Below are 72,089 nucleotides of genomic sequence, written 5' to 3'. Positions count from 1 at the left end.
TAGGTTATCTCAGGATCAAATATGACACCAAAGTTCCGAAAAGACGGAATTAATCTCAGGTCAAAAGCAATGTGATAGGCCCCACGAGCTATGTTCCTTAGATATTGTGTAGGGTGCAAAATTAAGATTAGAGCTAAACCCTACAGTGGTAATGTTGGAAACCACTTCTTCAAACAAGGCGCAGTGTAATTCGGGAACTCTCTCACACGAAAAGGTGTGAATTCAAAACTGAAAGCTGAGATTGACAGATTTTTGCTTAACAATGGCATCGACGGTTACGGAACCAAGATGGGCAAATGGCAGGATACCGTCCAGCCATGATCTAAATGAATATTTATGAGAAAAGAGACTTGTCGAAACTCCTCGTCTTGCACTTATCAGGATACTTCACAAGATATGTGGATCCAATATGTGGTTGCTACGTCTGATGAGGAGAAATTTCTTCACCCAGAGAGTGGTGAGCCTGTGGAATTCGTTACCACAGAAAGTAGTTGAGACCAAAACATTGTATGCTTTCAAGAAGGAGTTAGATATCGCTTTTGGGGCGAAAGGGATCAAAGGGTATGGGGAGAAAGCGGGAGCAGGCTATTGAGTTGGATGATCAGCCATGATCACAATGAATGGCGGAGCAGGATCGAAGGGCCGAATAACCTACTCCTGCTCCTATTTTCTATGTTTCTATGTTTGTTATATTTAAACTCACAGCTGCATGTAATAATTTACTTTCATGTCTTAAAGGGCTCCTTCCTGCACTCAAATTCACCTTTGAATTGTAGCATTCAAACGAACTCGACTTTCTTAATGCACTCGTTGAGAAATCTGTGTGAGGATTCTCTACTACGGTTTACCATAAGCCGACATTCACTGGTCAATATAGGCTTGGGGATTGTTAAAGTTCCACATGCTATAAGGTTGGTCTTATCGGGAACCTTTTTAATAGGGCCAGAGCCACTTGCTCACTACGCAAACTTGGTGTTGAAACAGGACGCATCAAAGACATCCTGCAGGACAATGGTTACGCTAATCAGATCATTTCGCGCTGTATATCGGGCAAACACATGAACGGGACTATGGCCGTCACTTACGGCCCTGAAGAGTGCCCAATCTACCTCAGATTACCCTGGAACGGCAAGGTATCACAAAAATATGAGCAACAAGTGAAGCTAGCTGTTTCATGCTATTACAATGCGGTTGCAACAGAAGTGTATTCGCCACTAACAGGATGCTGCTGTCAAACCCAAAACACATTCTACCTATCACACAAATGAATAATGTAGGATATGAGTTTCGGTGCCAGTGTGATGCCAGGTATTTAGGCTGGACATCCCAAACTGGCGGATCGTATCAAACATTATGTCCGAGCCACTGTTCGCAACGGGCAGTGTACAGACTGTACCCAACCAGCTCGTGCTTGCAAAACTCAAAGCACAGTGTACATCATTTAGATGTGATTTTGCAATTGAACAATATTTGCGAAATATTCCTCATTGTGCTCAGAATTACGCTGGCAAACAAATTAAGATTGTCATCGGCTCACAGTGTGGTGTATTTGCATGTACTGGAAGCTACATGTATTGATACACAGACCCCTATTCTTTGCAACCAGAAAGATCATTTCCACACAATGCGCCTGTTTCAATTAAGCAAGCGCTGAACTAATCATATGGACTCGACATGATAACCCAGTTCCTCTCTCCACAGATGCTGCCAGACCTCCTGAATTTTTCCAGCAGTTTCTTCATTTATTAAATGAAGCTGTCAGGTGCAAAAATCATTAACGTGGCATTGTACCTTGATAATAACTTTGAAAGAGCATGTGGCTTAACTGAGTCTAAAATAGAGGCCTAGAAAATAACAGCCACAGACACAACAACAAGTTATATCTTTATTGCGCCTTTAATGTGATAACCGCCCCAATAGGCTTCAGAGGAGCATAAGAAAATAAATTATGACACTGAGCCACATTGACGACATTTGGTCAAATGATTTTAAGGAGTGCCTTAAAGGAGGAACGTAAGATGGGAAGGCAGGGATAAATAAATAAAAGCAATACACGGCAGATGTTAGAAATCTGAAATAAAAAACTGAAAATGCTGGAAGCCCTCAGCAGTTCTGGCAGCATTTGTGAAGGGAGAGACCGAGTTAACGTTTCGAGTCCAACATTACTCTCCATCTGATGAAGGGTGATATTGGAGTCAAAGCGTTCAATCTTATTCTCTCTCAGTGGATGCTGCCAGACGTGCTGAGTTTCCCCCCCAGAACTTTCCCTTTCTATTAGAGAGATACAGAGGTGTAGGGAGGGAATTCCAAAGCTTAGGGCCGAGGTAACTTAAGGTATGCCAAGCAATGATGGAGCGATAAATTCTGGGATGCTGAAGAATCCAAAATTGGAGCGGTGCAGATACTGCAGACATTTGGGGGTTAGGGGATGTGACAGGACAAAGGAGAGGGGGAGGATATGTTGCGAATTAAAAAAAAATATGGGAATTCGAAAATGAGCACGTTGCTGTATTGTGAGCCAATGAGCAAAGGAGTGAGAGGTAAATGGGACTTGCTGTGGGTGAAAATAGGAGCAGCCGAGTTGTGGATGACCTTATGTTTAAAGAAGGGAGAACGTTGGACGCTAGCCAGGAGTGCTTTGGAATTATCCTGGCTAGATGTAACAAAAGTATGAATGAGGTATAGAGCAGGAGATGAAATGGGGAAGGGCCGAAGCTGGGATATATTAAAAGGCAGTTTTCGAGACGGCACGAACATGGGAAAGGAATATGATCAAATATGGCAGCAAGATTGTTAACAGACTGGCTCAATCTCAGTCCAAAAGCCCTGTGATAGGCCCCATAATTTATGTTGCCTTAGATAACTACAGATAAATTGCTTATGTTGTTTTCGGAACGGATTCACATTTTACTCCAGCTTTGATTATTTTCTTCATTTTTATTCCACGTCAATATTATATCTTGGCCGGGGAATTAAAATAGCTTATTGCAGAAAAAAAATCTCATCATAATTGTGTGTAGTCAGGAAACTGACACCTCGGAACGGATTGTGAAATGGAGGAAGCTGAAATGTCCCCGCTAAGCTGCACAGTGCATTGCAGGGCGGGGATCGGTCAGGTCATTCATGCAGAAAGTAATATGTTTGTTCAAAAGCCTGTAACGAATATCAGTCGTAATGTAACTCCGCTGTCCCACAGGGGGATTTCCACAGGTATTAATAGGGGTCTGATTGCCGCCCATAGCCACAGCGTTTGGCAGTCAGAGCCCGGCAGTTTGCTGCTCCTTTGAGCATCTCTTCTCTGTGAGAATGGGACGGGCTCCAATTCTGTACGTGAAGGAAATCGGCTACCCGATTATGGCAGTGTTCGGTATCCCTGGTAAGCCTTGATGTTCTGCATTGTAGCTCAGGCGCAAAGTATTGGAAAAGAAGCTCCTTTCATCTGCCGGCCTTTGCTGTCGAGCTGCCCGCATCCTGATATCACTTTTCTCTGTCTCTGTGACGTTTGTGTTGACGTTCTAGTAAGGGGAGAGCCTTCGTTTAAGCGCAATTTTGAGCCAGTAAGTAGGTGGGTTGCTTTCGCACTCTGGCTATGCAGGCAAGTCGTGACTAAATGGTGGCCTTTGTTTTAACATTGGCATCCAGCGGAATGAACCATGGCCGGATGAATTGAATACATGCATCTCCTGAGTCAGAGTGTTCGGAAGTGGGTCGAAAGCCAGACTGCTCGTCCTAAGAGGCGGTCAGAGCACTGGGTCTGAATGCTGGTGGGGGTGAGTCATCTGGATCCGTATGGCCGAGTCCGCTCACAATTTGTACCTCTTTGTGCCAGGAAAGTGAAAGCTGGGCCATGAAAGGGACATTGGCTACGTGAATACGAAGTTGTCCGGGTGACTTTGGACATACTGCCATTTGAATGGTTGCTTTTCAGGCTGCAGGACAATGTAGAGTGAGATTTCCCCAGGGGGCTGGTTTACGGGCCTGATTTTCTTCATCCATATTCGTAACTTTGATCCGGGTGTGCAGGACACAATATAAAAAATTGCAGATGGCTTCGAAGTCATATGAAGTGTGAGGAGGACACTTCAGGGACACAGAACAAGCTGGTGAGATGGACGAACGTATACAGATGAAACATAATGCAGGGATGTGTGGGGTAATGCATTTTGGGAGGGAGAGGGAAAAGATAATATACAAAATAAAGCACCTATTTCTTAAAGTGGGTGCGGTATCAGAGGGAACTGGGTGCATATGCGCACAAATCATGGAGCTGACGATGCAGGACGAAGAAGCGGTTAATATGGCTTTCACGCCCTGGGTGCTTTATAAGTTGAAGCATAGGTTACAGAAAGGAAGAATCTTTGAAAAAATGTGCGAAACAAATCAGCCTTTAGTTGATATTTAAACCGGATATAATGCACCTATCCCCGTTGCAGTTCTTCTATAATGAACCAGATCTGAAGTGTCATGCGGACTCGAAAGGTTAACCCTGTTTCTCTCTCCACAGAAATTGCCAGGCCAGATGAGTTTTTCCATCATCCGCACTATTTTGCTTTAGTTTTAGACGTTATTGTGAATTTTTCTAAAAGCATTAATTCGGCCTCAACTGCAGTACAAGTTTCAGTTCTGGGCACCACATTTTAGAAGGCATGAGAATGGATCCAAGGATGAGGGTCTACAATTATAATGAGGGACTGGAGAAGCTGGGTCTGGTTGCCTTAGAGAACGGATGGTTGAAAGGAGATTTGACAGAAATGTTCAAATTCATGAGGGGCTGTGCAGAATAGAGAGACTATTTACATTGGTCGAAGGGTTGAACACCAGAGGACCTAGGGACATAGCACTTCGGAACAGGAGAAGGCAACTTGGCCCTACGATCCCGCTCTGCCTTTCAATAAGATCATAGATAATCTGTTGGTGGTCTCAAGCCCATTTTCCTATCTAAACTCCATGACTTCATGAACCTTGGCTCCCTTAACAATGAAAAATCTAACTCAGCCTTGTATACATTCAATAACCCATTCTCCAGTGGTTTCTGGGGAAAATAATTCCATTGACTGGAGACCTTGTGTAAGAAAAATAAACTCAATGCCTTCATCTTAAAAAGGAGGTTTAATTAAGGTGAATTGGAAAGAACTGAAGACGATTAAAGGAAAACTTCAGTTATGCAACAAGTGGTTAGAATCTAGAACACGCTCCCTGATGGTCTGATGAAGACAGATTCATTCATGGGTTTTAAAGGGGGATTGGATGAACATCTGAGGAGGAATACTTTGCAGGATTATGAGGAAGAGTTGAGAGAGTGGCTTGCTGTGCTAAGAGCTAGGGACATCAGACCTAGGAGCAGGCGTAGGCCATTGGGTCCTTCAAGCCATCTCTGCCATTCAATAAGATCATGACTGATCTGATTGTGGTCTCAGCTCCACTTTCCCCTTTGAACCCCATTACCCTGGACTCCCTTGTCAATGAAAAATCTGTCTAAATCGACATTGAATAAATTAAATGATGCAGCCTCTGCTCTGTTTCGGGAAGAGAATTCAGGATTATGGAAAAGAGCAGAGAGAGGGGCTAGTGCTGGAATAAAACTAGCAAAGACACAATGGGCTGAATGCCTCCCTTCTGTGATTCAGCCATTCTTTAATTCTATCTTCCATTGAAGAGGGGTGATTACACAAACTATGGGTGTAGTCCCTGGAATCCATAAGGCTAAGGGATGATTTAATTGAAGGTCATAGAATCAGCAAATGTTTACAGCAAAGATGGAGGCCATTCAGCCTCACGTGTCTATCGTCACTCCCCAAAGGGGCGATTCCCTAAGTTTTTTTCCTCACATTCTTCTTGTTGACGCTCACTTATTATCTTTCAGATAATAACTCAATTTCCTCTCGATTGCCTCAATTCAGCCTGTCTCTACCACATTCTCAAATAGTGCATCCTGGATCCTAACCACTCACTGTGTAAGAAACATGTTCCTCAAGTCTTCTTTTCCAATTACTTTTCCAAAATTCTCCACATCTCTGTCCTGGATCCTTCCAGGGAGGTGAACGGTTTCTCTCTATCTACACTCTCCAGACTTCTCATGATATTGAATGCCTCCCTCAAACCTGCATCTTCATCGGATAGTTAGGGTAGATTAGGAGAAACTACTTCCCCTAATTGAGGAGTTTAGGATAAGGGAGCATGGTCTAAAAAGCTGAGGCAGTCCTCTCAGGATTGTCATTGGGAAAAACTTCTTCACGCAAAAGGTTGTAGAGATTTGCGCCTTTCTTCCACAATGGACAATTTTAAAACTGAAATTGATTTGTCTTACCAAAGGTACTAAAGGGTATGTGGAAAGGCAGAACATGGATTTAGCTACAGATTGTCCCAGATCTCATTGAATGGTGGAAAAACGTTGAGGGGTTAAATGGCCTACACATGGTCTTATTTTCTCATGTTTTCTCCATTTAATTAATTATTTTCTTGGGTCTAATGTCCTACAGCGACCCTGATGACAGCTGTGATCCTGTCCCAGGGAAAGTGCAGTCTCTCCAAGGGAATCACTCGTTACATGGTGGCGATGGCAATTTCAAACCTGCTTGTAATAATCTTCCATGTGCTGCTACAGGAAATCCTTGCTTATTATTTACCCTATTCATTCATAACCAAATCTTCAATCTGCCCTTCACATGCCTACTTGAAAATGGTTACTATGGATTACTCTGTCTGGTTAACAATATCGTTCACCTTTGACCGTTTCATCAGCATATGCTGTCAGAAGTTGAGACACAGATATTGCACAGAGAGAAATGCAGTTGTTGTAATTGCGCCCATTTGTGTGCTAAGCATTATAAAGTTCATCCCCTGCCACTTCATGTATGAGCCCAGTTTTATGATTAACAAAGTGTGGTGGGGTTGCAAGGCCAAATCGGCCTATTTTACTTCTGTGGGATGGGAGGCATTCTCCTGGGTTATCAGTCTCTCTATTGCACTGCTCCCTTTCTTCCTCATCTTGCTGCTCAACGGACTTACCGCCAGGCACATCCTTGTGGCCAGCCGGACCCGCCGAGCCTTGAAAGGACTGGGCAGTGGCCAGAACCAGAGTGATGATGAGATAGACAATCGGCAAAAATCCATCATCTTACTCTTCGCTGTGTCTGGCAGTAATATACTATTCTGGATGACAATATCAGTGATTTTTCTGAGTACTCGAATCGCTGCCAATGGCTTTGTCCAAAGTTACTCAAGTCCCTCATACATCGCCAATGAGGTTGGAATCTTCCTCATGCACACAGCCACCTCTGTAAACACATGTGTTTATGGAATGACACAGAGAAAATTCAGAGACGAAGTGAAGAAAGTAGTTAAATATTTGTTAACTCCATTTAGTAAATTAATTAAATTGAAGTTACAACTGCCTAGATCCCAGACCGGAAAATAATGGGACCGTCACTTCAATGCCTGTTTCTTCAATGCTAACCAGATTGTATTCCTTAAATATAGACCGGACTGATTGTGCTGAAATAGAACCATTACTCAGTAATATTTGAGCAGAATAAACCCTGATGTAAAGGAATAATGAAGCCAACAGGTCTCGGCTGTTACTAATTGTTTAATGCTTACTTGCATAACAAACACATTTTCTGACGACAAAATCTGCACAACTGTGCCACAGTGTCCACACAGAGGAAAGATTCCTTAACACCGCCTTTATCATATATGTCAAAGTTATTGAGCCAGAGGGCTTTGAAAATTGTTGGATGCAACCGTATGTACTGGAAATTTGAATCCCATTCGATCAGGATATGTTCCCATTCTCGGACAAAGGTTAACAGAGAGGAAAAGGAAAAAGGTGGATGAAAGAGAAAAAGAAATAAAGAAAGAAAAAGGATTGATTTTACGCTGTAGCGTTATATGACCTCGAAAATATATTGTTAAGTGTGGGGGCCGTTCTGTAAAATTTACAGCATATGAATGGCTACCGATAGGGTAGATTGGGGGAAACAGTTTGCTCTTATTGAGGGGACTGGGAGGAAAGGGGAATGTCTAAAAAAAATCGAGCAAATAGAGTGCTATTGGGCTGCATTTTTAATGCAAATGTCAAATGTTTAATTTTAGAAGAACGATTGACTGATTTGTGTGAGCCAAGTGTATCAAGGAATATAGGCAAGGTGGTGTGAGGATGGATGTTTTGTTTTAAATTATTTTTGGGGAATATTGTGTTATTCTGTAAAGAAAGTTGGGTGTCTTTGTGTGTGTGTGTGTAATTTAATTAAGCTGGGCAGAATTTGATAGGAGTCAAATTGCCTGGGGGATTTGAAACATGAGAAAGGAAAGAGATGTTAGGTTTGGGGTGCAATTAAATCGATTTGATCTAACATTCGCATTTTTAGATAAGTTGAGAGATTGTTTGAATATCAAAAGGGAATCAGAAGTTACAAGAAACATGTTTAAATTTTCAGGAGTTCCATATGTAAACAGTGGAGAGAATACGATAATTTACTGGCCCAAAAGCAATGGTAAGATGCAAACATGAAAGATGTTATATTTGGAAGGGACTGAGGTTCAATGAGGTGTGAGGATAATGGAGCAGAGATGAAAGTGGAAAAATGGTATATTAGAGTTATTATAGATTGCTGGATATCAAGAGATGGCTAGAGCTTTTTGAAATGTTGGGCTGGGAGAGGATGTAGTTTGAATCACCATCCAGTCAAGCCAGTTTTGTGCTGCAAAAAGCGTTTTATTCTGAAGTGGAGTCCAATGCAGAGTAGAACAGGGCGATGACTCCACCAACTGCCTATTGGGCTTCGAACCCAGGTCCCCAGAAAATGGCGCTGGGTGTCTGGAATAACAGTCCAATGAGAATGCCACTACCTCCCCACATCCTGTTAATAAAACTTTTACTTTAATTTTTAAAATTTCCAAGATTTTACTGGCCATCTTACTGCTCAGAGCGTTATGCCTTCTTCTCGCTTTCGGAATATAAACCAAAAAGGTTATGGCCCTTAAACCAACGTTCCCCTGGGATTTACTTTGAACAGCAATTCACACTGGCTGTTGTCATAACAAATTTGGGGGCTCTTTGGTGGATTATTAAAATTCCCTGATTGGGTAGGAGTTTGTGAATACGAGTATCAGAAGATTACTGGACTCTGAAGTTTTGTGTTGAGGAATTTAAACGTGGTTGGAATGCAACATCGCTTTGGCAATTGCTACGGGTTTTCTGGGAGTTTCGGTGGAGTATCTGAAATCTCTAACTAAAACTCAGTTGAAAGAATTAGCAGATGAGGTGTAGATCGAAAGAACACTGAGATTTCATGAGGCTGATGCAGTTAATTGCCTACCCATTATTTAAAATTCGCTTGCACAACAATTAACATCGATTGTGGTCATACAATTGGGTATATGCAGGTCGCTGAACTGTAACATATTCAGACAACTTTCACTTGATGTTTCGGTGGAGTATCTGAAATCTCTAACTAAAACTTAGTTGAAAGAATTAGCAGATGTGGTGCAGATCGAAAGAACACTGAGATTTCATGAGGCTGATGCGGTTAATTGCCTACCCAGTATTTAAAATTCACTTGCACAACAATTAACATCGATTGTGGTCATACAATCGGGTATATGGATGTCGCTGAACTGTAACATATTCAGGCAACTTTCACTTGATTCTGCCATCAGGCATTAATTGAAATGCTCAATTTAAAGCCAATAATGATGTAATACTCGCCATTTGTCTGACTGAGTGCAGCTCCATCAGCACGCAAAAAGCTGACACCATCCAGGGCAAAGCAGCCCTCTTGATTGGCACCCCATCCACAAACATTCACTCACTCCACCACCGATGCACAGTAGCAGCAGTGTGTACCATCTACAAGATGCAGTGCAGCAATTCACCAAGGCTCCTTCGACAGCAAATTCCAAATCTGCAACCTCTACCATCTGGAAAGACAAGGGCAGTAGATAGATGGGAATACCACCATCTGCAAGTTCCCTTCCAAGTCACAAACCATCCTGACTTGGAAATATATCGCTGTTCCTTCACTGTCACTGGATCAAACTCCCCGTGCTACCTCCCTAACCGCTATTGAGGTGTAACTACACCACAGTTTAAGAAGGCAGCTCACCAACACCTTCAGAAGGGCAGTTAGGGATGGGCAATAAATGCCAGCCCAGACAGCGATGCTCACATCCAATGAAATATTAAGGAACATGATTGAAGTGTGAAGAAAAATGAAAACTTCACTTTAAGCTATTTGTTCTGTATTTGCTTCAGATAAAGCTAAGATGGGGGTGCGTTGCAGCGGTCAGCTCAAGTGGTTAGGTGGCCAGCACGTGGACCATTTGCACATATGTTTCGACCCCTACTCTGGATGAGTTTAGCTCCTTCCTGCATGTAGCAAAAGAACAATGGTGGCATTTTGCCGTGATTCACCACACAATTCTTTGATTCTACCTGCAGGTTTATTAGAAGTCTTTATCACTCCAAAATTATCTGAGGCATACTTGTGTTTAAGAAGAATGGGCTGGAGAATTATTACTGAATGGGACCTAAGAGCCATGGATATTGACTGCTGTGGCTTTGGGTCTTATGAGGACGAGAATTTCGCATTCTGATCGCCACCTACAACCAAATGATGGAACTGCAGTTACTCATCTGTCATATAAGCTGGCAAAGTTCTGATGGAGTGAAGGTGCTTCAATAACAAGCTGACAAAATAGACTTGTACTTAAGTGGTGCCTTTCATGAACACACAACGTTCAAAAGCGCTTTACAGGCAATAAAGTACGTTTGAAGACTACCAGCTGTTGTAATGGAAAGGCAGAGGCCAAATTGTGCAGAGCAAGCTCCCTTATAGAGCAATGTGATCATCCATGCTGTCTGATTTTATGATACTGATTGTGGGATAACTATTGGCCGAGAAATCAGGGATAACACCCCTCCTATACTTTTAAATAGTACCAATGGATTATTTGCGTCTACCTGAAAGGCCAGACGGGACTCCAGTTTAATATTTCATTTGACAGGCGGCACCCTTAACAGTGCGCCTCTCCTTCAGTACTGGAATGGATTGTCAGGCTTCACCATTGTGACTGTTACAAACAGGTGTGAAGCGGTGAACTGTCTGCTCTCCAGTCACCCTCCTCACTGGTCACTACAAAGGTTGAAATTTATTCTTCACGAGGATCTGCCCTTTCCAGATCAGGAAGTATTTAACGATTTAAGCTGTGAGCAAATAAGGAGCCAATCAAACGAAGTTTTTTTGATCAAAATAAAGAGCACATTTGTCAACCACCAAACTTGAGATAAATAATAAAAGGCGATGTCAAGCATTTGGCCATCATGCAATGATTCAGGCACAAACACACACACACACACAGACACACAAGTATCAGAAATAAGGGGAGATAGAGTCCAGCGAAAACAGGTATAAAAAATATGGTGACCTGTCCTTTGAATTTTGTTAACTCATACAAGGTCGATGTGGAGAGGATGTTTTGTCTGGTGGGAGAGTCTAGATCTAGGAACCATTCTTGAAAAATAAGGCGTCGCCCATTTAATACAGAGATATGGAAAAAAATCCTCTTAGAGGTTTGTGAGTCTTTGGAGCTCTTCCTCAAAAGGCAGTGCAAGGAAAGTCTTTGAATAATTTTCAGGCAGATGTAGACAGATTCTTGATAAGCAAGGGGGTGAAAGGTTATCAGAGGTAGACATGAATGTTGAGTTGAGGTTACAGCTAGGTGAGCCATGATCTTAGCAATGGTGGAGCAGCCTCAAAGGGTCAAATGGCCCACTCCTGCTCTTCATTCATATGTTGAGATATTAGCATGTCCATATGTGTGTAGCTTTAGGCACGGTGGTGATCTGGGTTAGCTGCTTTCTTGGATGCGGTCAGATGTAGAGGATATTGCAATTATTAGTGTATCTTGATTCACTGGGAAGTTTCTGGTTAAGTTGCCTTTTTGAACTGGCGCCACACATTCCAAAAGAGAATGGGAGAGAGAGATCAGACCTCAGCTTGTTTTCACTGCTGAAGACTTTCTTGCCACCACCTGTGCCACTTGCAATCTCCCTCTAGAGGCTGGATAACCTTGCCTTGAAATACTTCAATCAATGTTAATCACCATTTCGAACAGGTTTTGGGTGTGCCTGCCTGTGGCAGCCATTGTTTCAACATCCATTACTTTGAATTTTTAAAGTCCCTTCCTTGGACAGTCATGAGGTTTGACAGGTGGTTGGATTATAGAAAATGTTTTCTCTCTTCACACTCCTCTTAGAGTGCTTTCCTTTCTTCTTACCTTCACCTTAGAATGTGGCCTTGCATTGGTTAAGCAGTTTGCTCTGTTTCAGTTCAAATTGCAATTCCTCGGACACAAGGGCATTTCCTGGGGTAAATGGGGCTGATGCAGGCCACATGATTACACCTAAACAGAGCTGGAAGCAATATCCTCGGGATGCTACTGGCGAAGTGAAAAATTAACTTGGCATTGGATGGGAATCAGGAGCATTAGATATGGAAAACAAGGTCCTCAAACGTTTGGGAGAAGCAGATGCTACTGGTAAGAATAATATGTATTGACTGGAGTCAGAGTAAGAGCGACTGCAATAATGTATTAGCAAGATTTTCAATGCAATAGTGTAAATTTGACAGTGTGCGAGATCATTTTGCTGAGCTGCACTTTCAAATAACTACATGGTAATATCCTGCTGTGGGCATTATGGAGAACTTGGTAAGAGCAAGTTGGACTGTCGTGCTAAATATTAGTGGTACAAGCCAAGACAGGGAATGGAGGAATGGAGATCGGTTATCTATGAATATTAAGGAGAATATCAGTGTGTATGAGGGGGGATGATGTCCTCGAAGTGTCAAGGAAATAAGTTACCTGGTTAAATTGAAAAAAAAAGAGGCATCATAATACATTTGGGTGTATTGCATAGGCCACCAACTAGTGGAACAACAGGAACAAATCTGCAGGGGAGTTAAAATCAGGTGTAAAAGTATAGAATACTGATAATAGTACACCTCAGGTATCCAAATACATTTTCTCAGATAATGCTGTGAAGGGTAGAGAGATGAAAATGTTTCTCAAGCACCATCAGGGAAATGCATCACTTGCACTTGGTGGGGAATCCATTTGTAAATTAATCAAATATCGCTCAGCATTGAGGAAATAGTGATGATAGTATCATAAAGTTTATTGCATTTGGTAAAGCACAAGTAGCAATGTAATGTAAAAGCGATAAATCTGAATGAATTAAAATTCATCTGAAGGAGGCATTGGAAGGCTGGCTCTACTTAAGTTTACTAAGTCACAAGGATTGGATCAGATGCATTCAAGGATGCTGAGGGATGTAACAGATTGAACTACAGAGGTAGGGGCCATAACCTTGCAATTCTCCACAGATACGGTGTTGGTGCCAGTGGGCTGGGGAATACTAAACACTACACAATTATTGACAAAAGAGTATATGGATGAAGCTGGCAACTACAGAATAGACAGTTTAAACTCAGTGGGACAATAGCTTCCAGTGTTTATTAATCATGTTCAAATTAACAGTCATTTGAACAAGCAAAGAGTAATTAGCAAAAACAAGCAGTGATTTATTTAAGGTGATTTGTGTTTCACTATCTTGAATAAATTATTTTGATAAGCCTTCTGACAGGGCATCAAGTTGATGTGACTTGAAGGATAACCTTCTTATGAACAGAATGGTTAGCTTCTGGAGTGCACTACTTGAGATACAGATGAGGTCAATAATTTTGAGGTTTTCAAGTGCGTGTTGGATATGTCTCTCTCGAAAACTGCATTGCAGGATAAAGGGAAATGGCGGGACAATGGGACTAGCTGGGTAGCTCTAGAAGAGAGCTGGCACAGGCAGAATGGGCCAAATAGCCTCTTCTGTGTTTTAACCATTTTATGACTCTCAGCAGATAATTTGGTCTTGGAGGTGGAATGGATGTAGTTTTGGAAACACAGTTCAGGCTAACTAAAAGCAAGTTTAGAACTTGTTTGTTTTAGCCTCAGAGGGTGAAGGAGGAGAATGACGGAGGAAGTAGCGAGGTAAAGTAATTGGTGTGTTAACCAGAGACAATGGCGTTCATCTACCAATTTTTTAATGAGCCAAATATCAACTGATCCAATGTTGAACAAGCAGTGTGTAAAGCAAATGTACTAGAAGGGTTTAGAGATGGGATGGTGAGTCAGAGGTTTGTTGCCATCAGCATATATTTGGAACTAGAAGTTACTTTATCAGATTATGTCACCGAGGAGAGTTTAGGAAGAAGAGGAGAGAATGTACAGAACCTTGGGGGGCTCACAAATGTAGGAATGAAAAGGGAAACCCTTGCAACTGAGCCTCCACCTATGGCTGGATAGATAGTGATGGAACAAGGTGAGATCATCCCGATGCAGCTGAGCGATGGCGAAACTATGTCAGAGATTGGTAACAGGTCACAAATGATGAAAAAGAACCATTTACCATAGTCATATTCACACAAAATGATATTTGGGTCTTTGAAATGGGACGTTGCAGAATTGAGCCAGAACGGGAAATTTAATTGCAGGGAGTCAAATATGAAATTGCAGGGTGTTGAGAACCGATTTTGGATGTGGCAACACTTGCAAGAATTTTGGAAAATAATGGGACGCTGGAGATGTTTTGGCAATCTGTAGAGTAGAATGCTCAACAGCCTTTTGAGGATGTATCCATAATGACTGGGGAGTTCTTCAGCTATATTTACCCTTCAAACAACATCCAACAAAACATAGCAACAGTCTGCCTCCCTCTTCTTGGCAAATGCCTGAAATTGAGCCAGATTGTTTGTGAACTTGGTTCAGTTTTTCACTCTGTGATGGACTTCCGATCAGATGTCTATAATATACACTAAGACCACTTATTTCCACAGCTGTGATATCCCTGACTCCACTTCTGCCTCAGCTTGCCAGCTGCTGAAAGTCTTTTCCATGCCATGGTACTTCTATACTTGATTGATCCAATGACCTCCTGGCTGGTCTGTCACATTTTCCCTCTGTAAACCTGTTGTTCATGTCCTAAATCCCAGCAAGTCACATTTACCCAACACTCTCGTGCTTGCGATCCTATATTTTTTCCTGTTGAGGCAGCACTTATTTTATTTTTTTTTCAAATTCCCTTTGCTATTTTGAAATCCTACTATGCTCTCGCCCATCCCTATCTTTTAACTCTCCTGCCACAATCCAACCTCCAAGGCACCTGTGCTCCTCTAATTCTAGCCTCTTCTACATTCTCAATTGTAATGGCTGGACTATTGGTGGTCATGGCTTCAGTTGCCAAATCCTAAATCTCTGTGCCTCTCTTCCTTGTGGTCTTCCTTTAAGACACCTCCTAAAACCTACTCTGACGGCACAACTGATTGTAAATGCTGAGTTGTTCAAACCACCAAATTAAACTTGAAACACCTGCCACAACTTGTTTTGCAATTTGCATAAATTTCGAGATGCGTGTCTTGAATTCAGTAGTAATAAAACCATCAAGCCTTGTAGCTTTTTGCAAAACTAGATTAAACATTTGTTAATGAGAGAAATGAGTTTATGAACATATATAGATGTATAAGTTATTTGAATGATAACTTCTATGTCCCGAGTCCATCTAACTCCCAGTTATGCTTTCGTTAAGGTAATGGTACATAGATTTTAAGAGACCCAGGCAGTGAGACACAATACCTTGAATCATGCCAATTCAAAATGGGTTCCTTAAATTCAGCTCTTTGAAAACAGCAGCCTGAGGCATTGATCCTGAAGGCTCTTCACACTTGTTAGATCTTAAAAATGCCGCTCCCCCGCTTACACAGAACCTTCACTACTTTACAAGTATTTTGAATGCAATACCCATTGATTCGCTAATCCTTTGAAATTTACCTACCTGAATATAAGGAATTAACATAGTACTAATTTTACCAGTAATATTTGGGAAACATAAACGCACTGTTTCTTCACTTCACCCGGCCAGGTGTAATAATTCACTGCCTCTTTTGACAACAATCTAGTCTGGTTTATTAAAAAACGCAAAAGCGCTTTTAGTCTTTACATTCTTAACGTCCCCCTTGTTTAGCATGTTTAAAACAAAGCCTTCAGACCAGCTGCCTTTAATCCAATTAAGTCATACACACACACACACACACACTCATACACACACACACACACACACATACACAAACAAACACATACATACACACATACGCACATTCATATATGGACAACGATACGAGTATTTGGCAATAATTTCCAATAACATTATATGTTTGTTGACACTTTCTTTGAACTAGAGTTTGGATAATCCCCAACATCCACTGATGTGGCTGTGTGACAAATTTGATTTGATGGCGACCCTCTGAAGTGCCTGTGAATGTTGCACTCCCTGAAAATAACCACATAAATACAATTTGTGCTTGTAAAAGTTATTATTCCATTATCACCATTTATACTTTGTGGGAGTTCATTGTGCACAAATAGGGCACTGTGATCCGTGTCTTCAGCATTGACCATAAGTTCCCAGTCTTACTTAGACTGACGTTTATACAGTTGCAATTGTTACACACTTGTGAGAAAAGCAGGGATAACTATAAGCCCAGCAATAGCACATGAGTTAGTTTAACTTCAGCAGCGGTGAAGCTTCTGGAAGCACTGATTTGGGACAAAAGGATTAGTTACATGGGTAATCACATGTTCATTAAAGAAACATAGAAACATAGAAAATAGGAACAGGAGTAGGCCATTCGGCCCTTCGACCCTGATCCGCCATTCATTATGGTCATGGCTGATCATCAAACACAATAGTCCGCTCCCGCTTTCCCCCTATATCCTCTGATCCTTTTCGCCCCAAGAGTTACATCTAACTCCTCCTAAAGCCGGCATGAACTTGTTAATGGAAAATTGTGTTTAACTAACCTGCTGGACTTCATTGAAGGAGTAAAATAAAGGGCAATGAGGGTAATGCTCTTGCAGTTGCTTACATGTATTTGAAGAAAGCATTTGATACAGAGCCGAACAACAGATTGCTGGAAAACATACACCTCATGGAATTAAAAGGACGTTAGTAACATGGGTACGAAATAGGCTGAATGACAGGAAATAGATATTAATGGTTAATGGAAGTTCTTTGGACTGGGATAAGGTTTTTTTGGTAGATTTCCCCAGGGATGTGTGCTGGGAATCAAGCTCTTCCTGACATATATTAATGGCATGTACTTTGATGTACAGTTCACAAGTTCAACATTTGCGATGATGTGAAACTTGGGAGAATTGTGAACTGTGAGGAGGGAAGTGTAGACCTACAGAAGGACGGAAGTGAGCTCGTGGAATGGGCGGAGAAATGGCAGATGAAATTCAACGCAGAAAATGAGAAGTGATTTGTTTTAGTAGTAAGAACATGGAGAGACAATATAAAATAAAAGATGTCTGCAGGAGCAGAGGGACCTGGCTGCTTATGTGCACATGTCATTGGAGGTATCAGGACAGGTTGAGAGAGTAGTCATTAAAGAATGCAGTATACTAGATGCGTGGAATGGTGGTATAGAGTGGAAGGGCAAGTAGGTCATGTTAAACGTGTATGAAATGCTGGTTCGGCCTCAAGTAGACCATTGCGTCCAGTTCTGGGTGCCACCTTTTAGGAAAGATGGGAAGGCATTAGAGGGAGGGCATTAAAGGTTCCCGAGAATGGTTCCAACGATCAGGAACTTCAGTTTCGTAGGTTAATTGGAGACGTTGGGATGGTTTTTCTTGGAGGAATATAAGGTTGAGAGGAGATGTGATAGAGATATCCAAAATCATGAAAATTCTCGGCAGAGTAGATATGGTGAAATTGTTCCCATCGGGGAAGAATCGAAAACCAGAGGGCACAGAATGAAGATCATTGGCTAAAGAAGCAATGGAGACATTTGGAGAAACTTCTTTCACCCAGCGAGTTGTTAGGGTATAGAGTGCGCTGCCTGTAAGCGTGGTGGAGGCAAGATCAAAGGAGGCATTCAAGGCGGATTTGGATTGGTATCTGTCAAGGAAGAATGTGCAGGGTTAGGGGAGAAGGTGGGAGAAAGGCACTAGGTGCATTGCTCATTCGGAAACCGGTGCCGACATGTGGAACCGAAAGGCCTCTATCTGTACTGTAACAATCCTGTGACTCTGAGTAGTCTCGTTACTCGCCAAGGCAAGGGGAATCCTACCACTGTGTTATAGAGGTCCAGTCATAGAGGCTAACAAGGAACATTTCCAGTTTGTATCTGAAGTATTCATTTTTGGAATGAAAGGAAGTCTTCTCGTTGTGTACCTGAGAACTTCTCTCGTAGGGAAAACAGGAATTCGGGCTTTCTCAAGCACCTGTGGGAGTCGTCACCCGCTGTTTTTTTTGGATGAAAAATGAACAATTGTGAAGCATTGCAAAGTTTAATTTACCAACAGACACTGTCAGTGACAGCTTTAAACTTGAATCGGCTGCCCTATGACCGAATAATCATCAGAGGAGGAGATAGAATCCGGGAAATGAAAAGACCATAACGACACAGGCAGGACGTGATTAGTTGTGGATGTGTGCTAGGGCGACAAGTTACAAATGAATTGAATGAAGCAATGGAGGGCTGTGTACATAAAAATGCTCACGCAACATAGTCAGGTGGCAGAGTATAGGTGAACGCTGAATCAGGGAAACAAGCAAAGATAAGTGTAAATGAGTGGGCAGAACTGTGGCACATCGAACGATGCTGTGAGCTCATCAATTTGGAAATTACAAATGTAGGTCAATGTATTTTCTAAATGACGGGGAGCTGTGAACTGAGGATGGGCAGAGATATTTACGTACGGAGCCACGTAAAGCCAGTGGACTTATACAAAAAACGAATTTAGAAACGAATGCAATATTGGTCTTTATCGCAAGAGGACTGTAATATAAATCGTGTGGGGAGTGGCAGTCACGTTTAATCAGTACAGAAAGCTTGCACCATTTCAATTGTATTCAGGAATGTCAGCACATATTTGGAAGGTTGTATTGCGGGAAGGGGGAGTTGAATGCTACATAGACAGTTCCAATTTGCCGGGGCTAATATCATTAAACTGCAAGGACAGTATAATTGTGCAACACCTTTAACTGGAGGGTTGATTAACGATTGAACTGTGGTGCTTAAGTTATAGGATAGAGTTGAAAGCGAGAAACTACCGCATCAGCATTGAGCGTCCGGAACAATATTTTTAAAAAATCATTTATGGGATGTTGACATCTCTGGTTAATCCAGCATTTGTTGCCCATTCCTTGTTGCCCGAGGTGGTGGTGAGCTCCTCCTTCAACCGCTGCAGGGCATGTGCAGAGTAGGGCTACGATTACGAGAACATGAGAAGGCTAGATTATCTCAGGATCAAATGTGACACCACGGTTGCGAAAAGACTGACTTAATCTCAGACTAAAAGTAATGTGATAGGCCCCATGACCTTTATTGCCTTAGATATTACGTAAGGTGCAAAATTAAGATTAGAGCTAAATCCTGCAGTGGTAATGTTGAAAACCAAATTTTCAAACAAGGCTCGTGTAAGCCTGGAACTCTTCCGCACGAAAATATATTAATTCAAAACTGGAAATTGAGATTGGTAGATTTTCGTTGAACAATGGTATCAAGGGTAAGGGTACAAAGATGGGTAGATTGTAGATGATCTAATTTAGTATTGCTGAAAAAAGAGATTTGTCGAAGCTTCTCGTCTTGATATGTGGATCCAATATGCGGATGATGCTTTTGTTACTTTGAAACCCGTAGCTGCACATAGTAATTTCCTGATATGTCTTAAAAGGCTCCATCCTGCACTCAAATTCTCCTTTGAAATGTAGCAGTCAAATAAACTCCAATTCCTTGATGCACTCATTGAGAAATCTGTCAGGAGATTCCCTATCTCGGTCTACCACAAGCCGACCTTCGCTGGTCACTATAGGCATGAGGATTGTTAATGTTCCACACGCTATAATGTTGGTCTTATCCGCAACCTTGTAAAAAGGGCCTGAGCCACGTGCTTACTATGCAAGCTTGAAGCTGAAAAGGGGTCACATCAAAGACATCCTGCAGGACAATGGTTCCGCTGGTCAGATCATTTTGCTCTGTATATCAGGCAAACTCATGAACGGGTCTAAGGCCATCACTTTCTTCCCTGAAAGTGCCCAATCTACCTTAGATTACGCTGGAAGGGCAAAGTATCTCATAAATATGTGCAACAGGTGAAGCTAGATGTTTCACGCTGCGACTATACAGTAGCAACACAAGTGGTATTCGACAGTAACAGGATGCTGCTGTCGTGCCAAAAAGGTATTCTGCCTATCACACAAATGAGTAATGTGGTATATGAATTTTAGTGCCAGTGTGATGCCAAGTATGAAGTCTGGACATCCCAAACTGGCAGATCATATCAAACAGCATGTCCGAGCCACTGTTCACAATGGGCAAGCACAGACTCTACCCAACCAGCCCGTGCTTGCAAAACTTAAAACACAATCTCGAACATTAGATGTGATTCTGCAATTGGACAACATTTGCTAAATACTCCTCATTGTGCTAAGAATTACACTGGCAAACAATTTACAATTGTCGGTCGCACTCATGGTGTGGAGCATTTACATGTTATGGAAGCTACATATATTAATACACGGGGCCCTGTCCTTTGCAGACAGGAAGATCATGTACCCACGTTGCGCCAGTTTCAACTAAACAAGCTCTGGAAAAGAGTCATACAGAATCGAAATGTTAACTCTGTTTCTCTCCCCACAGATAAAGGCAGACCTCGTGAATTTTTCCAGCGGTTTCTTTATTTATTAAATGAGGAGAGATCTTGGCTTTCAGATGAAAAAAAGCATTAATGTGGCATTGTAACATGATAATAACGTTGACAGAGCATATAGCTTATCTGGGTTTAAAATAGAGACCTAGAAAATAACAGCTAAGTAAGCAACAACAACTTATATTCTTATAGCGCCTTTAATATTTAAAAAAAAAACACCTGAATGAGCTTCAGAGGAGCATTAACAAATAAAGCATGACACTGAGCCACATCGAGGATATTAGGCCAAATGACCAAAAACTTGGCCAAAGAGGTAGGTTTTAAGGGGTGTCTCAAAGGAAGAACATGAGGTGGAAAGGCCGGGATAAATAAAAGCAACAAACTGTAGATGGTGGAAATCTGAAATAAAAATGGAAAATGCTGGAAACCCTCAGCAGGTCTGGCAGCATCTGTGAAGGGAGAGACAGAGTTAACATTTCGAGTCCAACATGATTCTTTGTCTGAAGAAGTGTGACATTGGAGCCAAAATGTTCAATCTTTTTCTCTTTTTACAGATGCTGCCAGACCTGCTGAGAGTTTGTCTAACATTTTCTCCTTCTATTAGCGAGACAGTGGGGTGTGTGAAGGGAATTCCAACGTTTAGGGGCGAGGAAATTTAAGGCACGCCAAGCAATGATGGATCAATAAATGCCGGGATGCTGAAGAATCCAAAATTGGAGGGGTGCAGATACTGCAGACAGTTGGGGGATGTGACAGAACAAGGGAGAGGGGGAGGATATGTTGAGAATTTTAAAAAATGATGGGAGCTCGAAAATGAGCACGTTGCTGGATTGTGAATCGATGTAAGCCAATGAGCAAAGTGAGAGGTAAATGGGACTTGCTGTGAGTGAAAACAGGGGCAGCCGAGTTGTGCATGACCTTATGGTTACAGAGGGTAGAATGTTGGACGCTAGCCAGGAGTGCGTTGGAATTATCCTGGCTAGATGCAACAAAAGTATGAATGAGGTATAGAGCAGGAGATGAAATGGAGGAGGGCCGAAGCTGGATGTGTTAAAAGGCAGTCTTCGACATGGCACGAACATGGGAAGCGAAGATTACCTCAGGATCAAACAAGGCAGCAAGATTGTTAACAGACTCGCTCAATCTCAGTCCAAAAGCCCTGTGATAGGCCCCATAATTTATTTTGCCTTAGATAACTACAGATAAATTGGTTGTGTTGTTTTCGGAACGCATTCACATTTTACTCCAGCTTTGATGTTTTTTTCATTTTTATTCCACGTCTCTTAGCCGGGCAATTGAAAAAGCTCATTTCAGAAGAAAAGCTCATCATAATTTTGTGTGTAGTCAGGAAACTGAGACCTCGGAACGGATTGTGAAATGGAGGAAGCTGAAATGTCCCCCCTAAGCTGCACAGTGCATTGCAGGGCGGGGATCGGTCAGGTCATTCATGCAGAAAGTAATATGTTTGTTCAAAAGCCTGTAACGAATATCAGTTGTAATGTAACTCCGCTGTCCCACAGGGGGATTTCCGCAGGTATTAATAGGGGTCTGATTGCCGCCGATAGCCTCAGCGTTTGGCAGTCAGATCCCCGCAGTTTGCTGCTCCTTTGAGCATCTCTTCTCTGTGAGAATGGGACGGGCTCCAATCCTGTACTTGAAGGAAATCGGCTACCCGATTGTGGCAGTGTTCGGTATTCCCGGTAAGCCTTGATGTTGTGCATTGTAGCTCAGGCGCAAAGTATTGGAAAAGAAGCTCCTTTCATCTGCCGGCCTTTGCTGTCGAGTTGCCCGCATTCTGATATGACTTTCATGTCCTGCTTTCCTCTGTCTCTGTGACATTTGTGTTGACGTTCTAGTAAGGGGCGTGCCTTCGTTTAAGCGCAAATTTGAGCCAGTAAGTAAATGGGTTACTTTCGCACTCTAGCTATCCAGGCAAGTCGTGACTAAATGGTGGCCTCTGTTTTAACATTGGTATCCAGCGGAATGAACCGTGGCCTGATGAACTATGAGTACATGCACCTTTTAAGTCAGTGTTCGGATGTGGGTTGAACGCCAGATCGCTGGTTCTAAGAGGCGGTCAGATTACTGGGTTTGAATGCTGGTGGGTGTGAGTCACCTGGATCCGTGCGGCCGAGTCCACTCACAATTTGTACCTATTGTGCCAGGAAGGTGAAAGCTGGGCCAATGAAAGGGACATTGGCTGCATGAATACGAAGTATTCCGGTGACTTTAGACATACTGTCATTTGAATGGTTGCTTTTCAGGCTGGAGGACAATGTAGAGTGAGATTTCCCCAGGGGGCTGGTTTATGGGCCTGATTTTCTTCATCCATAATTCGTAACTTTGATCCGGGTGTGCAGGCCGCAATATAAAAAATTGCAGTTGGCTTCGAAGTCTTATGAAGTGTGAGGAGGACAGTTCAGGGACACTCAATAAGCTGGTGAGATGGACGAACGTATGCAGGCGAAACATAATGCAGGGAAGTGTGGAGTGATGCATTTTGGGAGGGAGAGAGGAAAAGATAATATACAAAGTAAAGCACCTTTTTCTTAAAGTGGTGCGGTATCAGAGGGAACTGGGAACATATGCGCACAAATCATGGAGCTGACGAGGATAGGATGAGGAAGCGGTTAATATGGTTTTCAGGCTCCGCTGATTTATAAATTGAGGCATAGCTTACAACAGGAAAGAGTTTTTGAAAAAAAATGCGAAACAAATCTTCCTTTGGTTGATATTTAAACCGGATACAACGCACCTATCCCCATTGCAGTTCTTCTATAATGAACCAGGTCTGAAGTGTCATACGGACTCGAAATGCTAACCCTGTTTCTCTCTCCACAGAAACTGCCAGGCCTGCTGAATTTTTCAATCATCCGCACTATTTTACTTTTATTGGAGAGGTTATTGTGATTTTTTCTAAAAGCATTAATTCGGCCTCAACTGCAGTACAAGTTTCAGTTCTGGGCACCACATTGTAGAAAGCATGAGAATGGATCCACGGATGAGGGTTTACAATTATAATGAGAGATTGGAGAAGCTGGGTCTGGTTGCCTTAGAGATCGGATGGTTGAAAGGAGATTTGACAGAAATGTTCAAATTCATGAGGGGCTGTACAGAATAGATAGACTATTCACCTTTGTGGAAAGGTTGTACGCCAGAGGACCTAGGGACATAGGACTTTGAAACAGGAGAAAGCACTTCGACCCTACGATCCTGCCCTGCCTTTCCATAAGATCATGGCTAACCTGTTAGTGGTCTCAAGTCTATTTTCCTATCTAAACCCCACGACTCCATGAACCTTGGCTCCCTTAACAATGCAAAATCTAACTCAGCCTTGTATATATTCAATGATCCATTCTCCAGTGGTCTCTGGGGAAGAGAATTCCATTGACTGGAGGCCTTCTGTAAGAAAAATAAGCTCAATACCTTCATCTTAAAAGGGAGGTTTAATTAAGATGAATTGAAAAGAACCGAAGAGGACTTAAGGAAAACTTCGGTTATGCAACAAGTGGTTAGAATCTACAGCATGCTCCCTGACGGTGTGATGAAGACAGATTCAATCATGGCTTTTAAAGGGGGATTGGATGAACACCTGAGGAGAAATACTTCGCAGGATTATGAGAAAGAGTTGAGAGAGCGGCTTGCTTTGCAAAGAACTAGGGATATCAGACTTAGGAGCAGGAGTATGCCATTGGGTCCTTCAAGCCATCTCTGCCATTCAGTAAGATCATGACTGATCTGATTGTAGTCTCAGCTCCACTTTCGCCTTGGAGCCCCATTACCCTGGACTCCCTTGTCAATGAAAAATCTTTCTAAATCAACCTTGAATAAATTAAATTATGCAGCCTCTGCTCTGTTTCGGGAAGAGAATTCAGGATTATGGAAAAGAGCAGAGAGAGAGGGGCTAGCGCTGGAATAAAACTAGCAAAGACACAATGGGCTGAATGCCTCCCTTCCGTGATTCAGCCATTATTTAATTCTATCTTCCTTTGAAGAGTGGGGATAACACAAACAATGGGTGTACTCCCTGGAATCCATAAGGCTAAGGGATGATTTCATTGACGTTTGTAGAATAATAGAATCACCAAATGCTTACAGCAGAGCTGGAGGCCATTCAGCCTCACATGTCTATGGTCTCTCCCCAAAGGGGCAATTCCTAAAGTTTATTTCACCACGTTCTTCCTGTTGCCCTTCACCTTATTACCTTTCAGATAATAACTCAATTCCCTATCGACTGCCTCAATTCAGCCTGTGTGTACCACATTTTCAGGTAGTGCATCCTGGCTCCTAACCACTCGCTGTGTAAAAACCATTTTCCTCATGTCTTCTTTTCCAATTACTTTTCCAAAGTTCTCCACATCTCTGTCCTGGATCCTTCCAGCGAAGTGAATGGTTTCTCTCTATCTACAATCTCCAGATTCCTCATCATGTTGGATGCCTCCCTCAAACCTGCATCTTCATGGGATAGCTAGGGTATATTAGGAGAAACTACTTCCCCTAATTGAGGAGTTTAGGATGAGGGAGCATGATCTAAAAAGCTGAGGCAGTCCTCTCAGGATTGTCATTGGGAAAAATGTCTTCACGCAAAAGGTGGTAGAGATTTGGGCCTTTCTTCCATAATGGATAATTTTAAAACTGAAATTGATTTGTCTTACCAAAGGTACTAAAGGGTATGTTGAAAGGCAGAAAATGGATTTAGCTGCAAATTATCCCAGATCTAATTGAATGGTGGAAAAGCCTGGAGGGGCTAAATGGCCTAAACATGTCCCTATTTTCTCATGTTTTCTCCATTTAATTAATTATTTTCTTGGTTCTAATGTCCTACAGCGACCCTGATGACAGCTGTGATCCTGTCCCAGGGAAAGTGCGGTCTCTCCAAAGGAATCACTCGTTACATGGTGGCGATGGCAATTTCAAACCTGCTGGTAATAATCTTCCATGTGGTGGTACAAGAAATCCTTGCTTATTATTTTCCCTATTCATTCGTAACCCAATCTTCAATCTGCCCTTCACATGCCTACCTGAAAATGGTTACTATGGATTACTCTGTCTGGTTAACAATATCGTTCACCTTTGACCGTTTCATCAGCATATGCTGTCAGAAGTTGAGACACAGATATTGCACCGAGAGAAATGCAGTTGTTGTAATTGTGTCCATTTGTGTGCTCAGCATTATAAAGTTCATCCCCTGCCACTTCATGTATGAGCCCAGGTTTATGATTGACAATACATGGTGGGGTTGCAAGGCCAAGTCGGCCTATTTTACTTCTGTGGGATGGATGGCTTTCTCTTGGGTTATCAGTCTCTCTATTGCACTGCTCCCTTTCTTCCTCATCTTGCTGCTCAATGGGCTTACCGCCAGGCACATCCTTGTGACCAGCCGGGTCCGCCGAGCCTTGAAAGGACTGGGCAGTGGCCAGAACCAGAGTGATGATGAGATAGACAATCGGCAAAAATCCATCATCTTACTCTTCGCTGTGTCTGGCAGTTATATACTATTCTGGATGACAATATCAGTGACTTTTCTGAGTACTCGAATTGCTGCCAATGGTTTTGTCCAAAGCTACTCAAATCCTTCATACATCGCCAATGAGGTTGGAATGTTCCTCATGCACATAGCTACCTCTGTAAACACTTGTGTTTATGGAATGACGCAGAGAAAATTCAGAGAGGAGGTGAAAAAAGTAGTTAAATATTCGTTAACTCCATTTAGTAAATTAATTAAGTTGAAGTTACAACTGCCTAGATCCCAGACCGGAAAATAACGTGACCGTCATTTCAATGCCTCTTTCTTCATTGCTAACCAGGTTGTATTCCTTAAATACAGAACGAACTGATTGTGCTGAAATTGAACCGTTACTCAGTAATATTTGAGCAGAATAAACCCTGATGTAAAGGAATAATGAGGCCAACAGGTCACGACTGTTACTAATTGTTTAATGCTTACTTGCGTAACGAACACATTTTTTGACGACAAAATCTGCACAACTGTGCCACAGTGTCCACACAGAGGAAAGCTTCCTTAACACCGCCTTTATCATATATGTCAAAGTTATTGAGCCAGAGGGCTTTGAAAATTGTGTTGTTGGATGCAACCGTGTGTACTCAAAATTTGAATCCCATTCGATCAGGATACTTTCCCATTCTCGGACACAGGTTAACAGAGAGGAAAAGGAAAAAGGAGGTGGATGAAAGAGAAAAAGAAATAAAGAAAGAAAAAGGATTGATTTTACACTGTAGCGTTATATGACCTAGAAAATATATTGCTAAGTGTGGGGGCCGTTGTGTGAAATTTACAGCATATGAATGGCTACCGATAGGGTAGATTCGGAGAAACGGTTTGCTCTTATTGAGGGGACTGGGAGGAAAGGGGAATGTCTAAAAAAATATCGAGCAAATAGAGTGTTATTGGGCTACATTTTTAAAGCAAAGGTCAAATGTTTAATTTTGGAACAACGATTGACTGACTTGTGTGAGCCAAGCGTACCAAGGAATATAGGCAAGGTGGCGTGAGGATGGATGTTATGTTTTAAAATATTTTGGGGAATATTGTGTTATTCTGTAAAGAAAGCTGGGTGTCTTTGTGTGTGTGTGTGTGTAATTTAATTAAGCTGGGCCGAATTTGATAGGAGTCAAATTGCCTGGGGTATTTGAAGCATGAGAAAGGAAAGAGATATTAGGTTTGGGGTACAATTAATTCGATTTGATCTAACATTCGCATTTTTGATAAGTTGAGAGATTGTTTGAATATCAAAAGGGTATCAGATGTTACAAGAAACATGTTTACATTTTCAGGAGTTCCATATGTAAACGGTGGTGAGAATACGATATTTTACTGGCCCAAAAGCAAAGGCAAGATGCAAACATGAAAGATGTTATATTTGGAAGGGACTGAGGTTCAGTGAGGTGTGAGGATAATGGAGCAGAGATGAAAGTGGAAAACTGGTATATTAGAGTTATTATAGATTGCTGGATATCAAGAGATGACTGGAGCTTTTTGAAATGTTGGGCTGGGAGAGGATGTAGTTTGAATCACCATCCAGTCAAGCCAGTTTTGTGCTGCAGCAAGCGTTTTATTCTGAAGTGGAGTCCAATGCAGAGTAGAACAGGGCGATGGCTCCACCAACTGCCTATTGGGATTCGAACCCAGGTCCCCAGAAAATGGCGCCTGGTCTCTGGAATAACAGTCCAATGAGAATGCCACTACCTCCGCAGATCCTGTTAATAAAACTTATACTTTAATTTTTAAAATTTCCAAGATGTTACTGGACATCTTACTGCTCAGAGTGTTATGCCTTTTTCTTGCTTTCGGATTATGAACCAGAAAGGTTATGGCCCTTAAAACAACTTTCCCCCTGGGATTTGGTTTGCACAGCAATTCACACCGGCTGTGGTCATAACAAATTTGGGGGCTCTTTGGTGGATTATTAAAATTCCTTGATTGGGTAGGAGTTTGTGAATACGATTATCAGAAGATTGCTGGACTCTGAAGTTTTGTGTTGAGGAATTTAAAAGTGGTTGGATTGCTACATGGCTTTGGCAATTGCTACGGGTTTTCTGGGATTGGAAAAGTTTTGGTGGAGTATCTGAAACCTCTAACTAAAACTCAGTTGAAATAATTAGCAGATGAGGTGCAGATCGAAAGAACAGTGAAATTTCATGAGGCTGATGCGGTTAATTGCCTAACCAGTATTTAAAATTCGCTTGCACAGCAATTAACATCGATTGTGGTCATACAATTGGGTATATGGAGGTCGCTGAACTGTAACATATTCAGCCAATTTTCACTTGATTCTGCCATCAGGCATTAATTGAAATGCTCAATTTAAAGCCAATAATGATGTAATACTCGCCATTTGCCTGACTGAGTTCAGCTCCATCAGCACGCAAAAAGCTGACACCATCCAGGGCAAAGTAGCCCTCTTGATTGGCACCCCATCCACAAACATTCACTCGCTCCACCACTGATGCACAATAGTAGCAGTGTGTACCATCTACAAGATGCAGTGCAGCAATTCACCAAGGCTCCTTCGACAGCAAATTCCAAATCTGCAACCTCTACCATCTGGAAAGACAAGGGCAGCAGATAGACGGGAATACCACCATCTGCAAGTTCCCTTCCAAGTCACAAACCATCCTGACTAGGAAAGATATCGCAGTTCCTTCACTGTCACTGGATCAAACTCCCCGTGCTACCTCCCTAACCGCTATTGAGGTGTAACTCCACCACAGTTTAAGAAAGCAGCTCACCAGCACCTTCAGAAGGGCAGTTAGCGATGGGCAATAAATGCCAGCCCAGACAGCGATGCTCACATCCAGTGAAACATTAAGAAACATGATTGAAGTGTGAAGATAAATGAAAATTTCACTTTAAGCTATTTGCTGTCTATATGCTTCAGATAAAGCTAAGATGGGGGTGCGTTGCAGCGGTCAGCTCAAGTGGTTAGGTGGCCAGCACATGGACCAGATGAATGTAGGTTTCAACCCCTACTCTGGATGGGTTTAGCTCCTTCCTGCATGTAGCAAAAGAACAATGGTGGCATCTTGCCGTGATTCACCACACAATTCTTTGACTCTACCTGCAGGTTTATTAGAAGTCTTTACCACTTCAACATTATCTGAGGCATATTTGTCTTTAAGAAGAATGGGCTGGAAAATTATTACTGAATGGGACCTAAGAGCCATCGATATTGACTGCTGTGGCTTTGGGTCTTATGAGGACGAGAATTTCGCATTCTGATCGCCACCTACAACCAAATGATGGAACTGCAGTTACTCATCTGTCATGTAAGCTGGCAAAGTTCTGATGGAGTGAAGGTGCTTCAATAACAAGCTGACAAAATAGACTTGTACTTAAGTGGTGCCTTTCATGAACACACAACGTTCAAAAGCGCTTTACAGGCAATAAAGTACGTTTGAAGACTACCAGCTGTTGTAATGGAAAGGCAGAGGCCAAATTGTGCAGAGCAAGCTCCCTTATAGAGCAATGTGATCATCCATGCTGTCTGATTTTATGATACTGATTGTGGGATATCTATTGGCCGAGAAATCAGGGATAACACCTGTCCTATACTTTGAAATATTGAAATAGTACCAATGGATTATTTGCAGCCACCTGAAAGGACAGACAGGACTCCAGTCTAATATTTCATTTGACAGACGGCACCCTTAACAGTGCGCCTCTCCTTCAGTACTGGAATGGATTGTCAGGCTTCACCATTGTGACTGTTACAAACAGGTGTGAAGCGGTGAACTGTCTGCTCTCCAGACACCCTCCTCACTGGTCACTACAAAGGTTGAAATTTATTCTTCACGAGGATCTGCCCTTTCCAGGTCAGGAAATATTTAACGATTTAAGCTGTGAGCAAATAAGGAGCCAAACAAAAGAAGTTTTTTTGATCGAAATAAAGAGCACATTTGCAACCATTGAACTTGGGAAAAATAATAAAAGCTGATGTCAAGCATTTGGCCATCATGCAATGATTCAGGCACAAACAAACACACACACACACACGTATCAGAAATAAGGGGAGATAGAGTCCAGCGAAAACAGGTATAAAAAATACGGTGACCTGTCCTTTGAATTTTGTTAACTCATACAAGGTCGATGTGGAGAGGATGTTTTGTCTGGTGGGAGAGTCTAGATCTAGGAACCATTTTTGAAAAATAAGGCGTCGCCCATTTAATACAGAGATATGGAAAAAAATCCTCTTAGAGGTTTGTGAGTCTTTGGAGCTCTTCCTCAAAAGGCAGTGCAAGGAAAGTCTTTGAATAATTTTCAGGCAGTTGTAGACAGATTCTTGATAAGCAAGGGGGTGAAAGGTTATCAGAGGTAGACATGAATGTTGAGTTGAGGTTACAGCTAGGTGAGCCATGATCTTAGCAATGGTGGAGCAGCCTCAAAGGGTCAAATGGCCCACTCCTGCTCTTCATTCGTATGTTGAGATATTAGCATGTCCATATGTGTGTAGCTTTAGGCACGGTGGTGATCTGGGTTAGCTGCTTTCTTGGATGTTGTCAGATGTAGAGGATATTGCAATTATTAGTGTATCTTGTTTCACTGGGAAGTTTCTGGTTATGTCGACTTTTCGAACTGGGTGTCACACATTCCAAAAGAGAAATAGGGAGAGATCAGACTTCAGCTTGTTTTCACTGCTGATGACTTTCTTGCCACCGCCTGTGCCACTTGCAATCTCCCTCTAGTGGCTAGATAACCTTACCTTGAAATACTTCATTCAATGTTAATCACTATTTCAAATAGGTTTTGGGTGTGCCTGCCTGTGGCTGCCATTGTTTCAACATCCATTACTTTGAATTTTTAAAGTCCCTTCTTGCTGGAAAATTGGACTTTATTTACAAGACAGCTGCAAACACTACCTGTGCTCATCTAACTCTTTAATGAAAGAATAACTCTCTCCCCGAGATCCCTTATGCTGCTAACTCATTGGTGTACACAGATCATGTCATCTTACAGCACAGCATTATTCTTAAAGCTATATTCCTACGATTATCAAAACTATAATTATTACTCCCCCCCACCTTTATCTTTTCCGTACATTATGTATTTACAAGGATATTTATCTCATGACATTACAAAATGTACACTGGTCATGAAATTACAAATTCAGTTTTTCAGGTGTTTTCCTGCTCCTTGAGGAACATCATACTTCCACAAACTATCATTCTCTGACGGGAACCTCATTAGGCACAGGCAGTTCAGTATTGCCCACTCGGACAGAGACATCAGACATGCCTATCCATGGTTGAGCAACTTCAACAGGAACCATAGGTTCAGTAATTGTTACAGGTGAAACATCATTTTGCCAGTGTCTATGTGTGTGTCTATGTGTGTTTCTTTGTGTGTCTTAATTGGATTAAAGCCAGCTAGTCTGGGTGCTTTGATGAATAGTAGTTTCGAGATTTTAATTAGATAAACATATGGAAGAGAACCTAAAGTCTGAATTTGCATTTGTTGAATAAACCATTCAAAACAATGAGTAAAATCTTGCACCTAATTGGAGATGCCAAGCAATGTGCTTATATTACTAACTAAATTCGTGGAATGAAAGGGTTATTGTTAGGAGCAGTAAAATTAAAATACCTAGTAATTCAAAGGAAAAGCTCGGTATAAACAGAAAGAAGTTTGTTTGTGTAAGCCAGAGGCATTTAAGATATAACCAGCTTGTAAGCCTACAACTGAGTCTGCAAAGGAACCAAATTGCAAGGAACCTCATTTTGAATTCGCATGGTCAAATGTACTTTGCCTGGTTCCTATTTAAAATCTATGGGTTACTGTTGCATTGGTGAAGGTTTACCTGGAATTGATTAATTTGGGAATTTGTTTAAAAGTTATTATGGTGGTAATTTGTTGACATGTGTATGTATTTAATTTGTCATTAAATTAATAAATGTTCAATTTTGTTTTACATTAAATGACATTTAGAGTCTCAGTGGGCTTATTCCTGAGTTCAGAGCTGCATCTCAAACATAGCTGTTCAAAATATAAGTTACAACAGTGTTCAGGTTTCTCTCCGGGATTTAATCAACTCAGCCTTGTCCAACTGCTTTGTCATAACACGACAAATGGTATATCTCAGTTAGGCACAAGAGGTTCTGCTCTCCTTTGCCAAAAGTGCTCACCATTCCAAGATCATCTTGGAATGCAAAAATAACCCCCAGCTTCCTTACTCGATTGCAAGCTGTCTACTTAAATGCCCATCTGCCGCTCCCTGCACTTCCACCTTCAACAACAAATACAATGAAGCTCAAGGCATTCTTTGATTGGAATTATCCAATCATCTTCCCTCTGCCACTTCCCTCCATTCCCTCGTCCCGCCAAGCATCTTCCAAGATCATTCCTCCCCTAACTCTGAACCGTATCTTTCTTGAGGTTCTCTCATGTCTTGTCTAGTACCTTCTGTGAGTTCACCTTGCCAGTGGTACCGATTCTCCCTCGAAGTCATTCCTTCCAAACTGCTGTCTAAATCCCCTTCCTGCCCCTCGAGTTAACTGTTCATGTTAATGGTTCCCTCTCATTTGTTATTGTTCCCATCCTCTGTTATCACGATCACCACTCTCAGCAAATCCACCTTTCGCCCTCAGTCCAAGACTGCAGTGGTTCAAGAAGGCAGTTCACTGCCACCTTCTCAAGGGAAACATGGGATAGGCAGCGATGCTCATAACCCATCAGCAGCCTCTTCCAAAATACCAGGAAATACCATTAGAAAGTACTTATTAAGTTTTCCAGCCGTGTCCTCTGCCTCTGAACACATATGACCCACTTTGCCCCGGATAGACCCCACACTGCCACCTAATAGGTGCTTACTATTTTCCTTCTGGTGGAAGATCTCGGATTCCCTTTTGTTTTAGTTGCCATTTTGTTTTCATATTCTCTGTTTGTCAGTTTGTTGTTTCCTCACCAGTTCATCTCTCAAGTTATTGTATTGTACCTGCTCCTCGATTGAACAATTCACCTGACAAGCATCATACACTCTCAGATTTTGTGTCTTGTTGCACATATTCTCCTATCCCCCTTGTCACCTAAGAAGACCTGGCTCTGGTTCCCGCACCTTTAGCCCTTGTTGAAATATACCGAGCCTGTACCTGAACCATTGCTTCCTTTAAAATCATCTGTTTTTCCATCACCATTTTCACAGTCAATATTTGGTTTCATTTTACCCTGATCAGGTCCACTCTTATCTCCTTGAAGTTAGCCATCTTCCAATTTTAAAGTTCTATTCCAGATTGTTTCTTGACCTTCTCCTTTTCTGCTTTAAACTTGTGCTCGAATTATCACTCTTACTGAAGTGTTCGCCAAAGACACTTAGTCCACTTGGGCCACCTCGTTCCCAGCACAACTTTCAGAAATGCCTTCTTCTGAGCAAGACCAAGAACATACATGTCTTTTGAACATATTTTGGAAATTCCTCATCATCTTTACCTTTAGTGTAACACTATCCCAATTGCAATTTGGGTCAGTAAATTCCCTCAATATCACTACTTGATAGTTCTCGTGCATTTGAGTGACCTCTGTCAGATATGCTCCACACCTCCACCACTACCACCAGCCAACCAACCCATCTTCTTCTCTCCCTCTCTGTCTTACATACCATTTGGAGGGCTACAGAACACCTCTAGTAGTGTAATCATTCAATTTTAGCTTGTCAGCTGTAACTAAATAAGTTCTGTCTTTTCTCCTCCAGGGCATTCTTCCTTTCTGACACGATGATGTCCCCCATAAGCAGTGCTGCTTCCTTATCTCTTTATCACCCCATTTTGAAAACAACATTTTAGTTAATCTCACTATGTCATATTCACCGCCGATATTTTTGCTGGTAGTTCACAAACCTTATTCAGTGCACTTGGTGTATGAATATACATGTATTGTAAATCTGCCTTTGTATTCCTCGTGGACCTTCTTAGTCTGCCACTATCTAACCTGGCAGCACTTCAATCCCCAATACCATCATAAACTCCCTTTGTCTACCCTATTCCACTCGTCAACCCGGATGTTCGTTCCTGTCCCGCTAGCAATTTAATGCAAACCCTCCAAAGCCACAGGAGCTAACCTCCATACGAGGACATTAGTCCCAGACCTAATAAGATGCAATCCTTCTCTGTTGAACAGATGCCTCCTGCTGCAGAACTGGGCCCAGTGTCCCGAGAGTCTGCAGCCTTCCATTCTTGCGCCATGCCTCAAGCAACACATTGATCCCCCGCACCATCTTCCTATTTGGACTCTCACGAGGGCATGGCACGGGATGGAATCCAGCCAGTGCTGCCTTGCATGAAGCCGGGACACCGGAATCTGGCAACCAATTGAAAGGTGGAGACATCAATGAACCTGACAATTCTCCTGTCCACAGGATAGTGCAGTCCACTGCTGAGATCAGCTGGCTGGTGAAGAAAACAATGTTCAAATGTGTTTGTATAAAAGTCTGTAACTAACATCAGTTGAGATGTCGCTCCTGCTGTACCATTGGGAGGGTTGCCCTCAGGTATGTATAAGGATCAAAGGCTCGCTCCTAACATTAGTGTTGGCCAGCCGGAGCCCTGGGATTGCTGATCCTATATTGCCTCTCTACGAAAATGGGACGGGCTCCAACTCTGTATTTGAAAGAAATTGGCTACCCGATTATGACAATGTTCAGTGTGCCTGGTAAATCACACTTTTAATTGCATCCTACGTAATTTACTTTTAATTATTTGCGTTACTGTTTTCGTGCAGTGTGCTGAAATGTAACAAATTCATCAGGACACCTTGGGTGCCCTACTGCATGTATCCTGATAGCACTTTCATAGACTACATCATCGAGATCTGTGCCAGTTGTATTGCACTATATTCTATAATCAATGCTTCATTTTGTGTTCTCCCACCTCTATTGAGGAGCAAGCCTTCCTTTAAGCAGGAACACATCCACCTGCAAAGCAGAAGGTGAATAGTCAGAGTCTCACTCTGCCCAGGCAAATGGAGACTAGAATATAATCTACAATTGCTGCATTGGCAACCAGGCAGAGTCTCGTGTCTGGATACAGTGTACTGAGAAAGAAAGATCCACTTGGAGTCTCGCTCCAGACTGCATAGCAAGTGGTGACCACAGGAAGGGATCTGAATCCAGCTGGTGTACTTTACACGGATGGTCATGGGTTTCTCACCCTCTCCCCACCGCCCATCCCGCCAACCTGGCACCCGTTACCCAACGTGTGAAGAGTATGTGTAGCTCTGTAGTATTGGTTTTAACCCATCTCAAAGGTATTCTGAAGATGAACATCTCCCGGATCTTATCAGTAATGTACATCCTGTAGTGGTCATTGAGAAGTGACTCTAAAAGCCTTGGGTTAGTGATAAACCCCTCATTAACTCAGAAGTTTGTAGGTTTAGGTTTCTGCCAGGAGACATGGAGCATGTAACCCAGGATGCCTCTTCAATTCTTTGAGACATAACCTAGGCTGACTCTTGAATACTTGGAGATAAAAGCAAGGCTGATTCTTCAACTCTTTGATATACAAACCAGACTGACTCTTCAATACTTTGAGATGTTACTCATGCTGAATCTTCCTTACTTTGAGATAAAACCTAGGCTGACTCTTCAATGAAGTGGAGAAGGAGTGCTGCATTGTCAGCATGAAATGATAATCCAAGTTCCTGTCTACCATCAAGACAGGATGAAAAAGTTTCCATAACACAATTCATTCAATGATAGATGAATTAAGCCACATGGCCCTCAACCAACCTAATAACCACCAACTTCATCAGAACAGGTGTTTCTGATGAAAAGCCATCAACCTTATTTTCATTCATTCATGGGATGTGGGCTTCACTGGCTGGACCAGCATTAATAGCTCCTTACTAATTGTGCTTGAGAACTGAATGGTTAGCTAAGCCATTTGAGAGGGGACTGTAGCTGTGGAGTCACAAGCAGGCAAGGAAGGCAAATATCTTCCCCAAACGTTAATTATTGAAAAAGGCAGGGTTTACCTAACAAATAAAGGCACTTTATGGTCTTTATTAATTTATAATAAATTTCACTCTTTGCTATGGTGAGATTTGAAACTAGGTTCCCGCAGAGTTTCAAGAGCACTAAACTCAGAAACAAGACCACTATGCCACCTGAAATGGTGCTGCTGTTTTTATACAGATGCTACCTGACCTGCTGAGTGTTTTCAGCATATTCTGTTTTTACTAAATCAATATGAGCTGTTGTTATTATTTGGTCAACATATTTTTGGTCATTATGTGTATTTGCCTTGCACAGTTTGTCCAATTTGTTTGTATATTCAAACAGCAACTGCTTTAAATAAACTACCTCACAGTCATTATGGGCCATCCTAACTTCATGTAAATGGAAGTTATTATCCTTTGTATTTCCACCTTTTTCAGTCTTCCCTTCTTTTGTCTTTTTCTACCTTTCAACTCATTTTCATGACTTTAGTGACACGATTCTACCTTTCAATGCACAGTGGCTGTCAGTGTGGCTTTGCTGATACATTTAATATAATTGTTAACGAATTGCAGGTGACTCTTATTACATGGTTTATCAGTTTACCGGATTCTTTTCATTTACTTCAGTGATTTGCCCCCGAAACTCTCTCTGTTGGCTCTATTTAATAGCGAAATTTCCTGTTGTTTGTCAGCAAATCTGATGACGGCTGTGATCCCGTCCCAGGGAAATTGCAGCCTCTCCAGGGGAATCGTTCATTATATGGTGGCGATGGCATTGTCAGACATATTTGTCCTGATCCTTCACGTGCTGCTGAACCAAATCGTTAGTTACCATTTCCCCTGTTCGTTCCTGTCCCAAACTGCAATCTGCCCTTCATATGCCTACTTGAGAATCGTTACTCTGGGTTACTCAGTCTGGTGATATTCACCTTTTAGCAATTCATTCATGCCTACTGTCAGAAATTGAGACTCAGGTTTTGCAAGGGGAAAACTGCTCCTGTGGTTCTTCTGTCCATGTGTGTGTTGAGCTGTTTAAAATGCATCGTCTTCCACTTCATGTATGAGCCCAGCTTTAATATCGAAAATGTTCATTGGGGCTGTTGCATTAAAGCAATCTTTTTTATTTCGCAGGATGTGTGATTTTCTCCTGGATTTGCAGTATCCCTCTTTCACTGCTCCCATTCTTCCTCATCCTGCTGCTCAATGGTCTTACGGTCAGGCACATCTTAGTGGCCAGTAGGGTCCGCAAGACCCTGAAAGGACTGGGCAGTGGGCAGAACCAGAGCGATAGTGAGATGGAGAATCGGCAAAAATCCATTGCCTTACTCTTTGCTGTGTCCAGAACTTATATAATATTGTGGATGACAGAAACAGTAACTTTTATGTGCCTTGGACCAGAATCACACAAGCCGCACGTACATCGCTCCACTCAAGCCTCATCCCATCTTTCCCCATCTAAATATTGCATTGCAAACATCCATTTCCTCCTCCCTTATATGCTTGCCTCGCTTCCCCTAAAATGCAACCTGTGGTGATTGGAATCTCATGCAGTACTTGCAGCATGGTTCCATACACGTTTAACATGACATCCCATCTTTTCAATTCAGCCCCTTTAGAAATAAAGCCTAATGGTTTTGCTCATGGCCTTGCTATCCCGTCGCACTACATGACGCGATTGGTGCAATTGTACTCCGATACGGCATTGTCCCTATAGACTAGCACCAGTTAACAACTGACCTCCTTATTCTTTCTCCAAATGTGCGAATTGCAAGTTTCCTGTGCTCAGCTTCATTTGTCAATCATTTTGCAAGCGTATTAAGGTCTTCCTGTAGTTGGTCGGTATCTAATAATAATAGAACGATAACATGTGGCGGGCAACTTTATCGTGATCCATCCATCAGGAATCTGATGACCCTGATGATCTGATGAGTTAGTGCATTTTGTTGGGAAGAATATTCAGATCTGAACACTGCCTGGAGAGCGATTTGCGTTATAAAATTCTTGCACCACCTGACTGGTAATCATGGGACACCTGGTGGTCAGCTATTGCCCTCTTCCAACGGCAACCTGATGGGATTATATGCAAGGCTCTATACACACCGGTCCCTTTTTTACTTTCTGTTAAAATCAGTGGAGAGTAATGTTCGGCAGGAGCAAAGTGGTGTCTCCCCAACTACGTGGAATTGCAATTGCTATAAACTGCCAGTTTTCCTCTCTATTTCCCTTTGATATTCTGGGGAGCGCTTCACATTGAATGTGCTTAGTTTAAAGATAATATAGAATGGCAGTTAAAAGCACTGGTGAGAGTAATGGTTGATGTGGGGAAAACAGTCAGTGCCAAATCCAGGGCACTGTGGCTGGTTCAGTTGCACGGCACAGATGAGTAATGGATATGCATGGGTAGGAGAAAGATTCAAAAAGTGGCAAGGGAAGGGTGTTCAATACTTACTGGAACGGACACATGATTCTGTGTCCACTGGAGTGTTTGAGAGGGAGACGATGATCTAGAAGGTTCAAGGACATACATTTTTGGTTAATTGAAGAGAAAATAAAGGTATCATCACATGTTTTGGTGTATTCCATAGGCCACCAAGTAGAGTAATTAGAGGAAAATATCTGCAGTGGAGTTACAATGTGGTGCAGCTGTTAGAGAAATGAAAAAAGAGAATCTCAGTTACCCTCAAACATTATTTTTGGATAATACTGCAAAACGGTAGAGAGGTGTATACGTTTCCGAATCATCATCCGGAAAATGCATCATTGCATTTGGTGCTGGAGGAATCCATTGAGCAAATCGATCAAATGTCAGTCAGCTTTGAGGAAATAGAGATCAAAGTATCATTAGCTTTCGTTCATGTGGAAAAGAACAAGTAGCAATCTAAACTAAAAGTAATAAATTGGAATGGGCTAAACATTTACCTGAAGGAGTAATGGAAGGCTGGTTATATTTAAAATTAATAAGCCACCAGGCTGTGTCAGATGCATTCAAAGATGCTGAAGGATGAAAGAGTGGGAATTACGGACGCATGGGCCATAATCTCCCAATTCTCCATAGGTACGGGGATTGGTGCCAGAGGACTGTGGAATTCTAAATGCTACAGAATTATTGACAGAAGAGTGTAAGAATGAATGTGGCAACTACAGGAGAGTCAGTTTAACTTCAATGGACCAACAACTTTCAGAGTTGATAAATCATGTTCAAATTAACAATCATTTAAACAAGCCTAGTTTGATTGGGGAAAAAGTCCAGGGTATTATTACAGATTAATCGTGTTTCACAATCTTGAATGAGTTATTTTTATGAGCCTAATGGGGGATATCAAGCTGATGTGACTTGAGTAGAAACGTTTTAATGAACGGAATGGTTAGGTTCTGGAGTGCACTACCTGAGAGACTGGCACAGGTCGATATTGTTGAGGTCTTCAAGAGTGTGTTGGATAAGCCTCGCAAGAAAGTTACATTGCAGAAAGATAGGAAAGCACGGGGCAAAGGAACTATCTGAGTAGCTCTTGAAAAGAGTTTGCATAGGCACAATGGGCCAAATAGCCACTTCTGTGTTTTAACCATTCTATGAAACTAAGTAGAATAAGGCCGCCTGGGAGTTGAATGGATATGGTTTTGGAAGAGGAGTTCAGACTAACAAAAAACACATTTACATTTGATTTGATTTAACCTCAGTCAGAAAACACGGAGAGTGACAGATGCTGTGGACAGAGAAAGTAATTGGCGTTCATTGTCCTAGTATTCAGCAGAGTAAAATATCAGCTGATCCAATATTGGACTGAAGTGTGATAAAGAAAAACAATACAGGTGATTAGAGAGGGGGTGGTAAAGCAGAGGTTTGTTGTTATCGGCAGACTTTTGGGAATTAGAAGTTACTTCTTCCATTAACGTCACTGAGGAGAATTTTGGAACAAAAAGCTGGAAAAGTATAGATCCATGGGGGACTCAATAGTGTAGGAATGAAAAGAGAATCCACTGCAAGTGATCCTACAACTAAGGTGGATAGGTAGGAAAGGAACGAGATGAGGTCCTCCCAATACAGCTGACCAATGGAGAAGGTGTGTGTGTTTCGCTATGTCAGAGATTGCTTGCAGGTCAGGAATGATGAAGAGGAGCTGCTTACCAATGTCATATCCAAAAACAAATAAGACTTGTGCCTTGGAAATGAGACATTGCAGTGTTGTGCCAGGAGGTGGAATCTGATTGGAGGGATTCAAACGTGAAACTGCAGGGAAGATGAGCATGGATTTTGGAAGTGGCAACAATTCCAACGATTTGGAAAATGTCGATGTGCCGAATATGCTTTGATAGCCTGGGGGTTGTGGCGATTATGGCAGGGGGGTTCTTCAGCAATATCTATCCTTGAAACAACATCCAACGAAACATAGCCACCTAGGACATCCCTCTTCTTGGCAAATGCCTGAATTTAAGCCAGATGGTTTATGAACTTGGTGTTCTGTTTCACACTGTGATGGACTTGCAATGAGATACCTGTAATATTACTATGATCACTTATATCCACCGCTGTAATATCCCTGACTCCACCTCTGCCTCAGCTTGCCTGTTGCTGAAAGCCTCATCCATGCCTTGGTAATTCTATACATGATTGTTCAAATGGCTCTTTGAATGTTTTTTCACATTCAACCCTCTGTAACCTTGCTGCTCATGCCCTAACTCCCACCAATTTCCATTTCCCCAACACTGGAGACAATATTTTCTCCTGGTGAGCCAGCACTTATTTTGAAAAAAATAAAATCCCCTTTGCTATTTTCAACTCCTATCTTTCTCTCACCTATCCCTAGCTTTAACTCTTCTGCCACAATCCAAGCTTCCAAGATACCTCTCCTCCTCTAATTTTAGGCTCTTCTACATTCCCATATTTCACAGCTGCATGGTTGGCGACCATGCCTTCAGTTGCCAAATCCTAAATCTCTGTGCCTATCTTCCATTCTTTCCTCCTTTAAGACACTCACTTAAACCTACTGTTATGGCACAGTCGATGGTCAATGTTGAGTTGTTCAAATTCCAAAGGGAAACTTGAAGCACCTGCCACAACTTGTTTTGCAGTTGTATGGATGCAAGCCTTGAATTCCATAGTATTAAGACCACCAAGTCTTATAAGGTTTTACAAAACTCGATTAAATATTTATTAATAAGAGAAATGCTTTTAAGACCATATATAGATCAACAAATTAGTGGCATGATAACCTCTAAATCCCCGAATCAATCTAACTCCCAGTTACGCTTTTGTTAAGGCAACAGTAAGACTCATAGATTTTAAAAGACCCAGGCAAATTGAGACACAATACCCTGAATCATGCGAATTCAAAGTGAGTTTCTTAACTTCAGCTCTTTGAAAACAGCATCTTGAGGCTCTTCATTCTAGTTAGATCATAAAAATGCCCTTACAAGGCCCTTACTCTTGCTCCTTTATACTTACATGTATTTTCCCCTTTGAATGCAAATAGCCATTGCTTCACTATGTCTTTGAACTTTACCACCCTGATCTTAAACAAATTATCCTAATACTAATTTTACCAGTAATCTTTGGGAAAAATAAACACACTGTTTCTTAACTTCACCCGGCTAGGTGTAATGTTTTTCTCCCTCTTTTGTCAACAATCTAATCTTTTTCTTTTTTGAAAATGAAATGACATTTTAAAGCCTTCATTCTAAACTTGCACCATGTTTCCCATGTTTACACCAAAGCCTTCAAACCAGTTACCATTAATCCAATTACATCTGACACACAGATATACAGACCTTATACGTCTGTTTTACAATAAATTCCAATAACATTACCATATCTTCCTGACCATTACGTCTTTGATCTAGAGTTTGGATAACTGTCCCAACATCCACTTATGTGGCTGTGTGACACATTTTATTTGATGGCACACCTCTGAAGGGCTTCGGGGTGTTTGTTATTTTAAAAGAAACACATAAATACAAGTTGTGGATATAAAAGTTAGAATTCCATTTTCACTGTTTACTGTTTGTGCGAGTTCATTGTGCACAAAAAGCGCACTTTGATCTGTGCATTTGGCACTGACCATAATTTCCCAGTCTTACCTAGACTCAGGTTTGGAGAATTGCAATTGCTACACCCTTGTTCAAAAAGCAAGTTAAAGATAAGCCCAACAACTACGAGGCAGTCAGTTTAACTTCGGCAGTGGGGAAGCTTCCAGAAACAGTAATTTGGGCAAAACTAATAGTTAAATGGGTAATCAGATTCATTAAAGAAAGCGAGCATTAATTTTTCAAGGGCAAATTGTGTTTAACTAACTTGCTGGAGTTCTTTGAAAAAAGTAAGACAGAGGGTTATGAGGGTGATGGTCTTGATGTTGCTTACGTGCACTGCAACAAAACATTCAATAACATGCTGCGCAACAGACTTGTGAGAAAACATACAGCTCATGGAATAAAAATGTCATTAGGAATATGGGTTAGACATAGGCTAAAGTCAGGAAGTAGTGTGGACTTGTTAATGGATGTTCCTTGGACTGGCGTGAGGCTTGTAGTGGGGTTCCTCAGGGGTGGGTGTTTGGGCTCATGCTTTTCCTGATAAATATTAATGACATACACATTGATATATAGGACACAAGTTCAAAATTAGTGTTGATACGAAACTTGGGAGCATTGTGATCTGTGAAGATGATGGTGTAAAGTTTCAGAATAACAAAACAGTTTGATGGAATGGGTTGGCAAATGGCAGCTGAAATTCAACAAAGAGGAGTGTGAAGTGGTTCATTTTGCTAGGAAGAACATAGAGAGAACATATAAAATAAAGAGAACCAGTCTAAAGTGTCTGCAGAAGCGGAGGGACCTGGCTGTATATGTGCACATGTCATTGAAGGCAGCAGGACAGTTGGAGAGAACAATATCCAAAATGCCTCTAATGGGGGCATAGAATGTAAGAACAAGCAGTTTATGTTAAACTTGTATAAAGTACTGGTTCGGCCTCAACTGGGGCATTGCGTCCAGTTCTGGGTGCCACATTGAAAGAAAGGTGGGAAGGCATTAGAGGGAGTGCAGTAAAGGTTCCGAAGAGTGGTTCCAATGATCAGGAACTTAATTTACGTAGATTTGTTGGAGATGTTGGGATGTATCTTCTTTGAGAAGAAAAGGTTGAGAAGAGATTTTTACAGATGTGTATACAAAATCATGAGGAGTCTGGACAGAGCAGATAGGGAGAAACTGTTCCCACTGGTGGAAGAGTCGAGAACAAGAGAGCACAGATAGAAGGTAATTGGCTAAAGAACCAATGGAGACATGAGGACAACTTGATCACCCAGCGTGTGTTTAGGATCTGGAGTGTGCTGCCTGTGAATGTGGTGGAGGCAGGCTCAAACGAGGCATTCTGTGTGGTGGGGGTGGGGGTGGGGTGGGGGGATTGGGTTAGTATCTGAAAAGGAAGAATGTGCAGGGTTACAGGGGGAAGATGGGAGAGGGGCACTATGTGCATTGCCCATTTGGAAAATCGGTGCTAACATGACGAACTGAAAGACCTCTATCTGTGCTGCCACAATCCTTTGCCTCTCTGAATAGCATCGTCATGCGCCAAGACAAGAGGAATCTTACCACTGAGTCACAGAGTCTGCAGACATAGAGACTAACAAGGAAGATTTCCAGTTTGTACCTGGCAACTTCGTTCTTGGGAACGACAGGAAGTCTTCTCGTTGTCTATCTGATAATTTCACTCAGAAGGAAAGCAGGAATTTGCGCTCTCTCAAGCACCAGTAGGAACTTTCACCCACTGTGCTTTCATCTGAAAAAGGAACAATTGTGATGCATTGTAAAGTTTCAGATAGCACAAAACACTGCTAGCGACAGGGTTAAACTCTAATCGGCTGTCCAGGTACTGAATAATCTGCAGAGGAGGAGATAGTAATCGAAAAATGAAAAGAGCATCACGACATTGGCAGTTCATGACTAGTTGTGGACGTTTGGTACGGCCACAAGTTACAGGTAAATTGAATGAAGCAATTGAGAGCTGTTTATATAAGAATGCTGAAGAAACTAAGCTAGGTGGCAGAGTAAAGAGTACAGGTTAATGTTGAAAAAGGGAAATGGGCAATGATAGAGTAAATGAATGGGCAGAACTGTGGCGCATAGAGCAAAACAGTGAGCTCATCAATTTGGACATTACAAATGTAGGTCAATGTATTTTCTAAATGATGGGGAGCTGACAACTGAGGATAGGCAGGTAGATTTAGGGTCTATGTACAGAAATACCCCCATCAGATCCAACAGAGGGCGGAAGTGGGAAGTGACTGAGAAGCATTCTGGGAGAAGTCAGCACAGTCATCGCAACTCAGAAGGGGATCGAGGAGAAGGAGCACTGCCCGCAACAGGAGGAAGAGCATCCAACAGATTGTGGAAAGTGACTGAGAAGCATTCTGGGAGTCTTCAGGAGTCTCACCCCCTCTGCACCTTGCCCTCGAGGTGGCTGTGGTGGGGAAGAGACCATTGTTCACCCCCTTGTAGATTGTGTCTTTGCGAAGAAGGTCTGAAGAGAGATGCAGCGGTTTCTGTCGAGGTTCATCCCGAGCAGTTCTGTGACAGAGGACTCTGTGCTCTACAGACTGTTCCCAGGGACACACGCCGAGACAAACATCAACTGCAGCTGGAGGATCATCAACTCGGTGAAATACGCTCTTTGGTCTGCCTGAAACTTGTTGGTCTTCCAGCGCAAAGAGTTGTCCCCGACCGAGTGTTGCAGATTGACACATTCCAAGGTCCAGGACTACGTGCTGAGGGACACAGTTAAGCTTGGGGCAGCCGCCACAAAGGCGCAATGGGGAAGGGTAGCTGCCAAAGACCTTTCTGCCACTGTGCACTGAGGGACTGGGAACTGTTTAGAGTCCCTCAGGCGGTACAGCTTAAAATGAATGTCTGCCAATGATTGTAATATTCATTGTTTGTACTGATACACCTTGTGATTCATGTTGTAAAAGTTGAACCTGATTGTATCTTTGTAATGGTGATTTTGAAATGGTTCGAAATGTTTTTGAAGATTTATGAATAAAGTATATTTTTGCAAAAAAAAAGCATTCTGGGAGTCGTCAGCACAGTCACCACAACTGAGAAGGGGATCAAGGAGGACCCACTGTCAAAGAACGGAATGGCCCCAAACATTAGATTGCTTCCCTCCTCCTGAAACTAGTAAAAAAGAGAGGGAGAGGCAGTACCTTCAGGAGCGCCCAAGTCCCACGAGGGACACTCTTCTGAAAGTGGATTTTAAAACAGTTCATTGCTTAATACTGAGGTAGAAGCTAAAAAAAAAACAACGTAGAGAGTAGCACTGTACAGGTGTAATTAGTCAAGAAATGATGTTCTTAGCTAACATAAAGAAGGTCTTGAGCTAGCATATTTTTTTAAGTGAGTAACAAGCTTAATCGAGAGGGACGTCGTGGCAGGAGAACTCAGACCAGTGATATGCTCCTTCTGCAGGATGTGACAAATGAAGGATGCTTTCAGCGTCCCTGGTGACCATGTGCGTGGAAGGTGTGTCCAAATGCAGCTTCTAGCTGAACCGGAATTTGGAGCTGGAGCTGCGGGTGGACTCATTGTTGAGCATCAGTGATGCTGAGCAAGTCGTGGATAGGAAGGTCTGGGGTGGAAGGTAAACAGCCAGTAGTCATGGTACACATTGGTACCAACGACATAGGTAAAATAAGGGATGAGAACCTGTAAGCTCAGTAGAGGAAGTTAGGACATTAATTATAATTCAGGAACTCAAATGTAGTAATCTCAAGATTTCTCCCAGTTCCACGGAGCAGGAATAAGAGGAGAGACCAATTGAGCACGTGGCTGGAGAGATGGTGTAGCCGAAAGGGTTCAGATTCTTGAGACACTGGGACTGATTCTGTGGAAGTTGGGACCTGTACAAACCGGATGAGCTGCACCCAGGGAGAGTTGGGACCAGTGCCTTTGTGGCAGATTTTGTTAGTTCTGTTCGGGAGTATTTAAACTAGTGTGGAGGGGAATATGATCCCAGGAGTAGGATCAGATAGGTCAGATTCAGATCAGAAAAATTGAGGTAGAACATTAGCTAGGGACGTTGTGATAGACATAGAGTTACAGGAGAAGCAAAGTTTTAAAACTGTCCAGCAAGGGAATTGACGTGGTAAAACTGTTTATACTTCAATGCAAGGTGTATTACAAACAAGGTAGATGAGCTAAGGGCACAGGTAGACACATGGCAGCAGGGTGTCATTGCTAAAAGGGATACCTGTCTTAAGGAGGGACAACACTGGCAGTGTAATAACCCTGGCGATTGAGTCTTCAGACACGGAAGAGTAGGAGATAAACAGGGAGGGGTCTGGGGTAGCATTAATGGTTAAAGAATGAATTCCAGTTGTGAGAAGGGATGATATACTAAATGGGTGAACAAATTAGGCTTTAAGGCTTGAGCTTAGAAAAAGAAATGGGGCAGTCACACTACTCGGAATATACTACTGACCCCCAAATAGTGAAAGGGATATAGAAGAACAAATATGTAGACAAATGTCTGCTTGTAAGAACAAGAGGGTAATAACAGTAGAAGCCTTCAACTATCCTAACATCAGCTGGGATTCAAACAATATGATGGACACCGAGGGAGAAAAATTTATGCAGTGTGTCCAGGAAAATTTCTTCAACCAATTAGTGACAAACCCAATGAGAGGAGATGGAATTCTAGACCTAGACTTGGGGAACAAAGAAAGGCAATTGGGTGAAGTGACAGTTGGTGACCATATCGGGGACAGTGGACAGTGATCACAATTCAGTTAGATTTAGCATTATCATGGAAAAGGACAGAGATAAGGCAGGATTAAAAGTTTTGAACTGGGGGAAGGCAATATTTGCAGAAATGATAAGGGACTCGGCTGAGGTGGACTGGACAGCACTGTTGGATGATAAAACCGTGGAAATACATTGGGAAGCACTAAAAAGCGAGATCCTAATTGTACAAAGCAGACATGTCCCCAACAAAAATAAGAGTGGTACTGTCAAATATAGACCCCTCCGCTCCCCCCACCCCCCACCCCCACCCCGGTTGTCTAGAGGAATACAGGGGAAGGTAAAATAGAAAATGAAAGGTACAATAGGTACAAAGTACTAAGCAATGCATATTGCCTAGATGAACATAGGATGTACAGGGAAGAAATAAAAAAGGAAATAAGGAAATCAAAGAGAGGGCCTGAAAAAAGATTATCAAGTAAAGTTAAAGATAACCGAAAGATGTTTTACCGATAAAATAATGCGAAAAGGTTAGCTAAGGAAAAGATGGGACCATTCAGAGATAAAGTTGGAAACTTGGGTGTAGATCCAATGGCTGTAGGAAGGGTTGTGAATGAATATTTTGTCTCTGTGTTTACAAAGTAAAGGGAGGATGTAGGTACAGTAGTCTAGGAGGAAAGCTGCGAGATCTGGGACGGGATAGTCATGAAGAGAGAAGAAGTACTTGAACCGTTGAAATCCTTGAAACTAGATAAGTCACTAGGGCCAGATGGATTGTTTCCGAGGATGCTGAAGGAAGTCAAGGAGGAGATTTCAGATGCTGAGGGTGATTTTCCAATCTTCACTAGAAACAGGGTGTTACTGGAGGAATGGAGAAATGCAAACGTAGTTCCATTGATAAAAAAGGGATCAAAGGAAATGGCAACAATTATTGACCAGTTAGTCTTACAACGGTGAGGAGCAAATTAGTAGAATCTGTCCTGAGAGATAGGATTAACTGTCATGTGGAAAGGCATGGACTAGTCAGGGATGGTCAGCATGGGTTTGTTAAAGGAAGGTCTTGCTTCACAAATTTGATTGAATTTTTTGAGTAAGTAACAAGAATGGTTAATGAAGGTTGTGTATATGGATTTTAGCAAGGCAGTTCGAATATATTGGGGCTAAAATTATTAAATTATAAGGACCGAATAGTTGTGTAATACCTTTTATTGGAGGGTAAATGGATGATTGAATTGTGGTGCTAAAATGATTGGATAGATGAGAGAGAGAAATTAATGCACTAGGTGGAAGAGCCCAGAAATTTATTTTTAAAAAATAATTCATTGGATGTAGCCTCTGTTGGCGAATGCAGTATTAATTGCCCATCCCTTATTCCCCAAGGTCGTGGTGACCTGCCCCCTTGAACCGCTGCAGGCCATGTGCAAGGTATGGCGAACGCTGAGTTTATGAATATGAGAAGGCTAGGTTTTCTCAGGGTGAAATATGATACCAAGTTTGCAAAAAGACTGACTTAATCTCAGGCCAAAAGTAATGTGATAGGCCCCGTGATCTTTATTTGCTTAGATATTGTGCAGGGTGTAAAATTAAGATGAGAGCTAAGCCCTGCAGTCGTAATGTTGGAAACTACGTCTTCGAACAAGGGGCAGTGTAAGTCAGGAACTTTCTCGCATGAGAAGATATGAATTCAAAAGTGAAAACTGAAATTGATAGATTTTTGTAGAACAATGGCACCCAGGGTCAGGGAACCAAGATGGGTACATGGTAGGATACTGTCCAGCCATGACCTCATTGAGTGTTGCTGAGAACAGACTTGTCGAAGCTTCTCGTCTTTCACTTATCAGGATACTTCACAAGATATGTGGATCCAATATGTGGATGATACGTTTCTTATATTTAAACCCAAAGCTGGATGTTATAATTTCCTTACACGTCTTAATGGGTTCCATCCTGCACTCAAATTCACCTTTGAAATGTAGCAGTCAAATGAACTCCACTTCCATGATGCACTCATTGAGAAATCTGTCAGGGGATTCCCTACCTTGGTCAACCACAAGCCGAATTTCGCTGGTCACTATAGGCGTGGGGATTGTTATAGTTCCACATGTGATCAGGTTTGTCTTATCGGCAACCTTGTAAATAGGGCCTGAGCCACGTGCTCACTATGCAAGTTTAATGCTGAAATGGGACGCAACAAAGACATCCTCCAGGACGATGGTTCCGCTGATCAGATACTTTCGCGCTATATATCGGGCAAATGCATGAACGGGTCTATGGCTGTCACTTTCAGCCCTGAAGAGTGCCCAATCTGCCTCAGAATACCCTGGAGGGGCAAGATATCTTAAAACTATGTGGAACAGGTGAAGCTAGATTTTTCACACTGCTACGATACAATAGGAACACAAGAGGTCTTCGCCACTAACAGCATGCTGCATCAACCAAAAAGACATTCCGCCTATCACACAAATGAGTAATGTGGTATATGAATTTCAGTGCCTGTGTGATGCTAGGTATGTAGGCCGGACATCCTAAACTGGCGGATCGTATCAAACAGCATGTCCGAGCCACTGTTCACAACGGGCAGATAGACTGTACCCAACCAGCCCGTGCTGGCAAAACTCAAAAAAAAAATCTCCAACATTAGATGTGATTCTGCAATTGGACAACATTTGCTGAATAATCCTCATTATGATAAGTTATGCTGGCAAACAATTTAAGATTGTCAGTCGGGTTAGCAGTGTGGAACATTTGCATGTCCTGGAAGTTACATATATTAATACACGGGGCCCTGTTCTTTGCAGACAGACAGATCATGTACACACATTGCGCCGGTTTCAACTAAACAAACTCTGAAGAAGAGTCACATGGACTCGAAATGTTAACTCTGTTTCTCTCTCCACAGATGCTGCCAGACCTCATGAATTGTTCCAGCATTTTTTAAATTTATTTATTGAGGAGTGACCTTGGCTTTCAGACGCCAAAATCATTAAGGTGGTATTGTAACTTGATAATCACGTTGAAAGAACACATAGCTTATCCGGGTTTAAAATAGAGACCAAGAAAAGAACTGCCACACAAACAACAACTGATATCCTTATAGCGCCTTTAATGAAATAACCACCGCAATAGGCCTCAGAGGAGCATTAGAAAATAAAGCATGACACTGAACCACGTCGAAGATGTTAGATCAAGTGACCAAAAACTTCGTCAAAGGGGTAGGGTTTAAGGAGTGTCTTAACGGAGGAACGTGAGATGGAAAGACAGGGACAAATCAAAGCAACAAACAGCAGATACTGGAAAACTGAAATAAGAACTGAAAATGCTGGAAACCCTCAGCAGGTCTGGCAGCATCTGTGAAGGGAGAGAGAGAGAGAGAGAGAGTTGACATTTCGAGTCCAACATGAAGCTTTATCTGATGAAGTGTGACATTGGAGTCAAAATGTTCAATCTTTTTCTCTCTCCGTGAATGCTGCCAGACCTGCTGATTTTCCTTCCAGCATCTGCTCTTTCTATTAGAGAGACAATGAGGTGTAGGGAGGGAATTCCAAAGCTGAGCGCCTAGGTAACTTGATGCATGCCAAGCAATGATGGAGCGATTAATATCGGGATGCTGAAGATTGCAGAAATGGAGGAGTGCTGCCAGACATGCTGATATTTTCCGAGCATTTGCTCCTTCTATTAGAGAGACAGTGAGGTGTAAGGAGGGAATTCCAAAGCTGAGGGCCGAGGTAACCTGAGGCTCGCTTAGCAATGATGGAGCGATGAATATCGGCATAATGAAGAGTGCGGAATTGAAGGAGTGCAGATACAGCAGACAGTTGGGGGCTTGAGTCGATGACAGTGCCAGGGAGGGGTGAGGCTATGTTGAGATTTGAACAAATAAATGATAGGAATTTGAAAATGAATATTTTGCATGATTGTGAGTCGGTGTTAGCCAATGAACACAGGAGTGATAGGGAAATGGGACTTGCTGTGAGTGTAAACAGGGGCAGCCGGGTTCTGGTTCACCTGATGTTTACAGTGCGACAGCAGCCAGAAGTGCGTTGGAATTATCCAGGTTAGATGTATCACAGTTATGAATGAGTTGGACAGCAGCAGATCAAATGTGGAAGGGCCGAAGCTGGGATGTGCTAAAAGGCAGCCTTCAAAATGGCACGAATATGAGAAGGGAATGTTACCTCAGGATCAAATATGGCAGCGAGGTTGTGAACAGACTGGCTCAATCTCAGGCCAAAAGCAGTGTGATCGGCCCCATAATCCCTATTGTCTTAGATAACTGCAGATAAATTGGCGGTGTTGCGCTTGGAACGGATTCACATTTTATTCCAGCTTTGATTTTTTCTCCTTTTTATTCCACATCAGTATTATCTCTTGGCTGTGCAATTAAAATAGCTCATTTCATAAGAAAAGCTCATCATAATTATGTGTATTCAGGAAACTGTCACCTCGGAACGGATTGTGAGATGGAGGAAACTGCAATGTCCCCCCTATGCTGCACAGTGCATTGCAGGGCGGGGATCGGTCAGGCCACTCATGCAGAAAGTAATATGTTTATTCAAAAGCCTGTACCGAGAATCAGTTGTAACATAACTCCGCTGTCCCACAGGGGGATTTCCACAGGTATTTATAAGGACCTGAGTACCGTCTATAGCCTCAGCATTTGACAGTCGGAGCCCTGCAGTTTTCTGCTCCTTTGATCATCGCGTCTTGGTGAGAATGAGACGGGCTCCAATTCTATACGTGAAGGAAATCGGCTATCCGATTATGACAGTGTTCGGCATCCCTGGTGAGTCTTGCTGTTGTGCATTGTAGTGCAGATCCAAAGTATTGGAAAATAAGCTGCTTTCATCTGCCGGCCTTTGCTGTCGAGTTGTCCACACCCTGATAAAAACAAAAAAAACTGCGGATGCTGGAAATCCAAAACAAAAACAGAATTACCTGGATGCTGCCAGACCTGCTGAGTTTTTCCAGGTAATTCTGTTTTTGTCCACACCCTGATATCACTTTCATGTACTGTTTTCCTCTGCCTCTCTGACATTTGCGCTGACGTTCTTAGAAGGGGCGTGCCTTCGTTTAAGCGCAAATTTGAGCCACTAGGTAGGTGGGTTTCTTTCGCACTCTGGCTATCCAGGCAAGTCGTGACTAAGTGGTGCCCTCTATTTTAACATTGGCATCCAGCGGATGAACCATGGTCGATTGGATTGTGAATACATGCACCTCTTATATCAGAGTGTTGGGATGTGGGTCCAACACTAGACTGCTCATCCTAAGAGGCGGTCGGAGCACTGGACCTGAATGCTGGCGGGGGTGAGGGATCTGGATCCGTGTGGCCGAGTCCACTTACAATTTGCACCTCTTTATGCCACGTTTCGCGTTCCCTGTTCCAGGCTTGTCACGAAAGGGGCAGCTGGGCCAATGTAAGGCACAATGGCAGCGTGAATACGAAGTTGCCCGGGTGACTGGACACAAATTGTCATTTGAATGGTTGCTTTTCAGGCAGGAGGACAATGTAGAGTGAGATTTCCCTAGGGGGTGGGTGTTCGTGACTGATTTTCTTCATCCATATTCGTAACTTAGATCCGGTTGTGTGGGCACAATATAAACAATTGCAGATGTCTTGGAAACCCTGAGAAGCGTGAGGAGGATAATTCAGGCACACAGAACAAGCTGGAGAGATGGACGAACGTGTGCAGATGAAACATAATGCAGGGATGTGTGGGGTGATGCATTTTGCGAGGGAGAGAGAGAAGACAACGTACAACATGAAGCATATATTTCTAAAAGCGGTGCGGTATCAGAGGGAACTGGGAGCATATGCTCTGAAATCATTGAGCAGACGAGGCAGGATGAGAAAGCCGGTAATAACGCTTGCAAGCTCTGAGTGCTTTATAAATTGAGGCATAGATTACAAAAACAAAGAATATTTTTAAAATTCTAAACAAATCTGCCTTTGGTTGATAATTAAACCGGAATGTGACGCATCTATCCCCATTGCAGTTCTTCCATAATGAACCAGATCTGAAGGGTCATAAGGGCTCGAAACGTTAACCCTGTTTCTCTGCACAGACGCTGCCAGACCTGCTGAGTTTTTCCATCATCCGCACTATTTCGCTTTTATTTGAGGGGTTACTGTGAATATTTCTAAAAGCATTAATTCGGCTTCAACTGTAGTATAAGTTTTCAGTTCTGGGCATCATTTTAGAAAACATGAGAATGGAATCAGGGAGAGGGACTGCAATTATGAGGATAGATTGGAGAAAATGTGCCTGTTTGCCTTAGAGAAAGGAACATTGATAGAAAGTTCAAATTCATGACGTACTGAGAAGATGGAGAGAGGCTATTACCATCGGTCGAAGTGTTGAACAGCAGAGAACATAGGGTCATAGGGCTTCGGAACAGGAGTAGGCCATTCGGCCCTACGATCCTTCTCTGTCATTCAATAAGATCATGAGTAACCTGATTGTGTTGTCAAGTCATTTTCCTATCTAAACCCCATGACGCTTGACTCCCTTGTCATTGAAACATCTATCTCTGCCTTGTAAATATCCAATGTCCCATTCTCCACTGTTCTCTGGGAAAGAAAATTCCAATGACTGTCCCACCTTCTGTCAGAAAAAAAATATCTTCATCTTAAAAGGAAAGTCTAATTAACGTGAATTGCAATGAACCAAAGAGGATTTGAGGAAATCTTTGTTTGTGCAACAAGTGGATAGAATCTAGAATATGCTCCCTGATGGAGTGAGGGAGATCGATTCAATCATGCCTTTCAAAGGGGAATTGGATGAACAGCTGGAAAGAAAAAAAAATGGGAGGGTTATGAGAAAGAGTAGAGAGGGCGTCTTGCTGTGCAGGAGAGCTAGAAACATTGGACTTAGGAGCAGGTGTAGGCCATTGGGTGCGCAAGCCTTCTCTGCCATTCAATGAGATCGTGGCTGACCTGATTGTGGTCTCAAATCCACTTTCCTCTCTGAGCCCAATAACCATGGACTCCCTTGTCAATTACAAATCTTTCTAAATCAGCCTTGATTAAATCAACTGATGCAGCTTCCTCTCTGCTTTGGGGAAGAGAGTTCAGGATTATGGGAAAGAGGGGAGAGAGGGACTTGCACTGGAAGAGAACTAGGAAAGACACAGTGGGCTGAATGGCCCCCTTCTGTGATGCAGTCATTCTTTAATTTCATCTTTTGAATGAAGAGGAGTGGTTACACAAACTATGGTTGTACTCCCTGGAATATTTAAGGCCTAGGAATGATTTGATTGAAATTCATAGCATCGTGGAATCACCGAATGCCTACAGCAGAGTTGGAGGCCATTCGACCTTTTGTGTGTATGGTCACTCCCTAAAGGTGCGATTCCCCTAGAGCATTTCCCCTCCTTCTTCCTGTAGTCCTTCAGATTATCCCCTTTCAGATAATAACAGCTTTCCCTCTCGACTGCCTTATCTGAGCCTGACTCCATTATATTCCCAGGTAGTGCACTCTAGATCCTGACCACTCGCTGTGTAAAAAAGCTTTTTCCTCAAGTCTTCTTTTCCAATTACTTTTCCTAAACTCTCTGCATCTCTGTCCTGGATCTTTTAAGCAAAGGGAACGGTTTCTCTCTATCTACACTATCCAGACTCCTCATTATTTTGAATACCTCCCTCAAACCTGCATCCTAATGTGATAGGTAGTGTATATTAGGAGAAACAACTTCCCATAGTGAGGAGTTTAGGATGAGGGAGCATTGTCTAAAAAGCTAAGGCAGTCCTCTCAGTAATGTTATTGGGAAACAATTCTACACGCAAAAGATGTTAGACATTTGGGCCTTTCGTTCACAATGGGCAATTTTAAAACTGAAATTGATTTGCCTTACCTAAGGTATTAAAGGATACGTGGAAAAGCTGAAACATGGATTTAGCTGCAGATCATCCCACATCTCATTGAATGGTGGGAAAGTCTTGAGGGGCCAAATGACCTGCATATGTTCCTATTTTGTCATGTTTTCTCCATTTAATTAATTATTTTCTTGTGTCTAATCTGTTACAGCGACCCTGATGACAGCTGTGATCCTGTCCCAGGGAAAGTGCGGTCTCTCCAGGGGAATCACTCGTTACATGATGGCAATGGCAATTTCAAACTTGCTGGTAATAATCTTCCATGTGCTGCTACAAGAGATCCTTGCTTATTATTTTCCCTATTCATTGATATCCCGATCTTCAATCTGCCCTTCACATGCCTACCTGAAATTCGTTACTATGGATTACTCTGTTTGGTTAACAATATCATTCACTTTCGACCGTTTCATCAGCATTTGTTGTCCGAAGTTCAGACACAGATATTGCACCGAGAGAATTGCAGTTGTTGTAATTGTGTCCATGTGTGTGCTAAGCATTATAAAGTACATCCCTTTCTACTTCTTGTATGAGCCCAGGTTTATGATTGACAACGTATGGTGGGGTTGCAAGGCCAAAACAACCTATTTTACATCAGCGGGATGGATTGCTTTTTCGTGGTTTGGCAGTCTTTCTGTTACACTCCTCCCGTTCTTCCTCATCTTGCTGCTCAACGGACTTACAACCAGGAACATCCTTGCGGCCAGTAGGGTCCGCAGGTCCCTGAGAGGACTGGGCAGTGGACAGAAGCAGAATGATGATGAGATAGACAATCGGCGAAAATCGATCATCTTACTCTTCGCTGTTTCTGGCAGTTATATACTATTCTGGATGACAGTAGCAGTTACTTTCCTCATTACTCGAACTGTGACCAATAGTTTTGTCCAAAGTTACTCAAGTCCCACGTACATTGCCAATGAGGTTGGTGTCTTCCTCATGCACATGAGCTCTTGTGTAAACACTTGTATTTATGGAATGACCCAGAGAAAATTCAGAGAGGAGGTGAAGAATGTAGCTAAATATTTGTTAACTCAATTTAGTAAATCAATTAAATTGAAGTTACAACCATCCAGATCCCACACCAGAAAATAACTGGTCACTTCAAAGCCTGCTTCTTCAATGCTAACCAGACTGCTTTCCTTCAATATAGAGCAGACCTGCACATTGTGCTGAAATGGAACAATTACTCAGTAACATTTAAGCAGAATAAACCCTGGTGTGAAGGAATAATGTGGCTAACAGATGTTGCCTGTTACTAATTACTTGCATGATTTTCCACATTTTCCAGCAACAACTGCAGAATGGTGCCACAGAATCCACAGAGAGGAAAGCTTCCTTAACACCGCCATTATCATATAAGTCAAAGGTATTGAACTTGGGGCATTGAAAATTTTGTTGTTGGATGCAACTGTGTGTACATGACCTGCGAATTCCAGTCGATGAAGATTATTTCCCATTCCCTGACACAAGTTGACAGAGAGGGGAAGGAAAATGGGGTGAAAAAGAAAAAAATAAAGAAAGAAAAAGGATAGATTATACACAGTAGTATTATATGACCTATAATCCATATTGTTAAGAGTTGGGTGGGAGGGTGGGTGGTGTTTGAAATTTGCAACTTATGAATCAGAACCAATAGGATAGGTTGGGAGAGAGTTTTCCATTATTGAGAAGACTGGGAGCAGAGACCATTGTCTAAACAAATAGAGAAAATAGAGTGTATTTGGGCTACACTACTTCATGCAAAGGTTAAATTGTTAATTTTAGAACAACGATTGACTGACTTGTGTTAGCCAAGCGTATCAAGGAATCTTGGCAAAGTGATGTGAGAATGGATGTTATTTTAAAGAATATTTCGTGGAATATTGCATTATTCTGTCAAGAAACTGGGTGTCTTTGTGTGTGTGTGTGTGTGTGTGTGTCTGTGTGTGTGCTTGTGTGTGCATGAATTAATTAAGCTGGGCAGAGTTTGATAGGAGTCAGTGTGCCTGGGCGATTTGAAACATGAGAAACGATAGAAATGTTACATTTGACGTACAAGTAAATGGGTTTGATCTAACATTCGCATTTCTAGATAATTTGAGAGACTGCTTGAATATCAAAGGGGAATCAGATGTTGAAAGAAACATGTTTGCATTTTTCGTGAGTTCCATATGTAAACAATAGTGAGGTTATTATATTTTACTGATCCCAAAACAAAGACAAGATGAAAACATGAAAGATCTTATATTTGGAATGGCCTGTGGTTCAAGGAGGTGTGAAGATGATGGAACAAATGGTATATTAGAGTTATTATAGACAACTGGATATAGGTATTGAGCAAGAGATGGCTGGAGCTGTCTGAAATGTTGGGCTGGGAGAGGATGTAGATTGAATCACTCATCCAGTCAAGCCAGTCTTGGGCTGCAGCAAGCAGTTTTATTCCGAAGTAGATTCCACCGCAGAGTAGAATGGTGTAATGGTCATGACGTACACACTGAATGAATCTGCAGCAGTTTGCCTAGTGTAATATTATTGGATTTCATGGGAGTGTTGCCTGGAAGGTGCTTACCTTTTGTATTGAACCAGTGGAGCATTTTGGGGTGTAATGTTTTGAAGACTAACCTTAATTGCAATCTTGTGTGCATAAGTTGTCTTTTATTATTGTTAATGATAGTATTTTATTTTTACTTTATTCCTGGGATGCAGCGTGGGCTAGGCCAGCATTTATTGCCCATGTTCAGAGGGCATTTTAAGCTGCAACCTCATTGATGTGCTTTTGGTGCCACATGTAGGCCAGACCAGGTCAGGATGGCAGATTTAATTATTGAACCAGTTGGATTTTACAGCATTCAGCAATGGTTTCATGGTCATCACCAGACTTTTAATTCCAGATTTATATTGGATTCAAATTCCACCAACTGCCCTGGTGGTATTCAAACCCAGGTCCCCAGAGCATTACGCTGGGTCTCTGGAATACCAGTCCAGTGAGAATACCACAATGCCACCCCTCCCCACATTCTGTTAATAAAACTAGTACTTTAATTTTTTTTAATTCCCCAAAGTGTTACTGGACCTCTTACTGCTGAGATCGATATGTTTTCTTCTCCGTTTAAGAACACAAAAAACAAGTTTATGGCTCTTAAACCAAGTTTCCCTCTGGGATTTGCTTTGCACATCAATTAACAGCAGCTATGGTCATAACAAATTTGGAGGCCCTTTGGGGGATTATTAACATTCCTTGATTGGGTTGGAGCTTGTGAATCCAGTGGATACGAATATAAGAAGAACCCTGTACTCAGGAGTTTCGTGTTGAGGGGTTTAAACTTGGTTAAACCGCAATATGGCTTTGGCAATTGAAACGGATTTTCTGGGAGTGGAAGAGTATCTGAAGTCTCTGACTAAAACTCAGTTGAAAACATTGGCAGATGAAGGGCTGGTAGAAGGAACAGTGGAATTTCAGGAGGCTGATATGGTTAAAGTACTTATCCAGCATTTAACACTCGCTTGCACAGAAATTAATATTGTTTGTGGTCATACCATTGGGTATATGAATTGTAACATATTCAGGCAATTTTCCCTTGATCCTACTGTCAGGGATTAATTGAAATGCTCAATTTAAACCCATTAATGATGGAACACTCTCCCTTTTCCTGACTAAGTTCAGCTCCAATGGCATGCAAAAAGCTGACACCATCCAGGGCAAAGCAGCACTCTTGATTGAAACCGCACCCACAAACATTCACCTCTTCCACTAACGATGCACAGTGGCAGCACTATGTACCGTCTCCAAGATGCAGTGTAAGAATTCACCAAGGCTCCTTCGGCCACACAGTCCAAACCTGTAACCTCTGCTATCTGGAAGGACAAGGGCAGAAGAAAGATGGGAACATCACCACCTGCAAGTTCCCTTGCAAGTCACACACCACCCTGAATTGGAAATATATCGCTATTTCTTCACTGTTACTGGATCAAACTCCTGTAGCACCCTCCCTAGCAGCACATTGGGTGTTCCTACACTGCATCGACTACAGCAGGTTACGCTAGCAGCTCACCACCACCTTCGAAAGGGCAATAAATGCCAGCCCAGCCAGCGATGCGACATCTTATAAAAGAATTAAAAAAAAAGATTACAGTGTGAAGATAATTGAAAAATACACTATATATTTTGCTCTGAATTTCGTTCAGATAAGGTTAAGGTGGGGAGGTGAGTGTGAGTTATGGCAGTCATCTCAAGTGACTAGACGGCTTGCACGTGGACCAGATGAAAGTAGGATTCGATCCCTGCTCTGGCTGATCTCCTTCCTGCCTGCAGCAAAAGGTAAATAGCGGCACTTTGCCGTGAATCAGCAAACAATTCCTTGATTCTGCTTGCAGAGTTATTAGAAGTCTTTACCAGTTCAGCAGTACTTGAGGCGAATAGCATATGTGTGTTTACGAAAAATGGGCTGAGAAATTATTCCTGAATGGGACCTGAGAGCCATCGATATTGACTGTTGTGGCTTTGGGTGAGTTGAGGTCGAAGATCTCGATTCTGATCGCCACCCACAACGAAATGGTGGAACTCAAGTTCCTCATCTGTCATATAACGCGGCAAAGCTCTGATGGACTGAAGGGAGATTCAATGATGCCCTGGCAAAAGTAGACTTCTACTTAAGTCGTGCCTTTTATAAACACACAAGGCTCAATGGCACTTTACAGGTAATAAAATAGGTTTGAAGGCTATCAGTTGTTGTAATGGAAAGGCAGAGGGCAAAATATGCACAGCAGCTCCCAGTTAGAGCAAAGTGATCATCCAGGTGTTCTGATTTTATGATATTGATTGTGGGATAACTATTGCCAAGAAATCAGGGATAACTCACCTCCTATACTTTGAAATAGTGCCAATGGATTATTTTTATCCACCTCAAAGGCCAGACACGGCTACTGTTTAATATCATTTGAAAGGCGGCAACCTGAAAAGTGCGCCTTTCCCTCTGTACTGGAATTGATTGTCAGCCTTGACCATTGTGATTGTTACGACCAGATGAACTGTCTCCCCTCCAGTTATCCTCCTCGCTGGTAACTACAGAGGTGTAAATTTCTTTTTCACGAGGATATGCCCTTTCCATATCAGGGAGTATTTAAGGATTTAAGCTGTGAACAAATAATGGGCCAATGAAACAAGGATTTTTTGAGTCAAAAAAGAGGAAATTTGTCAACCACTAAAGCCGAGAAAAATAATACAAAGACGAGGTCAAGCATTTGGCCATCAGGCAATGGTTCAGGCATACACACACACACACACACACACACACACACACACACATGAACAAGTCTCAGAAATAAGGGGAGATAGATTCCAGCGAAAACAGCTATAAAACATATGGTGAGCTGTCCTTTGAATTTTGTTAAGTCATAAAAGGGTGATGTGGAGAGGATGTTTTGTCTGGTGGGAGAATCTGCAACTATGAGCAACTGTTGTAAAATAAGGGGTTGCCCATTTCATACAGAGATAAGGGCAACAATCCTCCCAGTGTGTTGTGGGTCTTTGGAGCTCTTCCTCAAAAGGCAGTGGAAGGAGGGTCCTTGAATATTTTTCAGGCAGAGGTAGGTAGATTCTCGATAAGCAAGAGGGTGATAGGTGATCAGAGGTAGGCCTGAATGTGGAGCTGAGGTTACAACCAGGTGAGCCATGATCTTATCAATGTTGGAACAGGCTCAAAGGGCCAAATGGCCTACTCCTGCTCCTCATTCATATGTTCACATATTCGGATGTGCATATATGTGTAGACTTTTAACACTGAGGTGATTTGAGTTAGCTGCTTTCTTGGGTGCCATCAGATTTAGAGGATATTGCAATTATTTTTGGATTTTGATTCACTGGTAGGTTTCTGGTTAAGTCGCCCTCTCGAACTGGGCACCATACTTATTCCAAAAGAGAGATAGCCAGAGAGAGATCAGACTTCAGCCTGTTTCCTCTGCTGAAGGCTTTCCTGACACTGCCTCTGTCACTTGCAATCTGCCTCTAGTGGCTATACAGCCTTGCCCTGAAAGAAATCACCAAGTGATAATCACTAATTCGAAGATGTTTCGGGTGTGTCTCTCTGTGGCAGCTATTGTTGAAACAACCAGTACTTTGCATTTTTAATGTCCCTTCCTTGGACAGTAGTGAGTTTTGGCAGGTGCCTGGATTATAGAAAACAATTTCCCTCTTCACACTCCACTTAGGGTGACTTATGTTGTTCTTACTTTCACTTAGGAATGTGGCCTTGCATTGCTTAATCAGTTTGCTCTGTTTCAGTTCAAATTGCAAAATTTCAATTTATTTGAAGATTTAAAAATCATGTATTAAAAACGGTGCATAGACTAATGACAGTGACTGAGCCCCAGAGTAATGCTTGAACCCAGAGGCTTCTGACTCAGAAGTGGGAAGGCTACCTACTGAGCCATGTCTGTCAGGGTAGACATAAATAACCAGGCTGGCTTAGCTCCAAAGGATATAGTAGCCAGATTGTACTTACATCATATCGTATAGGAACACACCTGAGGCAGTAAATTAATTGATTTCATCCTCACCAAGTTATCTATAACCGACATATCCGTTCATGGTAAGATGGGCAGAAGTGTCCACTGCACTGGTGTAATGATGAGAGTGCCCCTCACCGCAGATCGAAATGCTTGATCATGTAGTCAGGCAATATGTATGTCCTACTCGAGACATGCCAGCTTTATCTATGAGATCAACTGGAGAAGACGCGAGGCCGTGTTGCAGCAACAGAATCTTACGGCAAGCACAACCTCTAACTTCATTACCCAATGTATTCCTCAGAATGAAGAATATTGTCAAAACCATGAGATGCCTTGGCTCATTGCAAACTTTAGATGGGGCTTTCCTTTCGCAGCAGAGAGAAGGTGGGAGAAGGGCATTAGGTGCATCGCTCATTCGGAAACCGGTGCTGACATGTTGAACTAAAACGCCTCTATATGCTGTAACAATCCTTTGACTATGTGAATAGATTCGTCACTCTCAAAGACTAGGCGAATCCTTCCACTGTGTCATAGGGTCTGCAATGATAGAGGCTAACAAGGAACTTGTATCTGGAATATCTATTTTTGAAATGAAACGAAGCCTTATCGTTGTGTAGCTGATAGTTTCACTTGTAGGGAAAGCAAAAATTTGTGCTTTCTCAAGCATCAGTGGGAGTCGTCACCTGGTGTTTTTTCGTCTGAAAAATGAATAATTGTGAAGCATTGTAAAGTTTCATTTACTACAAAACACTTTAAACTTGAATCGGCTGTCCTGGGATAATCAGCAGAGGAGATTGAAAGCTGAGAAATGAAAAGATCATAGCGACATTGGCAGCTCATGACTAGTTGTGGATGTGTGCGAGAGTGACAAGTTACAAGTGAATTGAATGAAGTAATAGAGAGCTGTGTATATAAGGATGCTCACGAAACTATGTTAGGTGGCAGAGTAAAGAGTATAGGTGAACGCTGTTAGTGGGAAAAGGGCACTGATAGATTAAATGAGTGGGCAGAACTGTGGTAGATAGAGCGAAGCTGTGTGCTCATCCATTTGGACATTAGAAATGCACGGGAAGCTGAGAACTGGGGATGGGCAGAGAGATTTAGGAACTACGTAAGAAACCACTTAAAGCTAGTGAACATATATGCAAAATCGAGTTTAGAAACGAATGAAATATTGGCCTTTATCGCAAGAGGGCGGTAATATAAAGCCGGTGGGGAATAGCAGTCACGTTTAATCAGTACAGAAATTAGAATTGTATTCAGGAATGTTAGCACCGAGTTATAAGGTTGTATTGTGGGACGGGGGAGTTGTATGCTGCAAAGACAGTTAGAATGTGCCTGGGCTAAAATTATTAAATTATAACTACCGAATAGTTGTGTAATACATTTAATTGGAGAGAAAATGGACGATTGAACTGTGGTGCTTAAATGATAGGATAGAGTTGAAAGTGAGAAACGAATGCACCGGATGGAAGCGTCCGGAGCAATATTTCTTAAATCATTTATGGGATGCTGGCATCTCTGGTTAATCCAGCATTTATTGCCCATCCCTGATTACCCGAGGTGGTGGTGAGCTCCTACTTGAACCGCTGCAGGTCATGTGCAGAGTAGGGCAAACGCCGAGGCTACGAATATCAGAAATAAAAACAAAAAAACTGCGGATGCTGGAAATCCAAAACAAAAACAGAATTACCTGGAAAAACTCAGCAGGTCTGGCAGCATCGGCGGAGAAGAAAAGAGTTGACGTTTCGAGTCAATTGTCGTTGACAACTTTTGATGATCTGCTTCTATCACTGCTTGTTTGTCCCTACAACCACAGCCCCCCCCCCACCTCTCTCTCTTTCTCTATCTCTCCGCCCCCCACACACATACCTTAAACCAGCTTATATTTCAACTCTTTCTTGGACTCGAACTCAAGTTCTGTCGAAGGGTCATGAGGACTCGAAACGTCAACTCTTTTCTTCTCCGCCGATGCTGCCAGACCTGCTGAGTTTTTCCAGGTAATTCTGTTTTTGTTACGAATATCAGAAGGCTGGGTTATCTCAGGATCAAATATGATACCAAGGTTGCGAAAAAACTGACTTAATCTCAGACCAAAAGCAATGTGATAGGCCCCATGATCTCTATTGTCTTAGATATTGCGGAGGATCCAAAATTAAGGCTAGAGCTAAACCCTGCAGTGGTAATGTTGGAAACCACTTTTTCAAACAACGGATCGTGTAAGCCTGGAACTCTTCCGCCTGAAAAGACGTTAATTCAAAAGTGAAAATTGAAATTGATAGATTTTTAGCTGAACAATGGTATCACGAGTGACGAAAGAATGATGGGCAGATGGTAGCATCCAGTCCAGCCATGATCCAATTGAATGCTGCAGAAAAAAAGAGATTTGTCGAAGCTTCTTGTCTTGCACTCATCAGGATACTTCAAAATATACGTGAATCCAATATGCGGATGATGCTTTTGTTACATTTAAACCCGTAGCTGCATATAATAATTTATGTACATGTCTTAATGGGCTCCAGTCTGCGCTCAAATTTCCCTTTGAAATGTAGCAGTCCAATGAACTCCACTTCCTTGATGCACTCGTTGAGAAATCTGTCAAGGAATTCTCTACCACGGTCTACCACAAGTCTATCTTCGCTGGTCAATTTAGGCGTGGGTATTGTTACAGTTGCACACACTATAATATTGGTCTTATCGGCAGCCTTGTAAATAGGACCTGAGCAACGTGCTCACTATGCAAGCTTGATTCTGAATTCTGGCGCATCAAAGGCATCCTGCAGAACAATGGTTCCACTGAACAGATCATTTCGGGCTGTATATCGGGCAAACATATGAACAGGCCTATGGCCTTCACTCTCGGCCCTGAAAAGTGCCCAATCTACCTTAGATTACCCTGGAAGGGCAAAGTCTCTCAAACATATGTGCCAAGGTGAAGCTAACTGTTTCGCGCTGCTGCTATACAGCAGCAACACAAGTGTCATTCGCCACCAGCAAGATGCTGCTGCCACGCCAAAAACACATTCTGTCTATCACACACGAGTAATATGGTATATGAATTTCAGTGCCAGTGTAATGCAAAATCTGCAGGACGGACATCCAAACCTGGGGCGTCATATTAAACAGCATGTCCTAGCTACTGTTCGCAACGGGCATGTTACAGATTGTACCCAACCAGCCCGTGTTTGCAAAACTCCAAACGTATTCTCCAACATTAGATGTGACCCTGAAATTGTACGACATTTGCTAAATGCTCCTCATTGTGCTAAGAATTACGCTGGCAAACAATTTACGATTGTCAGTCGGGCTCACAGTGTGGAGCATTTGCATTTCCTGGAAGTTACATATATTAACAGACATGGCGCTGTTCTTGGCAGACAGAAAGATCCTGAACACACCTTCGCCTGTTTCAACTAAACAAACTCTGGAAAAGAGTCATATGGACTCGAAATGTTAACTCTGTTTCTCTCCCCACAGATGCTGCCAGACCTCGTGATTTTTTCCAGCGTTATCTTTGTTTATTACACGAGGAGAGACCTTGGCTTTCAGGTGAAAAAATCATTAAGGTGGCATTGTAACTTGATAATAACGTTGACGGAGCATATAGCTTATCTGGGTTTGAAATAGAGACCTAGAAAATAACAACCACACGAAAAAACATTTGATGTTCATATAGCGCCGTTAATATAATAACCACCCCAATAGGCTTCAGAAGAACATTAACAAAATATGCATGACACTGAACCACGTCGAGGATATTAGATCAAATGTCCAAAAACATGGCCAAAGAGGTAGGTGTTAAGGAGTGTCTTAAAGGAAGAACATGAGATGCAAATGCAGGGATAAATATAAGCAAGAAACTGCAGATGCTGGAAATCTAAAATAAAAACTGAAAATGCTGGAAACCTTCAACAGATCTGGCAGCATCTGTGAAGGGAGAGACAGAGTTAACATTTCGAGTCCAACATGACTCTTTGTCTGATGAATTGTGACATTGGAGTCAACATCTTCAATCTTTTTCTCTCTCCACAGATGCTGTGAGACCTGCTGTGCTTTTTTCCAGCGTGACCTCTTTCACTTAGAGAGACAATGAGGTGGAGGAAAGGAATTCCAAAGCTGAGGGCTTAGCTAATTTAAGGCACGCCAAGCAATGATGGAGCGATAAATGCCGGGATGCTGAAAAGGCAAGAATGAAAAGGACTGAATAGAGCAGACAGTTGGGAGCAGCAGGAGATGACAGAACAAGGGAGGGGTGAAGCAATGCTGAGATTTGAACAAAAAATGCGAATTTGAAAATTAATACTTTGCTTGATTGTGAGTCGATATAACGAGCACAAGAATGATAGGGAAATGGGACTTGATGTGAGTGAAAACAGGGGCAGCTGAGTTGTGGATGACCTTATGTTTACAGAGATTAGACAATGGGGCACCAGTCAGGTGTGCGTTGGAATAATCCAGCTTAGATGTAACAAATGTATGAATGAGGTAGACAGCAGCAGATCAAATGGGGAAGGGCCGAAGCTGGGATGTGCTAAAAGGCAGTCTTCGAGATGGCACGAATATGAGAAGGGAATGTTAACTCAGGATCAAATATGGCAGCAAGGTTATGAAAAGACTTGCTCAATCTCAGGCAAAAAGCAGTGGGATCGGCCCCATGATCTATATTGTCTTAGATAACTACAGATAAATTGGTTGTGTTGTGCTTTGAACGGATTCACATGTTACTTCAGCTTTGCTTTTTAAATCATTTTATTCTACGTCGGAATTATCTCTTGACCGGGGAATAATAATAGCTCATTTCAGAAGAAACACCCATCCTTATTCTGTGTATTTAGGAGGCTGTCACCTCGGAACGGATTGTGAGATGGAGGGAGCTGAAATGTCCCCCATATGCTGCATAGGGCGTTGCAGAGCGGAGATCGCTCAGGTCACTCATGCAGAAAGTAATATGTTTGTTCAAAAGTCTATAACGAATATCAATTGTAATGTAACTCCGCTGTCCTAGCGGTGGATTTTGATAGGTAGTAATTAGAATCTGTGTGCCGCCAGTAGCTCAGATCCAAAGTACTGGAAAAGAAGCCCGTCTCATCTGCCGGCATTTGCGGTCGAGTTGTCCGTACCCTGATATCACTTTCATGTATTGCTTTCCTCTGTCTTTATGACATTTGTGTTGACGTTCTCCTTAGGGGCGTGCCGTCGTTTGAGAGCCACTGTGAGCCAGTAAGAGGGTTGATTTCGCACTCTGGCTATCCAGGCAATTCGTGACTAAATAGTAATCTCTATTTTAACATTGGCACCCAGCGGATGAACTGCGGCCGGCGAGAGTGTGAGTACATGCACCTACTGAGTCAGATTTTTCGAATGTGGGTCCAACGCTTGTAGTAAGAGACGGCAAGAGTACTGTACCTGAATTCTGGCGGGGGTGAGTGATCTGGATCCGTGCGGCAGAGTCCACTCACATTTGTACCACTTTAGGCCACGGAACAGGCTTGTCAGGAAAGGGAAGCTGGGGCAACGAAAGGGACATTGGCAGCGTGAATACGAAGTTGTCCGGGTGACTGGAGACAGAGTGTCATTTGAATGGTTGCTTCACAGGCTGGAGGATAATGTAGATTGAGATATCCCCAGGGGGTTGGTGTAAGGGGCCTGATTTTCTTCATCCATATTTGTAACTTAGATCCGGATATGCAGGGCACGATATAAAAAATGCAGATAGCTTGGAAGTCTTATGAAGTGTGAGGAGGACACTTCAGGAGCGCAGAGCAGGCTGGTGAGATGGTCGAACGTGTGCAGATGAATCATGATGCAGGGAAGCGTGTGGTGTCTTTGGGAGGGAGAGTGAGAAGAAAACATACAACACGAAGCATACATTTCTAAAAGCGGTGCGGTATCAGAGGGAGCTGGGAGCATATGCGCAGAAATAATGGAACTGAGGAGGGAGGTTGAGAAAGCGGTTAATAAGGCTTGGAGGCTCTGGGTGCTTTATAAATTGAGGCACAGATTAAAACGGAAATAGTATTTTTTCTTTTCAATTCTAAACAAATCTGACTTTGGTTGATACTTAAACTAGTTTTAACGCATCTATCCCCATTGCAGTTCTTCTATAATGAACCAACTCTGAAGGGTCATACGGACTAACAACGTTAATCCTGTTTCTCTCTCCACAGACGCTGCCAGACTTGCAGAGTTTTTCCATCATCCGCATTATTTTGCTTTCATTTTAGAGTTTAATGTGATTTTTTCTAAAAGCATTAATTGGGCCTCAACTGTAGCATAAGTTTTCAGTTCTGGGCACCACATTATAGAAAGCATGAGAATGGATCCACGGATGAGGGACTACAATTATGAGGATAGAATGGAGAAGCTGTCCCTGCTTCCTTAGAGAATGGAAGATTGAAAGGAGATTTGATAGAATTGTTCAAATTCATGACAGGGCTGTACAAAGTAGAGAGGGAGACACTATTCCCATTGGTGGAAGGGTTGAACACCAGAAGACAAAGGGGCATAGGACTTAGGAGCAGGTTTAGCCCATTCAGCCCTTCGATCCAGCTCTGCCATTCAATAAGACCATAACCAACCTGATTGTGGTTTCAAATCCATCTTCCTCTCTAAGCCCCGTGACCCCATGACCTTGAATCCCTTGTCAATGAAAAATCTAACGCAGCTTTGAATAAATTCAATGACCCATTCTCAAGTGGTCTCTGCGGAAGGGTATTCTAATGAATGATCACCTTATGTTTGAAAAAAAATCCATGACTTTATATTAAAAGGGAGGCCTAATAAAGGTGAATTCAAACGAACAAAAAACGATTTTAGGAAAATGTTGTTTGCGGAACAAGTGGCTAAAAGCTAGAACATGCTCCCTGATGGTGTAATGAAGACAGATTCAACTATGGCTTTCAGCAGGCCATTGGATAAGCACCTGTTGAGAAAGAACTTGCAGGATTATGAGAAAGATTAGAGAGAGCGGCTTGCTGTGCAAGAGATTTAGGAACATAGGACTTAGGACATTCAGCCCTTCAATCTTGCTCTGCCATTCCATAAGATCATGGGTGATCTAATTGTGGTCTCAACCCCACTTCCCCTTTGAACCCCCTAACCCTGTAATCCGTTATCAATGATGAATCTTCCGAAATCGGCCTAAATCAGAATAAATTATGTGATGCAGCTCTGCTCTGTTTCAAAGACGAAAATTCAAGATAATGGGAAAGATCAGAGAGAGGGATTTGTGCTGGAAGAGAACTTGCATTGACACAATGGGCTGAATGGCCCCCTGCTGTGTTGAAGCCATAATTCTATCTTTCCAATGAAGAGGAGGAATTACACAAACTATGGTTGCATTCCCTGCAATCTGTAAGGCTAAGGGATGATTTCATTGAAGTTCATAGGATCATGGAATTATCGAATGCTTAGGGCAGAGAAGGAATTCAATCAGTCCCTCATGTGTATGTTCACTCCCTAATGAGTGATTCCCCCAGTATATTTCCACACCTTCTTCCTGTAGTCCTTCATATTATTCCCTTTCCGATAATAACTCAATTCCCTGTCAACTGCCTCAATTGAGCCTGTTCCTCCATATTCTCAGGTAGTGCACTCTGGATCCTAACCAGTCACTGTGTGTAAATGATTATTCTCAAGTGTTCTTTTCCAATTACTTTTCCAAAATTCTTTGCATCTTTCTTCTGGATCTTTCCAGCAAAAGGGACGGTTGCTCCCTATCTGCACTCTCCAAACCCCTCGCGATTTTGAAGACATCCTTCAAATATGCACCTTAATAGGATAGATAGTGCAGATTTAAAGAAGCTACTTCCCCTAGTTGAGGAGTTTCGGGTGAGGGAGCATTGTCTAAAAAGCAGAGGCAATCCTCCCAGTCATGTCATTGGGAAGCACATCCTCATGCACAAGGAGGTAGGCATTTGGACCTTTCTTTCACAATAGGAAATTTAAAACTGAAATTTATTTTTCTAACCATAGGCATGAAAGGATATGTGGATAGATAGCAAAATGGATACAGCTGTAGATCATCCCAGATTTCATTGAATGGTGGAAAAGTCCTGAACTGCTTAATGGCTACATACATTTTTTAATGTTTTTCCATTGAATTAATTCTTTCCTTGTGTCTAATGTCCTATAGCGAGCCTGATGACAGCAGCGATGATTTTCCAGGGAAAGCGTGGTCTCTACAAGGGATTCACTCATTACATGGTGTTGATGGCAATTTCAAAACCGTCGGTAACAATCTTCCATGTGTTGCTAGAAGACTTCCTTGCTTATTATCTTCCATATTCGTTCATAACACACTCATCAATCTGCTCTTCATATGCCTACCTGAAAGTCGCTACTCTGGATTACTCGGTCTGGTTAACAATATCATTCATCTTTGACCGTTGCATTAGCATTTGCTGACAGAAGTTGAGACAGATTGCACAGAAAAAAATGCAGTTGTTATATTTGTGTCCATGTGTGTGCTTAGTATTATAAAGTACATCCGATGCTACTTTGTGTTTGAGCCCAGGTATATGACTGACAATGTATGGGGCGACTGCAAGCCCAAAATGGTCGATTTTAGTTCAGTGGGATGGGTGGCTTTCTTCTGGTTTAGCAATGTCTCTCTTAAACTGCCTCTGTGCTTCCTCATCTTGCTGCTTAACGGGCTAAGGGCCAGGCACATCCTTGTGGCCAGTAAGGACGACAAAGCCCTGAAAGGAGTGGGCAGTGGACAGAACCAGAATGATGATGCGATAGAGAACTGGCAAGAATCCATGGTCTTACAATTCGGTGTGTCTGGCAACTGTATAATATTCTGGATGACAATAACAGTGTGTTTCCTAAGTACTCGAATAATGATTAATGATTTTGTCCAAAGTTACTCAAGCCCCGTGTACATCACCAATGACGTTGGACTCTTCCGCATGCAGACAAAACTCCTGTGTAAACAATTGTATGTATGGAATAACCCAGAGAAAATTCAGAGAGGAGGTGAAGAAAGCGCCTAAATATTTAACTTCAGTTAGTAAATTAATTAAATTGAAGTGACAGCAACATTGATCCTTCACCTGAACATTATGGCAGCGTCAATAAAACGCTGCTTCTTCAATGCTAATCATACATTGGACTATACATTATACTGAAATATAACCATTACTCAGTAATACGTATGATCTATAAACGCTGATAAAAAGGAATAATGAGACCAAAATGTGTCGCTTGTTACTAATTGTTTAATGATGACTTCAATAAAGCACTCATTTTCGAACAGCAATAACTGCAGAACAGTACCACAATATACAAACAGAGGAAAGCTTCCTTAACATCGCCGCTATGATATAGGTCAAAATTATTGAGCAAGGGTGCATTGAAAATTGTGCTGTTGTGTGCAACTATGTGTAGCGGACCTGCTAATCGCATTCAATCATGGTCGTTTCCCATTCCAGGGCGCAGGCTAACAGAGAGTGGAAGGTAAAAGGAGGTTGGTGAAAGAGAATGGTAAATGGAGAAAGAAAAAGGATAGATCGTACACAGTCGAGTTATATGGCCTAGAATCTTTATGGTTAAGGGTAGCGGGGGTAGGGGGGTTTGTTTGAAATTTGCAGCATATGAATGGGAAACTGTTGGGTAGTTTGGGAGGAACAGTTCTGCTTATTGAGGACATTGGGACCGGAGGACATTGTCCAAAACAAAAATTGAGTGAAGACCTACAGGATTGTCATGGGCAACACTTTTTCAAGTAAAGGTTAATTTATTAATTCTAGAATTTACGATTGACTGATTTGTGTTAGCCAAAGTTTGCAAGGAATACAGGTAAGGTGGTGTGAGAGTGGATGTTATTTTAAAACTATTTTGAGGATTATTGTGTTTTCTGCAAAGAAAGGTGAGTGTCTTTACATGTGTGTGTGTGACACTTAATTAGGCTGGACAGGTTTTGATAGGAGTCAGATTGTCAGGGGATTTTGAAACATCAGAAAGGATGGAACTGTTAAGTTTGAGGTAAGATTAAATAGACTAGTTCTAACATTTGTATTGTTACATAAGTTGAGAGTTTGCTTGAAAATCAGCGAGGAATCAGATGTAGCCAGAAGCATTCTTACATCTGGCCTGAGTTCCATAGGTAAACAGCAGTGAGGATACAATATTTTATTGATCCAAAAGCAAAGGCAAAATAAAAACATGAAATATATTATATTTGGAAGGATCTGAGGATTAAAGAGGTGTGAGGAAATGAAATAGTATCGAGATGAAAGGTATGGATGTTAGTGTGGATGGCTGGAGACAGCTGTTGAGCTAGAGGTGGCTGGAGATAAATGGAGTTTTTTGAGCTGTTGAATTGTTGGGGCTCTTGTTTGGGAGACGATGTAATTTGAATCACCTATTCAGTCCAGCCAGAAAATTCTTGGGTTGCAGCAAATAGTTTTATTCTGAAGTGGATTCCACCTCAGATTAGAAGAGGAGTACTGTCGTGTCATATGCCTTTAAGGAAGCTACAGATGTTTTACTTGTGCAACGTTCATGGATTTCATAGTAGACACAAGGGAGTGTTGCCTGGAAGGTTTTTACCTGTAGGATTGACGTAGTAGAGAGTTTTGGGGGGGAATGTTTTGTGAGGCTAATCTTGTTTGTGTAATTGTAATATTGTGTGCTCAAATTTTCTTTCACCACTTTTAATTATTTTATTTTACTTATATTTGCTAATTGGGTGAGGGCTGCGCTGGCTAGGCCAGCGTTTATTGCCAATCCTAAATTGCCCATTTTCATGTCTGGAATCACGTGTAGGCTGGGCCAGTTAATTATGGCAGATTGCAT

General features: G+C 42.2%; 1 protein-coding gene across 1 annotated transcript; it reads left to right on the top strand.

The window, feature by feature from the left end:
• Positions 1–22,393: 22,393 nt before the first annotated feature.
• LOC121291290 (probable G-protein coupled receptor 139) lies at positions 22,394–26,528 on the top strand. The gene is made up of 2 exons (XM_041212361.1): positions 22,394–22,463; positions 25,591–26,528. The coding sequence occupies exons 1-2, from the start codon at positions 22,394–22,396 to the stop codon at positions 26,526–26,528; spliced, it is 1,008 nt and encodes a 335-aa protein (XP_041068295.1).
• Positions 26,529–72,089: the final 45,561 nt, after the last annotated feature.

This window comes from Carcharodon carcharias, chromosome 19, assembly GCF_017639515.1.
Source record: "Carcharodon carcharias isolate sCarCar2 chromosome 19, sCarCar2.pri, whole genome shotgun sequence".
Classification (NCBI taxonomy): domain Eukaryota; kingdom Metazoa; phylum Chordata; class Chondrichthyes; order Lamniformes; family Lamnidae; genus Carcharodon; species Carcharodon carcharias.
The sequence above is the reverse complement of the archived record's forward strand: the minus strand, read 5'-3'. Positions and strand labels throughout refer to the sequence as shown.

Bases quoted from the DNA above. Each gene is read 5' to 3' on its own strand.
- LOC121291290 (XM_041212361.1), top strand. From the start codon at position 22,394: ATGGGACGGGCTCCAATCCTGTACTTGAAGGAAATCGGCTACCCGATT. The intron at 22,464-25,590 runs GTAAGCCTTGAT...AATGTCCTACAG, and splicing joins GGCAGTGTTCGGTATTCCCG to CGACCCTGATGACAGCTGTG.